The sequence below is a fragment of the Eutrigla gurnardus genome (assembly GCF_963514095.1).
Source record: "Eutrigla gurnardus genome assembly, chromosome: 21".
In the NCBI taxonomy this organism is placed as follows: Eukaryota; Metazoa; Chordata; class Actinopteri; order Perciformes; family Triglidae; genus Eutrigla; species Eutrigla gurnardus.
In genome coordinates this window covers 12,490,685-12,559,287 of record NC_139932.1, presented here as the reverse complement: position 1 = coordinate 12,559,287, position 68,603 = coordinate 12,490,685, and the positions used below count along the sequence as shown (strand labels likewise).

The 68,603-nt window shown below is 42.9% G+C and overlaps 8 protein-coding genes across 11 annotated transcripts; 4 read left to right on the top strand and 4 right to left on the bottom strand.

Annotated features, from left to right (window-relative positions):
• Positions 1–804: 804 nt before the first annotated feature.
• tmem229a (transmembrane protein 229A) lies at positions 805–4,111 on the top strand. The gene has a single exon (XM_084038582.1). The coding sequence runs from the start codon at positions 1,005–1,007 to the stop codon at positions 2,091–2,093; it is 1,089 nt and encodes a 362-aa protein (XP_083894708.1). The 5' UTR covers positions 805–1,004; the 3' UTR covers positions 2,094–4,111.
• A 1,518-nt stretch (positions 4,112–5,629) lies between these two features.
• On the bottom strand, positions 5,630–10,430 carry LOC311032311 (hyaluronidase-1-like). Its single transcript, XM_084038989.1, has 8 exons — positions 9,939–10,430; positions 8,853–9,569; positions 8,371–8,537; positions 8,111–8,279; positions 7,813–8,031; positions 7,700–7,735; positions 7,024–7,113; positions 5,630–6,376 (listed from the first exon to the last, which is right to left on the bottom strand). Exons 2-8 carry the CDS (start codon positions 9,555–9,557, stop codon positions 5,945–5,947), a joined length of 1,818 nt encoding a protein of 605 aa, XP_083895115.1. The 5' UTR covers positions 9,558–9,569; positions 9,939–10,430; the 3' UTR covers positions 5,630–5,944.
• A 3,852-nt stretch (positions 10,431–14,282) lies between these two features.
• On the top strand, positions 14,283–31,493 carry LOC311032341 (actin nucleation-promoting factor WASL-like). 3 transcript variants are annotated; one of them, XM_084039045.1, is made up of 11 exons: positions 14,286–14,703; positions 20,855–20,989; positions 21,179–21,265; positions 22,024–22,120; positions 23,658–23,681; positions 26,863–27,046; positions 27,629–27,671; positions 28,893–29,046; positions 29,713–30,254; positions 30,333–30,441; positions 30,734–31,493. In XM_084039045.1, the coding sequence occupies exons 1-11, from the start codon at positions 14,602–14,604 to the stop codon at positions 30,793–30,795; spliced, it is 1,539 nt and encodes a 512-aa protein (XP_083895171.1). In that variant the 5' UTR covers positions 14,286–14,601; the 3' UTR covers positions 30,796–31,493. The 3 variants fall into 3 exon arrangements, with proteins under 3 accessions (XP_083895172.1, XP_083895171.1, XP_083895173.1); XM_084039046.1 differs by lacking the exon at positions 23,658–23,681 and having other exon boundaries at positions 14,283–14,703; XM_084039047.1 differs by lacking the exons at positions 14,286–14,703; positions 20,855–20,989; positions 21,179–21,265; positions 22,024–22,120; positions 23,658–23,681 and adding an exon at positions 23,700–25,871.
• Positions 31,494–35,361: 3,868 nt separating this feature from the next.
• lmod2b (leiomodin 2 (cardiac) b) lies at positions 35,362–39,580 on the bottom strand. The gene is made up of 6 exons (XM_084038898.1): positions 39,002–39,580; positions 38,244–38,702; positions 37,679–37,939; positions 37,335–37,550; positions 36,792–37,241; positions 35,362–35,758 (listed from the first exon to the last, which is right to left on the bottom strand). Exons 1-6 carry the CDS (start codon positions 39,275–39,277, stop codon positions 35,732–35,734), a joined length of 1,689 nt encoding a protein of 562 aa, XP_083895024.1. The 5' UTR covers positions 39,278–39,580; the 3' UTR covers positions 35,362–35,731.
• A 614-nt stretch (positions 39,581–40,194) lies between these two features.
• Positions 40,195–44,877, bottom strand: asb15b (ankyrin repeat and SOCS box containing 15b). 2 transcript variants are annotated; one of them, XM_084038746.1, is made up of 14 exons: positions 44,817–44,877; positions 44,459–44,567; positions 44,248–44,300; positions 44,006–44,137; positions 43,737–43,901; positions 43,083–43,189; positions 42,832–43,012; positions 42,576–42,747; positions 42,021–42,181; positions 41,634–41,778; positions 41,386–41,541; positions 41,201–41,303; positions 40,945–41,098; positions 40,195–40,840 (listed from the first exon to the last, which is right to left on the bottom strand). In XM_084038746.1, exons 2-14 carry the CDS (start codon positions 44,563–44,565, stop codon positions 40,680–40,682), a joined length of 1,797 nt encoding a protein of 598 aa, XP_083894872.1. In that variant the 5' UTR covers positions 44,566–44,567; positions 44,817–44,877; the 3' UTR covers positions 40,195–40,679. The 2 variants fall into 2 exon arrangements, with proteins under 2 accessions (XP_083894872.1, XP_083894873.1); XM_084038747.1 differs by having other exon boundaries at positions 40,196–40,840; positions 42,832–42,970.
• Positions 44,878–45,449: 572 nt separating this feature from the next.
• LOC311032315 (uncharacterized protein) lies at positions 45,450–51,180 on the top strand. The gene is made up of 7 exons (XM_084038993.1): positions 45,450–45,835; positions 47,111–47,218; positions 47,318–47,374; positions 47,461–47,619; positions 47,717–47,876; positions 48,234–48,334; positions 49,075–51,180. The coding sequence occupies exons 1-7, from the start codon at positions 45,824–45,826 to the stop codon at positions 49,237–49,239; spliced, it is 762 nt and encodes a 253-aa protein (XP_083895119.1). The 5' UTR covers positions 45,450–45,823; the 3' UTR covers positions 49,240–51,180.
• A 280-nt stretch (positions 51,181–51,460) lies between these two features.
• Positions 51,461–56,851, top strand: LOC311031981 (uncharacterized protein). Its single transcript, XM_084038581.1, has 7 exons — positions 51,461–51,646; positions 52,636–52,844; positions 53,166–53,252; positions 53,378–53,470; positions 53,665–53,775; positions 53,997–54,120; positions 54,221–56,851. Exons 1-7 carry the CDS (start codon positions 51,622–51,624, stop codon positions 55,933–55,935), a joined length of 2,364 nt encoding a protein of 787 aa, XP_083894707.1. The 5' UTR covers positions 51,461–51,621; the 3' UTR covers positions 55,936–56,851.
• Positions 56,852–57,293: 442 nt separating this feature from the next.
• LOC311031899 (high affinity choline transporter 1-like) lies at positions 57,294–64,490 on the bottom strand. The gene is made up of 9 exons (XM_084038454.1): positions 64,438–64,490; positions 60,761–60,955; positions 60,415–60,528; positions 60,132–60,287; positions 59,906–60,054; positions 59,285–59,428; positions 59,024–59,177; positions 58,634–58,851; positions 57,294–58,550 (listed from the first exon to the last, which is right to left on the bottom strand). Exons 2-9 carry the CDS (start codon positions 60,942–60,944, stop codon positions 58,050–58,052), a joined length of 1,620 nt encoding a protein of 539 aa, XP_083894580.1. The 5' UTR covers positions 60,945–60,955; positions 64,438–64,490; the 3' UTR covers positions 57,294–58,049.
• Positions 64,491–68,603: the final 4,113 nt, after the last annotated feature.

Sequence of the window (68,603 nt, the reverse complement as noted above, 5' to 3'; positions counted from 1 at the left end):
TCATAATGACAATATAGCAGTGTATTACACAGAGACCAAAAATAATTGGCATCAACTGGTAGCCTACCCATCATTCCCCACGTTCAGCAGTTTATTCCACATCATGTTGTCAACTTGTGACAGTTCAAGGGACACAATGTGTTCATTATTGTTTGAAGCATATGTATTGTTGATAATGTTGTTACTGTAACCATAATTAATACAATATGCATGTTTCACTTTATTGCACCAGAGAATGTGTGTTTTTATGTTGTCACCATAAGAGGGCGCCCCCTGACATTCTGCACCCTAGCCGGCGGCCTAGATGCCTATGCCAATAACCATAACCGGTCCTGCATGTATGACTGTGATGGCTGCACCTTCTCAACTGATTTAAAAGTGTCAGACACTCCTGCGGGTGGTTACAGTCAGTACTTTATCTTCTCCTCATTGAGTTTGTTGACCTTTTGACCTCATTCACATTGCACCTCCATCAGCAAACATATAAATGATGACGTAGCTTTTGCTGTTCCGTCAATTTGAGTAAACCCTGTGGAGTCTTTGGCAATTAAAATGATATGGGGCTTTGTATCTATGAAGACACACTTACAGGTTATACAGCTTTCTGTAGATTGGCAGTTGCTAAAGGTCACATTCCAACAAGTATGGCAACATGCCCACAAAATAAAACAAAACACTTCCTCCTAGTAAAAGCATGGATCTAGACAATGCACATTATGTTCCATGGAGAAGGAAACGCACCAAACACAAGGATGCACACAACGCACGTTGGTGAATAATTAAATTGTATTTATATAGCCCAATATCCACACACAGCAGTAAAAGCATACTATAAACAACATATTTAATTGGGTTCACAAACTGCATTGACAAAAACCGGTATTTCCGGGGAGCACGTGAACGCAGCAGAGGAGATGGTTGCAGCCGCAGCTCGCTGCACTCTGCTGGAACAAACAATGTGTAGGAAGGGGGAAGCTGAACCTCTCCAGACGCAGTGACTGATCATGGCCAGTCGGTGTCGAGACGGTCCTCGCGGCCGTTCAGGAGACCCCACCGGCGGCTTGAAAACAGCGCGAATGCCCCGCCAACAAGACCCGTCCGGCGAGACGGAGGACGCGGCGCAGTCGCTACGGGAGCTGCCGCGATGGATGCGGCTTTACTTCTACGGGATGCACGGCGTGACGCTGGATGTCCTGCTCTCATCGGTGCAGGGGGTGTTCGCCCACCGAGACCCCAAACTGGTGGGCTTCTCCTCTCCGTATCTGTGCATCATGCATTCCCTGACCCACTTCGCGCTGGAGAAGGTCTACTCGCAGAAGAGGTGTTTCCGAGGTCGGCCTGTGGTCTTTCACCTGGTTTTCTACCCTTCTGTCTACATCGGGCTGCAGATCCTGATCGGGAACATCAGCACTTTGACCGAGCAGGTGAGGCTGGTGTCGGGCACGCAGCTGGTAGTGCACTACATCCTGGCTCTCTATTTCGCCCAGGTGTTTCACAGAGGGCTGTCGAGGCTGCAGTATCAGCCCTCCTGCCCCCCAGACCCCCCAAGCGAACCCGTCCCGGAGGACAGCGGTCATGATCGGGCGCCTCTTCACGGTCTCCCCGGATTTGTGCGTTTCTTATTCTTTGGGATGCAGGGCTTATTGGACGAGGTGATGTTCACCTCTGTTTTCAACCTCGTGGAGAAGACTGACCGCAGCCTCAGCGGCCACACGTCCCTGTGGTCCTTCCTCATGTACGGGAGCTGCAGCTTCGTGGTGGAGAAGCTCTACCTTCACCTGCACTTCAGGAGAGGCTGGGGGACGTGGCGGAGGCTCCCCCTCTACGTCTGCTTCATCTACACCTGGGAGTTCACCTGGGGTCTGGTCCTGAGGCAGTTTGGCGCCTGCTCCTGGGACTACTCCCATTACCCTCACAACTTCATGGGGCTCATCACCCTCCTCTACTTGCCGGGCTGGGTCTGCCTCAGTCTGTACCAGGACGTTCTGTCTAATGTCCTGCTGAGAATCAAGTGCACCAAAGATGTAAACGGTTTGGGTGGGGAGAGCGGGGAGGTCAATGGGCAGTTGGAGTCAAAGAAAAAAACACTTTAAACTTTCTGCTTTTTTAGTTTTTAACTTCCAGGGGAAGTCGGGCTCACAGTAGACTACTGAAGTAGTTTTCATAGATTAATCAAATGTATTTGATGGAAGAATACATAATGCTGATATTCATCAAGGGGTAAAATCGTATAGTGTGGGACCAATTTAGCCTTAATAGGTCTGCAGTTCTGCATTTGTCCACATCATAATATATATTGACTCTTTGGACTTTTGGTCTGAAATGTTGAGATGTTGAATATAGGATTCAACATTTTGGGCAGTTAATATTTATTTATTTATTTTTATCGAGACACCAGTATGCAGATGAGACATTTTCCAGATAACTCAGTTAACACCACATAACCTATACTGCCATTTTATCTCTGATGTACAACATAGTAGTCATATTTTTCAAGTCTACATGACTTCAGAAGTGTGAGCATTTTTAATGAGAGCAGTGGCAGACTTGCAACATTACATGCATTGTGAAAGATCTACTTTGAGTTGGATCGATTGTGTAATTTACATATGCATCAGCATGCTTTAACTGTAGCTCATATCTGCATGCTTAAGTCCAAATAAAATAGCGTATGCGAGGTTTATGGATAACATGCATTTTCAAGACAAGGAAGACATAAAAAAGAACTGGACATTTAACATAATGTTAATTAACATTTTTGAAACAAATTTCTAATCTTCCCTCATTTTGTAAATATGACCTACTATTGCATGGCACCTATTAGAGTAGAGATACACCCAGCAATATATGTAGCAAGACCTGTAGCTGAATGGATACGTGGAGCAGAGTGAGATTTTACTGTGAATCTTTTATGAACCAAGCGTTACTTTGCTGGAGTGCCTTCCTGTGCAAACTGAGTCGACCAGACTTTAAAAAAAAAAACAAGGGGCTCCTATTTTTATATTAGAAGCACAGCAGTGTTTTGAAAATTATTACTATAAACTTATTTTAACCTTAACCTTAATTTTAACCTTCACCTGATGATGGTCTCGGTCAGAGAAGTCACATTTATTCCATTATCAGAACTGTGGTTCCACCAAAATTTAACTGCAGCTCATCAAATTGACATATTTCTATATCCATCCAATTTAAATCCATCAGTTTTAGTTGACGTGAATATAGTAGATATAGTTTTTAGTTTAATATTCCCTTAGAGCATATGATGACGCCAAAATGTCTTTACAGTGGTCTTATGCCTTATTAATAAACTACTCTAAGTACCTTTGCACTGTGACTAAACACATGGTGGTAAATATTACTCAATACAAGTCACTTCATCAGTTAACCATCCTATGAAGTTTGCATTGCCAGCAAATGAAACGGTTTCTCTCCCACAGTAGCATTTTAACTTGGAACTGGAATCAATTGTTTCTTAGCACAACTCACAACTAAATGTATAAATTCATTTTATTCTGATTCTGTTGCAACACCATTGTTTGCACATCATTAACTAGGCTCAACCAGAATCATTCACTTTGGATTCTGAAAATAAAAAAGCAGATTTCCTTCTTGTCTGTTGGTGATTTATCAAGGAATCTAATTGCATTTTCTCCGCACAGATAATTGGCACAAACATTAGTATATCATTTATGTATCAGCAAAGAGAGGTGTCAGAAATGATTTGCAAACCATGTCGGCCAGATACGTCTAGCTGTTTACAGCACTAGTTAGCCCTACCTGTGGCTGGAGGGTATGTTTTTGGTTGTTTTGTTTTTTTGTCCAAATTGGCAGCTATAGAGGTTCTTTAAAGTTGAGCTGAAACGGCATTTCGATTCCATATTGTGACCTAATTTCTTATTGGTTGAAATCGGTTGGTTTTCATTTCAGCTCAACTTTAACATTTGCATTCACGTAACCACAGAGTGAATTACTTTGTACATCTTTAAGATTTTCCACTGTCAATCTCTTTTTTTAAAATCGCATTTTACTTTGTGCTGTTTTATTCATTTACTTTAACTTGACTATGTACTGTATGACTTTACAACTTAATTAAATCTGACATTTTCCTGTGGCATGGCTGGCAATCCTTAATTCCTTTACTTTAGTGTTGGCAAATACCATTCACATTATCCCAGCAGAGTTCTGAGCATTTATGTTCACATCGTCTCATAGAAGAGCAGGCAAGCAAGAGTGTTGGAGGAACAGTTATGTTTCTATTTCTTTTCATTTGATTCCCTGGTATTTTTTTTTTAGATCTGTTAAAAACATTCACTACCATAAGCTACCAACAAGACACTCTGCAACCTTTTTGTAGGCTGACTCAGAACTGTGAACATATTTTAGCTCAAGCATGAAAACAGTCTAACAAAAATAGTCCAAAGACACAAACTGAAATCGCACATAAAAAGCCATTTGTGTTATAGTTACTACTTCCTTGTTGAGATATTGTTGCGATAATTAAACATGAATGAAACAAGATAGTGATTGTTTTTGTGACACTCACTGTAGTCTAAGTGTTTATAGTTGAGCTACGCAACCAAGAATGTATGGACTCATGCTCTCTCTCTCATTAAATCACCTTGGAGATCATTAACAGAAGTAAACACATGAATCCAAACCTCACACCCAGAGGACACCATCAATACACCGGTGACCTGCAGTATCTGCTGCTGACAACACCCCAATGGGAATATAATAGCTAACTCCTCCATAAAGACTCATAAGCTCTCACAGTCAGAAGAATACAACTGCTGTGCACAAGCGTGAAACTGTGGGAAATGGTTTCATGCAGATGAAAACAGGAAGTGAGATGCAACAGCTTGATTAACATCACCATTAACTACCCCTTAATGGATAAAACACCTGAAAAAAAATGAATATTACTACTCACGCTCGCCTGTTGGCCAGAAACACGTCCCCGAATGAATGCTGTGTTGCTCCACGTCTGCTAGATGTGTAAGTAGGAAACCACACGCTAACAAGTTAGCTAATAGCCAGAACACTAAGAAGGAAACAGCATTCTAGCAAGTCAGCTAATAGCCAGAACACTAAGTAGGAAACCAAATGGCTAACAAGTTAGCTAATAGCCAGAACACTAAGTAGGAAACAGCATGCTAGCAAGTTAGCTAATAGCCAGAACATTAAGTAGGAAACAGCATGCTAACAAGTTAGCTAATAGCCAGTACAGCCTGACAAGGTGATAAATGTTTAGCTAGCTTCTTGTGGAGATCTTCTGCCCTCTAGTGACCCAAACAAACAAATGGCACAGGTTTTAAGGCCCTGTACTTCCACACAGGTTATCCCATCTGACCACTGCTCAGGTTGGAAGCTCTATTTCAGTATCTTAATTGGTAACACCTGTGCATTTCCTACCATGGCCCAAGCACTAATTAGGCAATTAGTGAAAACACCTGTGTGGGTGCAACTTTGTTACTGCGCTAAAAAAGGAAATACATTTTTCATTCACACATAAGCCATCCTGTGTTGCCTGTCTTGTGACAGGTAGTGTTCAGCACAGAACCAACATTACCCCAGCGCCACTGCCTCTCCTCATTTATTTACATATGTAGTCAAATCATATACAAATAGGCAGTGGGTATCATATTGTCACACAGCCAATTACCTGACGTAGCGCAGTATTTGTTTCTAAGTTAAGGTAAGCTAGGCAAACCATTGATCTTTGGCAAGACTATGGAACATGTTTCACAGGCACACATTATTTAGACGAGGTTACACTTCCTGAGTCCTTATTATATTATAATAAAACATTTAAAAATATAAAGTGTCCAGCTCCGGTTTGCCACTGGACTTGATAGTTCCCAAGTCTGAATGCACAGTATGTTTTTTTTTTTTTTTTGGTTAAAAAAAACAACAACAACTCATCAACATTTTGATTAGCCCACATCTAGACTTTTACATTATTTTTAACAGTGTCCTTTGTTATGGCTTTCTGCATATCATCCATGGCTTTATTCAGAGTGTGAAACCTTTGGTACAGCCCTTGCTTCGCCCTAAATATCAGGGTCTTGGCGAGCTCCCTGTATGTTCTGGGTGAGCATCTCAGTCCTCTGTAGCACTGACAGGTAAACCTCCTGCTCAACGCCTTCAAGTCCACGAGGCTAGGTCTCCCCAGGACAAGGTAGCGTTTCTGAACGTGAAGGATCCGGAAACTGTCCGGGTTTAGATGGAGGTAGTGATCGGAGTTGGAGATTTTGCGGACACAGCGGCCGTTCCCTCGACACAGGAAGTTGCTGCAGAGCTGGGCGGCTACGGTGACATTGGTGATGTAAGGGTTGAGGGTGGAAGAGAGGTAGGAGGAGAGGGCTGCACAGGTCGTCTGGGGAGCAAAGCAAAGAGAGTGGAAGAAGGACCGGATAGGTCAAGAATAGAACAGTATTCCAAAGGAAATATATACTTCATATTTAAAACAGACAAATAGACGTCTAATATACATCTATTAAACTTGTGTTGGATGTCAAATTGCTCAGTGGAAAGAGTTGGATGGGAAGATCAATACCACTCTCATATCTGTCCTTCCATTATGAAGCTATTTGTTAAGCTAAAACTGGAAACAACATCTTGCATCCGGTTACTTTATCCTGTGCAGAAACTGAAGTCTAAAAAAAAGACAAGTTTAGGAAAGATGGATGCTCCAAAAATTACATTATTGCATCGTAAAATAACGACTTCGTTTACTGTACTGAGTAATACACAATAAGACTATTAATTAACTTGAATGTACAGAGCTATCTTTAAGAAGACATCCAGTATACGTTCAGTGAATGTCACCATCATCAAGCTAATCCTGACTTTCCTGCCATGGTTTAACTAATACTGTTGCACTACCAACAGACACAATCCCATCAGTCAGTCAGAGAGGAGCACACTCCTATATCGCCTGATTGAAACACATTGTCTGGTCTGACTACCTGCCATCAGTATCCTGTCCTGTCTTTCAGCACTACCTGTGGAGGGTGATGTTACCTGGTCATCATAGTCAGCGCTGGCCCCCCACAGCACAACGCCAGACACTCCCACTGCTGCACTCTCCCCAATGGTGCTGACCAAGTCTCCCTGGACACAAATGGTGAAATATGTTCATTGTTGCCTTTGTTTAGATACACAGAAGCTGCTGAAGACGGTCACAAATGAGAGAATTGTGCATGGTTACCATCATTAATACACTCCTCACAGGAGGTCAGAAGAGAGGATAATGATTACGTGCTCGGGCGAGGGTTACAACCCGAGCAGGGTGCTGTTACACCAAGAAACCAAACCCCTGTTAAAACTGGACCTCGGGCTGGAAACACCTCACTGTGAAGCATGAAGAAGTAACCCAAGATGCATCTAATCTAGTCAAGTGTGTGGTGTTTGAAAAGCGGATTTAATTACTGATTTATTTTTAAGCGAGTGGACAAATGTCTCTCGAGAGGCCTCATACTTCACGGCATCGCGTGATACATCTGAGAGTGCGGATGAGCAAATCAGCACTTTAAATGACTCTCCTTGAAAGCTTTGTTAAATGATTCTCGTTCACCTGGCTGAGGAAGCGTCTGTTCTGATCAACAAAGACAGGTCGCATGTAAGCAAACACAGGTGCAGTGCTGCTCTGTCCGGGCAGGGCAGACACTCTCAAAGCTTCCCGGAGGCGGTTTCTCACCATCAGGGCAGCTCTCGGATTGTCCGCCAGGGAGGCCTGAAACAACATGTGTGCTTCCTGAAATTGGATGCATTTTTTGGGGGGGAAATAATATATAAAAGTGTCTGACCAACCTGCAGGTAGATGGAGGGATAGAGGGCAGTGCTGGACTCCCACAGCCAGAGCAGCTCATCATTCTGCCTCCTCACCTCCTGGGAGCAGCGGCCCGTGTAGTCTGGCCTCTCCCACCCATAATTGTAGCAGTTAGGAAACAGGTAAAAGCCCCACAGATAGTTGGGCCTCATCGCTCTCCCCATTGACAATATCCCAGACATGAAACTCTTAGCTGCCATCTAAAATGGAAGGAAAGAGTAGAAGAATAAATATTTAATAGCCATTCAGAGCTTTATAATGTGTTTTATCTTTTCCAACCTGGAACTGTAGTTTGGCTTCCTCCGTGGCCTGCTGCAGTGTGAGGGAGCGATTAGTCTGCATGAGGTGTGCCACGGATAAAGTCTGGTAGATTCTCTTAGTGCCCCAGTTTCGTTCCCATAGGGGGCGCCATTCCTCCCAGTCTATCACGGCCAAGCCTCGGCTTATCCTGCAGGGAAGACGGCAGGATGAAGAAGGAGAGTTAAAGATCCGCATTGGATGTGTCGAACAAGAAGGGGATGACTGTTAGCCGAGCTCACTTGGATGGGATGTAGTAGTTGATATCTCCTCTGGCCTTGTTCATACTGGCTTTCAGGTTACCTCGCTGAGGGATGCCACCATTGAGCTGTTTCCTACGAGCGAGATCTACGTGTGGATAAAGACCTAATCGGTCTGTGTAGAACAGAGAAATAAACTGGCCTGGGACCTGCAGCAGAAACATGAAAAAATGGACTTGAGTGGGAGTATGACATTTTCAAGGGAGGTATCTTCCCTGCATGGACTACAAACTGTATTATTTAACTATATTATCCATGCATTGTACTGTGTTGGTTTCATCCAGATACAAGACACAGAAGCAGTTTAGTTTGCAGAAATGTCAAAATTTGCTTCAGAAAACACATTATGAAATGTTCTTTCAAAAAAGCTTTATGTGAAGTAAACAAGTTTATCAACCATAGATTTAAATGTGAATAAAATAGAGCAAGAGAAAATACTAACAACTATAAATGTGTCTCCTTACCTTAGCAGGTGTGGCCACTCCTTTAAAGGGCGATGTGTCCAGCGAGATGTTGTGCCTGTTACACACCAGATCAGGGATGTTCCAGCTGACAATGAAAGGCTGATGCTCAAACAGCGGAGCTGTGGTGTTGGGGAGTGGCGGAGACGGCAAGGTTTTGGGGAGAGGGGCGTTTGAAGCTTCGGCGAGAGGAGGTGGTGTTGAATCAGGAGAGGGAAGTTTGGGTGAGGGGGTTTGAGGTAGAGGGGAAGAGGTCAAAGGTTTTGGAAGCCAAGTGGAGTTGGAGGGAGGAAATAGTTCATTAGTGTGGAGAGGATGTTTTTCAGGGGGCACAGAAGTCATTTTGGGCAAATGGTATATGGAATTATGTTTGCAGGGGTGAGGCGGCAGGCAAGCTGAGGGGGAGGATGTGAGGTCTCTGAGGGATGTTGTTGGAGCCGTGGTGAGGGCTAATGACGAGGACGTTGGGTCGATGGCGAAGGTGGACAGTTGGAGGTTCGCAGAAGTGGCAAAAGAAACGGCTGGCATGTTGGCGTTACCAGCAGGAGGGGCGGATGGTGTTGTCAGGACAGATAATGAAAGAACAGGCGAGACAGACACGAGGAGAGCGGGGAGGATAGAGATGGGAAGAGTGGGTAAGATTGATGTGCCGAGAGAGAGAAGCAGCAGCAGAACGCAGCTACTGCTCTTCTGTGTGACTGAAACCATCCTTTCCCCTGGCTGAAGAAACGCAGAATAAAAACTCAATCAGAGCCAATCTAATTAATAATGTCCAATATTGGCAGCCAACGTTGCTATGATGAAACTATTATATAAAAAAGGTAATCTGAGATATTCACAGCACATTGTTCGATATGTAGATTTTATGCAAAAAAGATCCAAAAGCTAATATCCCAAAATTAATCTGCTCATTCATATTGAAATATCAAACTAATAGCCAAAGCTTTTCTCTTCATTCTGCTTAGCTCTCATCTTGGACTTTTCTGGAATTTTATACCCACAACTCGAATTAAATCTGACTGTCAAACACCAAAACTTCAAACCTAGATTACAGACATTAAAAAACACAAAAAACAGAAGACACAATACCTGGACATGCCTTCAGCGTCTAAGCACAGATAGTGAGAGTGTCCTCACGAAAACAGCAGTCTCATATAAGCTGGGGAGGAGACGCACAGTGGGCCGAGGCGCGTACCAGGATGCTCTCCGCTCTCCCTTGTTTTGTCTCGTCCTGTTTTCATTCGCGCGGTGCCAAGTTTGACTTGGAGCCGAGGAAGAAGGCGCACCTGGGTGTGAGGTTATGAAGCGTGCACTGAGTGGGGGCATTAGTATGGAGCTCAGATTAACATGGCAGCGATGTTGATGCAACTGTGGCTCACCTGGGATGGGATAAATGAATTATTACAATAAGAGGCTGTGAAAGCCAATGGGATTATCTGATAGATTAACATTCATCCTTTAATATTCCAAAACCACATGCACAGTTGATTTCATCCTCTTTGGACACATTGGTTGTACAGTAATTACGGATGTCTGTTGCTTAACCTTACCACAAAACATGCTCAGATTGGGAAACACATATTCTACAGATGTAATGCATAGCCCACAACTCAGTTATACTGCTTCTTCTTTTTGTTTAAACGTTTTCACATATAGAATCTAACTTTTAAGAGCACTTTTGATGGACTCACATTCTAGCAACTGGTAACGTTCCATATGCACATTTTACACAATTAGGTTAATAGGTCGAATCGGATTTTCTCAACATCCGATGCAGTAATTTTGGCCAGCATCAGACCGATTCTGATGCCGAGTATCAGGGCATCCCTAACAGTTATGGATTTAAAGTGTTTTTGCAAGGGTTGTGGGTCCAACATTATAAAATAATTGTATAGCAAAATTTGAATCCATCAGTTTATTCACCAATCTCATCAGATGTAGGAGCACCTGTTTTGATGTAATATTTATGTACTCATCGCTGCCTTTTCTCATCTAAATTATATAGGATTCAAGCAAATGTAAATACAGTATCCTCATTGCAGTTAAATAGCTATACGGTTGGGTGGCAGGTTAGCCTGCTTGGAAAAGCAATTGCATAATAGGCTACATGCTATCAGCCAGCACATTCTCCACCCTAGGAGACAGGAAAGTTTGACACCTACGTGGCAAGAGAGGAGTTAGGCAATAATAACAGCACTTCTCTTCTTGGTGACAGTGTTGAAAAAACATAGCAAAACACTCATCGAAGTTTACAGACAAAAAAAGGTTTACTAAAGGCTTCGTTTCACCTCCATGTTACAAAAGTAAGGTACATGTTCATTGTGTGTTTATGTGTCTGGTCAGGGGGACACATAATACCAAATGGTGGTGGTTGTTTCACGAGTCAGTGGCAGAGTGTGAACAGTAGCTGTTTTTAGGAGCGTGAGCGTGTTTCTGTTCCGATGACATGACAAATCAACTTTGGTAAACAAGATTACGGATGTCTCAGTAATGAGTCATGACTACAGTATGACAAGATGAAATGTGTTCCCTGATGGTGATTTATGGTGCAGTTTCCCCTTGGAATGTATTTGCAGAGGAATGGGTTTATTTGTATTTCCTAATTCAAATAAATCAATTACTGTCTAGATAGAATCAATAGAGCTATATAATATGATAGCGCATGCATAACTGTAAAATTACTCCAAGGGACAGAAAGTACAACAGCAGTAAAGTAAAAGACCTGCGTGAGCTCCTCCACTAGATTAGATTAGATTATTTTAGATCAGATTAGATTAGATAAGATTACCACCAACTGTTACTGCCCACTTCGTCTAGAAGATTTTGATCCTAATCATGGATTAAACATGTTGGGACAACTCAAAAATGTTCACCGACCACAACAGAAAATAAGTATATACTTACCCCCCACTTATTTTTTTCTGTCATCCTTAATCGACAGGCACCCTGCAGAAAACACACTTAGATAATTGCTCCAACAGATTGGGCAGTATTTCCTCACCACATCTCTCATTATTCTAGTTGCATGACAATGTATGCAGGCAGCATTATGCACAATAGCACAATGTGAGTATTGTGTTTTGGCATACATGTTGAGCAAAGGTACAGTCACCAATGTGCAGAGTGAATCTTTGAGCAGCATCAGTGATATAATATAGCATAGTGCTGCCATCTTGTGGTTTGTATGTACAGATGACCATCATTCTCATACCTTTTATTCTGTAAATCAGTGTGTATGAATGTATGTGTGTATGTATATGCAAACCTTATGTTAAGGTGACCCAGTGGTGATATCCCCCCCACCCAAAAAGAAACACATTGTGGAACATGATGAGGGAATTTGAAAAGGCCAACGTTATTAAATATTCATACACAGGCCTGTAGGGGATGCCTTCCTACAGAATTCAAAATATAATATTCATGTTGTCCTCTTCTTTTCTTTTGTTGTGGAAAGTGGGTCAAATTAATGTTTTAACAAAGGAACCCCTAGAAGGTGTGTTGGCATAACCCCCCCACACCACATACAGCATAAACAGCATAGTATTCAACTGCTCAAATACCCTTTCACATGCATTACAAACACATACAGGCACACTTAAGCATGCTGACATGCATTGAATAGACTTGCTCGTGCTCACACCTCACGTATTGTTGTTGGCACGGCTCAGAAATGTCAGTTCGGTATCTTACACAAGCGACGGTATGTGCTCAGTTCAGTTCCCTTGCCATTGTGTGAGTAAGCGCATACCAAGCTGGCTGTCAGAATCATTTAATTTTCTGTGAATAGAGTATCTGTGTCCTTCTCAATACGTCACCGGATGAACTATTTACTTCTCTGCTTGTGTAATTACTTGATTGCCGGGATGGCGTTTAGGAAATGTAGGTTTAATGCAGTAGTCTGAAATTACACACTGCTGGATGTTGCTGCTTCTCGTTCTGCTTGCTCCCTATCCATGCTCTTTCTCCCAACATTCCTTTTCTCATTCTGTGTCCTAAAATGTCTTTTTTTGTGTGTGGTTCTGCACTAAGAGCATAAGTGTTCCTTTAGCTGCTCATTTCTAAAACGTATACACCGCGCAAAGCCAAGGTTAGGTGGAGCAGTAGGCCTACAGAGTTTCCCCAGGTGTTTTTCCGCCTGTCTGACAGGTTATTCAAGTCCAACAAGACCACTGTTGAAGAGCAGGAAATTAGGGTGAACCAGCTGGAAGTAAATGTAAAAGAGTATGAAAAAGGACAGGTTGAGTTTACGTTCATGTTTTCATCATGGAAAGCTGAGTTTGGTTCATGTGCAGTGTCATTTCAAACAGGTGGACATTTGAGGTTGAGCTCCACAGGAACTTCCTCAACCGCCATACTGATGGCAAGAGAAGGAGAAATGGCCTCAGTTTCAGATGCATGCATGCATGCATGATGCAAACACACACACTGCTAATAGCAAACTCAATTCTAGCCTGTATTTATCACAAGGGAAAGTATTTTCTTTGTATTTCCTCTCAGAGACAGCCATCCTCCAAACAACACCTGTTTATGTGCCTGACAGCATGTTGCATGAGTATTACAAACACCCTTCGGCACATGAGTAAAATATGCATATTCCATCATGTATGCTGCCCTCGTTTCAAGGCTACTCATAGTAGCCTATTTAATTGTTGATGGCTATTTATTGTGAAGATGTAAATGTCTGATGTGAAAAGGCTGTTTGTAATATTTTTACATTGTGCTATACACTTAGTCAAATGAAAGGGACTCGCTAAAATGTACACTTTGAAGCATTTGTCAGACTTATCAGACTTTCCCCCGAGGCTTTGTATGGTAACTGAAGCAGTCTTAATTGTACTTCACTTTACTTATACTATATATAGTGCCTTGCTATAAATAGACTATAAGTATACAAAGCTAGAGACCAATGTCCGGTCCAAGAAGCATTTCAGTTCAAGGAGGAAATCATTTCAAATTATAGGACCCAGATAACATATCTGTAGCTGAACCGTGACCTCTCTGATTTCAAGATTAAAATAGCACATTATTATCATTTATCATTTATTTCCACACTTAGTCAGGCTTAAAGTACGCTTAGGTTTGTGTTAATTAATTTACAGTTTAATAATTGCTCTCAGGCGGTGCATTGTAGGCCATAATCTCCACAATTTGCACCTTATTCCTTATCTCCTCCCATTCTGCGCTCTCACGCATTCCTGCCATAAAAGCCACGGGCGGACAGGACCGAACCATCTCCATGGGGAGTACGCTGGGAATGTTGATGTTCATTAAACATTCTCATCTAAATTGCTTTTTATATCAGAATATAGTTGCACATCGAAACCATTAAAGGAAATCGTCTCACCCTTTGCCGTACCAAATTGCCTCTTGGTAATTATGTGGGACACAGCTGGGAAAGGAGTGCACCCCGCTCCCGGATAGTGGACTCGTCCCAACACTGCCATGTTGGATGGAACTAGCTCTGGCTTCTCTGACGGCCGGACTTCACAGGAAACTTTTTTTGTCGTTTCCCGTCTTCGCTCTGTCGCTGCATTTGTGACCTTATTCTAAAGAGAAGCGGGACGTTGCCCCGCATCCCTAAACGGCGTACATTTCTCGGCACCCTAATCTCTCTGGACCTCCGGCACAAACCGAACCGGTGTGAGGGGGGTCGGAAGAAGGCCACGGATGACCGAGGGATTGTTTATGTATCTTTTTGGCTCTCGTATAACGAGTTACAGTCGGTGCATACTTTATAGATTGATCCCCGAGAATGAGTGGACATCCGCAACGGCGGCAAGCCAATGTCGGTTCCATCCTACTGACACCGCAGGAAAATGAGTGTCTTTTCAACCACCTTGGCAGGAAATGCATCGTAAGTTTCCCCCATCAAATTGTACCATAGCTGACTAAGAAGGGGGGGGAAAAAGCTAATAAAGCTAACTTGCTCCGTGTTTCCTGTCCCGAACCGGGGAACGGGGCTAGCTGCGAGGGGGTAAAGGTGTGCTTTTTGGCCTATGGTTTGATGTTGTGATTTCGCAGGTAAAGGCGTCTGTTTTCCCTGAGAAACTTCTAACTGAAGACGTCGGTTTTTTTATTGACTGTGTCCACAACGTCCAGTTTGAGACGGTGACATATGGGGGGCAACAGCAAGTTTAATCCCTGGCTCCGCTTCTACGCCCCTAACTTAAAAGCTCGACACACCTGAAATCACCCAGGAAATGCTGAAATTCCTGCTGTCACCTAGCCTGGCTGCGGTTAGCCTAGCATCGGGGGCAGAGGGGAGTGAGTCGGCGCGGTTCGGAGCTGCTAAATCCATCAGCGCGACGCAACCTTTTTTTTTTTTTTTTTTTTTTTTGCTCTGGCATTACATAACGTAGCTGAACCTTGGTTGTTTTTTTCGGGAAGTGTGTGCAGAGAGACTGCGGCGACCACACTTGGCCGAGGACAACTAGCTTAAAAAGTCCTCCTAATGCAAGGCTCCAAAATCCAGTCCCAGAGTCCGAGGGGGGGGAGCAGCGGGAAGTAGCCTGCTGCACCAGCGTGACTGCAGTCAACATCAATAGTGCACAGTCACGACTCACTATTAGATAGTCTGATAATATGCAAAAACGTTTGGCATCCAGCGCACTATTTTTATGTTCTTGTGCACACTGCATATAAGTAGCTAGCCCCTTACCCAGCAGGTCGTAGCCACGTTGTAAGTTAGACATTTTGCAGCTGCACCAACACCAGTGACACCAGCAGAGCTTAATCAGGTGTTTCTTTAATGGTGTTTGCTCTTTCATCTTCCTTCTTATCTTGCAGGACAGGTTTTACCCCCTTTTCTGATTAGTAAGCCATACCCACAGGTACATCTGAATGTTAATCAACTGCATACATAATTGGAGAAGGTAAAACTAATATTAACTGACTCGAGAGCATCGGAATAAAAGGCGTTTGCCTTCCAGAGTGGTTTTAATATGAGTTTCACGTCCTTAGGTTTTAAACCGGGTATTGGATGGAAAGGTAGACAGTATAACCTTAATGGTAAGGCACATTCAGATGCATACTGTGAGGGACACCACTGTGGCATTAGTGGTTACGTCTGCGTTGTTGTAAAGAGTATTTTGCAGGCAGTCACGTAGTTTGACCCTTTTGTCTCGCTTATTGATTGTTGCGTACATCGCCGCCACCTTTTGAGGAAGTTTTAAAACTTTATTTTGCTTTCCAGTAACACAGTTTTCCTGTCAGATTTTGAAAATGACTATTATTCACCTAATCATAGTTGCTTTGCAAATAAACATGATCACCCAGTGTTATCAGCTGGAAAGAATGTTGCACCTTTATCTGTTATTGATAGCCTTCATTGTCATATTCATAAATCAAAGTTCGACTGTGTTCTTGGCATAGCGGAATCTTGTTTGATCCATAGATAGGGGCCAGTCCAAATCTCCAAATCTGCATTCTTCTTGGATAGTGTTGACAACCTGCTCTCAGGTTCCTTCCCCATAGTGATCACACTTTCCTCTAAGTGTTGACAGTAAAAGGTGGTGTGCCTGAGTGACACGGAGAAATAGCACATCCTCATAGCAGTGAACCGGTCATGCTTTTTGCTGTGTGAGGTTTTCTGCATGTTTGCTTTGGAAAGGGCTGCGTTTCCTGTCCGATGGCACAGTGTCAGGCCTGTGCGCGGTCACATGGCGGGGGGACGTCCTGCCTCCTCCTTGACAGGTTCCCGAGGCGTGTCCCGCTACACCTAATGTAACCTGTTTAAAGATCCAATGACGACGTCGCTCTGGCATTCTGGCAATTGTGTCACGAAAAAAAAAACATGTGACAGAGACATGGAATCGGGAACATTCCTCACAGTCCTACGCTCCAGTGTGTCTGTACACGTCCTTGCATGCAGAGAGAGTTTGGGAGAGGCAGACTGTGTGCGTCTTTATGTGCGAGGGAGAGATTGGAAGAGACGGACATTGTCTGTCTCCCCAACCTCTCTAATTAGAATGCCCACCAGTGATTTAGTGGCTGACTGAGTGATCATGCCTCATGTATTTATTACGCTGAATATGTGAGAATCTCAGAGTCACCTTTACTACCTTACTCCCTGTCTCCATTCATTCTAGCTGCAAGAGCTTGTTTGCATGCTAGCTTATTCTTAAAGTAGCTTAGTTCTGCCTGCTCAAAATGTTGGCACTACACAATTTTTACGTCCAACTGTGCTGCAAAGGGCAACTCTATTTTGCACAGCATTGTTTATGGAGTTGCCTTTAGTCCACACGGCATGTTTTCCTTTCTTGCCTCACGTTTAGACAGTGGCTGCGTAATCCCGAAATAAGGTCAGATATAATTTTGAGATCAGATTTGGGAGATCAGTTATCATTTATCATCTTGGTGTGGCAGCCAGGTAGCATTATTTTGCAACAAATGATAATAGAAATACCAATACAAATACATATGACCCATTCTAGTAAATGTCTTAGTACTTGGATCATATTTTAGGAATTGCATGCAAGTATTTCAAGGTGCATTCGACTTGTCTGAGTAATGCAGCCAAACACATGAAGAGAGAGAGAGAGAGAGTCTCATACAGGTACACACACACAGTGGTCTTACTCATGGGTTTTCTTCATTGGTATTCCTTCTGCTGTTTTCACCATCAGCAACACTGTCTGACTGGGCAAAAGGTGGAAGGGGTCCAATTCACACTGAGTGTGTGTGTGTGTGTGTGTGTGTGTGGACTGCCTGATCAGCAGTCCTCTCCTACAGGAAGTCCCGTGGTCGGCCTCCTCTGGTGATTTGTGCTGTGGAAGTCGAACATGACTCCTCTTTTCCTTCATTTTACACCCTTTCTCTCCTTCCGTTCTCATGTTTAAGTCTCCCCTTACTCCTGTTATGTCATCACTCCGCTTCATTCATATTTCTGCTTCATATTCAAACCGGTTATTCTTCAGTTCTGTGTATCTTACTGTACATCACTTACCCTCCTTTATTACATCTTCGCTGTTCCTCTTCTTTCCAACTCTGCCTCTCTGCGTCTGACACTTATCATATCTTCTTCCCACTCCTTCCCATATTTTCATGCGCTTTCTCTCCGGGAGATTTTGTGAAGAGGTGTAATAGTGTCTAATTTTGCCAATATGGAACAACTTAAAAACAATGACTGATAACGAATGACGTAATGTCGGCTATATTTTGCTTCTGCAGAAAGCAAGAAGGACACAAGTGAGCAGTTTTTGCAAACAGAACCTCAATGTTCCGACTCCAATCAGAATAAAACTGCCTTCTTCAAGACAGTTTCTGACTCACTGCACGGAGACAGATATCGCATCCCTCCTCATTTAACAAATATTTAGTTCATCATACTTAGGCCTGATTACTACCAGCAGCAACAGTGTGAGTCTGGTTTTCACGACGTGGGTCTCTCTGTTTGGCATCATGGTAAAATGTTGTCCTGGAGGCACCTACTGTTGCAGGAGCTACTACAGAAGCAGTGTTTGTACTTGGCGTGTGGTGCCTTTTAATGTAATTTCTGTGTGTGTGTGACTGTGCAGTCTATGTGCTGTACAGATGATGAGCACAGATGATGAGCTTGATACAGAGAGAATTTTAATAATGTATTTATTCGTGACTGCATTTAAGAATGAGCAAGCAAGTGGGTTTTTTTTTTTTTTTTTGGACGGCTTTTGATGACGCCATAGACGGAGCTCCACTTCCTGCAGCCTTTGGCCCTGTCAGGAACAATCAGTGCTCCATGGGCAGATGAAACCCCAGGGCCTCAGAGCCTGGACACCATTACAGTCGCTGATACGATGAAATCCCATCATAAAGCTGAATTTGAACTTTCCTTTTTTCCTTTGAACTTTACGTATTCCTGATTTGAACCCACACAATCAAGAGCTGTGATGCTGCTGTGAGACTCAACGTTTTTATAAATAGGCGCACAAAGTGCTTTAAGACAGTTCTCTCTACATAGTTTTAAAGATGTTAATGCTGAGGACAGACAGAGATGGGAGGGAGAAGCTGCATGCTTGCCAATGTGCAACAATCAATTAAATCATCATTTATCAACAACTAGAGTATATGCCAGCTGATAATTAAAGTGAAGATGGTTAGCCCCGATGTTAGCAACGCCCCTGGCTGCTCCGGCTGCAGTGCACTTAAGGTGGACTGGCCTTTTAAGGTGGAGCAGTGCTATTCTTCTTTAAGTGACAAGCTGCTCCTCTTGAGTTTTGCTTAACTTTTTGAATTTTTTATATTTCTTTTAACTGTTTAACTAATAACACGGTTAAATGCTTTATTATTAACATCCCTACTGTAAACTCTGCTTTGTTTCTACCTGGAAAACAGATATGAACAAAATGTTTTCAAAGTTGGTGTTGGAACCACAATGGTTTTATTCAGCACTCTGTATCAGCATATAAGTACTTGCAACACAAGGGCTATGTATGTTTTCTTGAAGTATGCGGTAATTCCTGGAACTACTGTGTTGAAAAGGCCCCAAACATCAGCAGGCATTTCCCTCATTGACGCTGATGCTTTCATCTGTGTGGTAATGACGGCGACAGGGGATCCCTCGGTGTGAGAGAACCCCTGCAGCAACATGTAAAACCAGCGGGGGTCTGATGTGGTCTTGTGATCAAGGACGTGTCTGTGTGTGTGCTGCAGGTGTGCTGCTCCTCAGGGTGCATGTGCATGCAGTTTAGTCTCAGACTTTACATGGAGGATGCTGCATGAAAAAAGTGCTGAGATGCCTCTCATACTTAATTTCCCCATGTCATTAAGCCAAGCATTGGGTGTGTGTGTGTGTGGGCTCAGTCTTCATATAATGTGGATCCTTAAGGGATTTCAGGCTCTTTAGACTAGGCTTGCAATATTCTTAATACATGACAAGAGTAAAGCCAGCGTGCAACCAAAGTTGAGGGTGGCATCTGGGCCTTATTCATGTCCACACCTGCCGTCACCCGTGTCAAACAAGATAAACTGTCTCCTAAAACAGATTTTTATAATTCTGTGTTCTGTAATGGGGACTTAATTTTGATCGATCTCGTCCCTGAAGGCTCATTTCCTCCCACTGCTTGATTTCAGCTCTGTCTAGTGGATGAGTCACTTCTCACAGTCATATTTCTGTGCTGCTTGTCATTCATTTAGCATTGATGGACTCCTTTCTGACAACTACAGGGCAGAGCAACTTGACCCCCCACAGAGTCACTGTCACTCTGTCGATGGTTATATATTTTCATGCTGCCCATCACACACACACACACTCAAATTTCAGGCGTGGGTCGTAGCTTGTGTTTGCTTTTTGGCTTCAGTTCTGACTCAGGCTCGGGCAGTTTAGCTGACGGACCCGTGGCAACTCAAGGAAGTAACCATCCGTCTGTACGGATCAACATTACCACATCATTAATCTCCCTTCATTGTTGCATATCTTTACATATCTCTCTGAGACTGCAGCTGGGAAGCACACGGCATTTTGATACAGATTCATGCATCGTCATGGTAGTTCCTGCAGGACATTGGGTTTTGGGTTATGTCATTGCTGAACTGATTTTCTGCAGCTTTAATTTTGGATCCTCCAAGAGCCATTTTACCATTTGGAAACCCCTTAAAGATGGTCTGGCACTGAGGACCTGTACATAAGTCATGGTCACCTACTCTGTGACTCTGTATATACACAGTATCTGTGTATCTGATCCGTTCATCAGCTTGATAGGAATCAATCTCTACGATGTAAAATTATTTCTGCATGCCAAGCAGCTCTCGTTCTTCGGAGGCAATGAAATAATAATAAATGAGCAAATTAATTATAAAATGAAAAGCACCGTACAACATAACCAACAGATGTACTCATCCAATTGCGGATTTATTGATCCAATCACTCAACCATATAAAGTATACATTTAATTACATTACCAACTTGTGTGTGCTGGGTTAAACATCCTGTCAGATACACTTGCATTGCTCTGAAAATGCCTTATGCTTAAGTAGGATCCATTAAGACAGGATTAATTATACTTTCCCCTCCCTCTCTCTCCCTCCAGTCATTGTGTGCAGCGGTGGTCCAGGTGTTCACAGCAGATAGAAACTCCAGCTGGAACAAGAGATGCTGCGGGGTGGCCTGTCTGGTCAAAGACAACCCCCAGCGGTCCTACTTTATCAGGGTCTTGGAGATCAAGGTAAGTAAATGATTCTCATCATTGTGGTTCATGACTAGTAGATAGTGGCAGACGATGGTTCTGGTGGTGGACCGCCATTTGATATTCATGACGACCTTTTATTTTAATAGCCGCACAATGAAATCTGTTGGGCGTTATACTAACTGAGTGCTACGTATTCATTCAACTATGCCTTTGTGTTTTCTACAGGATGGTAGGATAATGTTTGAACAGGAGCTGTACAACAACTTCAGCATCTACCTTCCCAAGCCTTACTTCATCTCGTTTCCCGGAGATGTGAGTTTCCCTCTCTGCAGCTTTTTGTTTTGTTTGTGATCCTCTGTTCTCTACATCAGCACTCACATTTTCACAAGTCTTGTTTCTTGCCATGTAAACACTACATACCTGCAGCGACAAATTCCTAATGGGTCTCATAGGTCCGACTTGTGCTTTCAGGAATCGACAAAACAAATAGCATCTTCGTATATTTGATTTCAGCTTTGAATTCAGAACCAGTTTGCAACACCCACCACTAATTGAAACTCTTGTTGATTTATGGAGATGTTTTTGTTCAACAATATAGGTGTGCATAAGTCTGTTTGCTAAAGAGCTAAAGATTCTGTTTAAAAAAACAAGCCACAAGAAGAACAAAACGAACCGGTTTCATCTTGTAGCCTCAAACATCATTGGTTAAAGAAATCCTGACTTTATGTCACATATATAGCACTTCTTTATATGTGACATGAGATGCCTTTGCCTTTTGGAGCAAACATCTGAGCTGGTGTGTACAGTGGCTCAGACTCCAGCAGACCATGAGGTATGTGGGACAGCTGATTGTGATGATAAGGCTGGGACTGTGTGAGCATCACAGTTTGGATAATCAGTCATGGCATTTAGGGTGTTTAGGTGGGTAGTTGGTACTACTTTACAAGAAAAAAAAATTGACTTTCAAATGTAGATGAATGGGATTTTTACAAAGTTTTGTTCTGTGTGTGTGTGTGTGTGTGTGTGTGTGTGTGTGTGTGTGTGTGTGTGTGTGTGTGTGTGTGTTACAGACATGCCAAGTGGGTCTGAACTTTGCCAGTGAGGAGGAGACCAAGCGTTTCCGTAGCCAAATGACAGAGCTACTTGGGAGAAGACAGAGGAAAACTGGTACCAACTTACTGCTGCTGCCAACTTGCCTACAAACTTACCTACTGACCTAACCTCCCAGAAAAAAATGACATGATTAGCAAATTGATATCTTGTGTTGAAAATAATCCATTTTATTGCAAATCAACGCAGATATGCAGAAGGGTTTCAAAATAATGAATATAGTCTGCTTCTGTCTTTGCTTTAGTTTGTGTTGCTTTAAAAGGTGCAACATATCTGACTTTGTTTGACTAGTTTGAGCATAAAATCAAATTAGATTCTACTAAACATGTCATTTTTTTCATTTTACAAACCTTACAAACTGTGCAAAAATGCCTTAATATCAATACATGAGCAAAAGTCATGTATTGAATTGGGTTAAGGTCTTTTTGCCCGTGTCCACCTTCTTCTTCTGAACCTACTGCAATCTCTTCCCACTTCTTACAACATCTGATAACACATCTCAATGTTTTCAGAGTCATCAAGGTACTCAAATGGAAATGGAGAGATTAAACATCTGTTAACAACTGGTCCCATAATAATCCAATCTATTTGCTGACCGTTCAAAGATCTTTGTACAAAATATCTATGCTGCAAGAAAACATTTGTCTCTTTGTGCATTTGTCACTACTTACAGTTAGGGCAAGGACTATGGATCGGTTTTCTTTCAAATGTTTCCGATTACTCAAACGCCTTTTTATTACTCAAATTTTTTACCAAAACCTCAGGGCTGCTTCACAACAGTGCACTCGGGGATTTGAACAAATATGCTGACTGGCCCAAGGGGGGCACTACCGTTTCAGGTTGAAATGAGCAAAAGAACTGATCTGCTGAGAGAAGGACTTCATGCCTCATGGGTATAATATTTACTGTTAATAGCACTCAAGAAGTGTGTTGTTGAACAACGTGTGCTTAACACTATCTGTATAAGGAAATGATACATGAATGTTGAAACAGGCTCTCAGATTCCATTGAAAACACCATTGCAAAGCCACAACCTTAAACCTTAAACTCCCAGTCCTTAACTTTCATCCTCACTTGCTTGATTAAGACCGTCGGTTTTCCCGCTTCCTCTTCTTCGGGTTACTTCCTGACCCTTCATATGGATCATTCTTTCATCTTGTCCCGTTCAGCCCTCTGCATTGGGTGCCTTAGCTTTTCTACAAGGCTTTTCTCTTTGACCTTTTGATAAAACTATCCGTATTATGCAGTGTGTATGTGTGTGTTAGTGTTTATATTATTTATAGTTCTATAAAGAAAGGTGAGCATATTGAATGTATGTGTGGATATAATAATAGCAGTTGTGTGTGTTTTATATAAGAATGTCCGATTTACGTCTCCTGAACACGCTAACCGAACACTCTGCTTGGCAATCTTTCCCAAAGAACTTTCCATTGTGTGCGGCACATGCACAATCCTGCTGAGCACGCCCTTACAAACCAATACTCTCCTTTCTATGTACGCCTGCGCTCTGACACACGTTCGCCTCTCACTAACACAACCCACGCCTATCCACTACACGGGATTGTAATAATTGCATTTGTCTGTGTGTTCACAGAGAAGAGACGCGACCCTGCGAATGGTATGTTCCCCCACTGTTTCCTGTCGATCACTGCAGAAATGAACAGAGTAGCGTAAAACCAGTGTCAGACCTGCGTCTGACAGTATTGGCAATGTTTTCGTCAGCCCATTTGGTATATGAGATGTTTGTGTTACTCGCCTACTTGTGTATGTTCCTTTCCCTAACGTTGTACTGTAGCATTTCATATTTTACTACCTATTATTATTGTCAACAAACTACGTATTCACATTTTCTAGTAAGACATCGTGTGTGTGCAGCCTTGCAGAGGTCTTTGCTCCATAAATATGACACTTTTTGGTTTTGGGGCAGTTTAACGGCTTTGGGCCTGTGGATTCTTTTCCGGGCAATGTTTGGGCAGATGCCATATATGTTGCGTCATGCATGACGTACCTTGACAACCATGTAACCGAGCTTTACGATAAACCATTTGAGGATGGCAGTTGGGCCAATAATTCAGGTTTATTTTTGGCTCTATGTTGTTATTCTGTTAAGTAGAGAATATATAATTAAGATCTGCCACTAAAAGGTGAATTAAAAGGACAAGTTATCAAAAAAGGGTAGTGTTCCATTTACCAGCGCCCAATTATGCTGCCGTGCTCAAGTTTTTATCCCAGTTTCTATCCTGGATGTGTCTTGCATGGTTCATTCAGTTTCTGAATAAGTGCATCTTGTGTGTGTGAATTGGTTCCTTTCCAGAGGAAGTCATCCATGTTCTCCCACAGGAATATCTTCTCTCCATCTCCATCTGTTTTAGTCTCTCTTCCCATCACTGATTCATAGCTCTGTCTGTCATCTCCAGTCTGGTTATGCTTTTCCATCTGTTCTGCCCTTTTCTCCCGCTGCCCTTTCCAGCGCTCTTTGCCCCCATCTTGCTCCTCATAATCTGCCATTTTCTTCGTTTCTCCCTCCTTCTCTCGCTCTCTACTCCTCACCATGCAGATTCATCATGGTTTAGAAACCCCTGAGATTAACGTGGGATTATGCACGGATGGGTTTTAATGGTTACGTAAAATCAAGCACTAAGTCCAGAATGATTTGCTGGGATTAGATCCCTGTGTGTGTTTTGCAGTGAGGGGAAGGGGATGGTAGTGGAGGTGGGCGGAGAGATGTTTGCAGGGAGCCAATCCGAGCAAGATAATCTGACGGCGCTCCCCGCTGAGATGGAAAGTCAGGGGAATAGAAAATTATTGCAAAACAGATACGGAATATGCAGAGCTCAGACAGACGGCTAAAGCTCGGGTGCAGAAATTTTGTTGGATTTGCATAGAAGGAAACTGTTGCTGTGATGGAGGGAATGTTGCAGGAAGAGTAAACTTTGGCTGTTGGCTGGCTTTTCCTGCTTCTGATGGCATTGCTGGATCTCTGCCTTCACAGCTCAGACAGTATGCGTGGGAACGCCACCGGATGTCTGATGAGGATATTACATCAGTAAATGCAGACGGTTGCACCGAGTCCATCACAAGTTGGCTTATTTTCTGTGCTGGTGTTATGGTCGTGCGCTGGAAACCTTTGGGATCATCATGGCTTTTTAGCAATGAAACCTTTTTCCTGAGAAGACTGGAATCAAATTGGAAAGTGGATTTTGCTTTTTACCTGCTTACAAAGTCATACTTAAGAGTCTGCCCATGTTTGGGATGAGAACCTCCTGGATCTGATGCTCCCAACGGACAACATTTCTTTCTTAACTGAGGAAAAATACCTCGGATCTCTCTAGGCTGTTTCTGAACCACAAATCTGCATTCAAATCATTTGTTTCTACTAGAATCTCCCTTGGTGTGGCTTGTTCTCACCGTATTGCTCATGCCCAGTCAGCTGCAAGGATGATGTTCTGCACCACCTTCCTGTCTGCTCCCTCTGAGGAACTTAATTGTGAGGGCAATGGAGGAGGAGCAGCATCAGTAGGGGGTGGAGGTTTGAGCTCAGGGAGCTGCCTGACCTCTTTACACTGCCTGGTTCTCCCTCAGGACGAACTGTACCCATCCATCTCCGACCCGGCCGCCCGGCTCTCCATATCCCCCGAAGAGCAAGTGCACAACTTGGTCGGCAAAATGCTGCTCGGTGTCGGTATGAGCACGTGCAGATCAAGGGATAGTGGGTGTATTTGGGACCGGGTGAGGAGGCGACGCAGCCGTTCAGCCTCACCTTCGCCCAGCAAAACGGCCAAAAGTCCCTGTAGTGAGAGCGTTAAAGGTATCTGTGACTGCATGTTGGAGTTACTGTTTGCTCAGTGTGGTTGCTCGTCCACGTTACCGTGTACTTATGTACACAAACAAATCTATCTTCTTTACATGATATGTAAACGCACAAATTGTTCTTCATTATTGCAGATAAAATGGAATGTGATTGTTGCCCAAAGATATTTGTTTTATCCATTTAATGTTGTTAGTCTGGTAACTGTGTTCCAGTGCTGCCCAAAGCCAGGCCTTATTGAGATTAACATTTTAATAATGGCTTGGTTAAACTAAGGATTAGGTAAATAAAAGTATCTATTTACATAGCTGACAGTGTGGATGATGGGTTGACATGTAAATGTGAACTCGCTGCAGAATTAATGTAATTTGAAGAGGAGAGTTTTACAATAGATTCCAACCTTTTATGCAGCAAGGACATTGTAAGTTGTGGTAATAATCTTTTGTTTCGTGTTGGTCTTAAACTCTTAAGTAATGTCTTATGGTCTTAATGCATGTCATGTGTCTTTGGTAGGTCATTACACCTGCCCCGGGACTACAGTTGAAAATGAGCCAAAATGGCTAAACTGGCACATTAACAGAAACAACTGCAGAAATTGTGAAATATAATAACCACTTGTGTAATTTAGGTCAAATAACTATAATTAGATAATGCTATAATCCCACATTTTCCCTTTTCACACCCACAAACCCAAATCCAAGAGTCTGATTACTCCGTGCCAAACAAAGTCTGTAGCTATTAAATAATGGGTTACATAACCGCCGGCTCAGAAAAGATGTTTAGTTTTCAACCTGGACCCAAGGTCATTTTTTTTTGTCACAATTGCCAGACACCCCCTTTTCATTTAAATATTTATATGCTTTCAATATTTAAAAAGCTCTCATACTCCGTGGGATGTAATGAATCCACAAAACAAAAATGTTCTCTTCTATGCATTCTGCGTGCTGTATTTCTACGTTAACTGTAACTTTGTTGTCTCGTCATTTTCAAGGCCCGACGTTGCCCATGGCTACCGTCGACATCAAAAACCCAGAGATCAGCAATATTCAGCGTTACCATAACAACTCCCAGGTGAACAACATCGTGCACTCGTCCTTCCAAAAGAGGGAGAAGAAGGGCAAGGCGAAGAAGAAGAGACTGACCAAGGCGGACATCGGCACACCGAGCAACTTCCAGTGAGTCAGCAGAGGCGTTAGCGGGGCGGGGTTCGTTTCACGTGGCAAATAAACCGTCGTCGTCATCCACTTGGAACTGTAAAACACACGCACATGTCAATTTGAACCATCCTGCGAGCTCAAAGGCATTCAGACAGTATGATTGTCTCTTGCTCATGTGATTCCATACAGATTAAGATCCAGTTTAAACATATGTGGATATGACCTATAACGACTTCATGACTAAGGGGTCTTTGAGTTTATTGTAGACACGCTTCTCATGACATGCTGGCCCAGACTAATTTGTCCCACTCGTCCATATAAGTACTGGGGAATCCGGAGCTTTTAATCCGGGCTGTCTTTATTCAGAATCCTATCCTATACAGTGTGTAGTATGAAAATCTGTGCCGTGCTTTCAGGAATAGTCACTGGCAGCTTTCATAGTCTTTTATTAGATACTGCAGGTTAACGGTGGGCCAATGTGTTTTTTGCAGTTATCGAACCGTATCTTCTTTTTTTTTGTGGGAAATGTACTGTCCATATCTTTTCTTTTTTTTTACTTTTATGTGATCTCACATGCTCTCTCCTTTGCTTCTCTCACAGGCACATTGGGCATGTAGGATGGGATCCAAATACAGGTTTCGATGTGAGTCAATACACCAATGTCATGCTGATGTGTGCACTTGTTGGTGTGAATTTCTCTCCCCACGGCGGAGTGGGTGACCTCTAGATATTCTTAAAACTTGTCCCCGAGTTCATCTGTTTGTCAGTGACACATCCCTCCCTTCAGAGAGGTTTTTCAAAATTGAATATCGGCGCTATGATATTAAGCCGAGCTGCGTGGCCATGTTATCAGGAGTGTTACACAAGGAGATTTTGGAGGGAAGAGAATCAACCTGCATCTGCATAATCCGTGGACTCGTTCCCAAAAAGCATCATCAGTAATTATGCTGGATTCTGGATGATGAGTATGAGCTCATGCAGGTCAGAAGGATTTACCCTGTCGGTAAATGAAAGAGATGGAATTCAGATGATTTGGTTTCATAAGTTAATGCTTTCAAGGACTTATGACGTCGGTAGAATAAATCTTGCGCACCTCTCAAACTGTCAGGCTTAGAGCTGGAGCACAAATTAGTCTCATAAATGAGCAAGAAATGCTGAATTTGTTATCTTTTTACAACAGACATGAGCAGGGACCAGTTGTCGTGGCAGGAAATAAGTATTATAACAAAATCTGAAGATGAGGATCATTATCTGCCAAGAGCAGTAACTGCACCTGCATGTGACACAATTAAATAACCAGTTTTATAATTTCTCTTTATTATCTCACTTTTGTAATAAGTGATGGTTAGAGACCTGTTTCAACGTGTATTCAAATCTGGAACTATTTTCTTCCCGAGTGGCACTATGTCACTCCACACCACCAGGTGGCAGCACAACGGCTCATATCATGGTCTCAGATTTCTTCACATCTGATAGTTTTTCACAAATGTTTAAAATACTTATCACATTCTTCCCCGGTTAAACCAGTTGATTGGATGAATAGATTTCTAACCGCTAGTGTTAAACTGTGTAACATTCGTTCTTCAAAAATCAATGTTTCTTTTTAATCCTAACTGAACCACGTAATGTGTTACTGAGCTGCAAAGCTCTTAAATGCATTTTAAATCCAGTGAAATGGCATCACACATCTTAACATGTAGTGCGTGAGATTATGCATGTGCAGGAACGTAATACATGAGCACATGTAAGCCACACCAAGGAGAATTATCAGTTAGATCTCCCTCATTTTATGAAATCAAACACCTTTTTGTAATCGATCTGTACAAAAAACCCAAGATGTTGAAATCCTGTTTTCCTTCTTCAGTTGAACAACTTGGACCCAGAGCTGAAGAATCTCTTTGATATGTGTGGCATCTCTGAGGCTCAGCTGAAGGACAAGGAGACCTCCAAGGTCATCTACGACTTCATTGAGAAGAAAGGAGGCGTAGAAGCTGTCAAAAATGAGCTACGGAGACAAGGTGAGGCGGATGTGCTGTTGGGAAATGGTTTACTGCCATAGTAGTACATTTGTAGTACTTTTGCTTGACAACGGTCCACAGTAAACTTCACTATATTTGCTTTTGCAGGAATCTTAACCATGTTAAATACATTATAAAGGTGATTGTCAGTTTAAGACAATCTAACCAGTGTGGTTTAATCCCCAGGTCCGCCCAGGTGGAGTGGTAGGTATCTGTGCATGTCAATTTGGACTAAGATTTCAGTCCTAGCGTGTGTGGATTTTGCTCTTTTGCGCCGGTTTGTACTTGAGCTGGATGTTTTCATCATTAGCTGATTCATGAAAACAACTGGAGACACTAGAATGAGCATTACCACCGTTCTAAATAGCGAGATTAACACTTACATGGAGATGGCTGCCCCCAGTGGCTTGATTATATAACTGCATGATGCATTGACTGGCAAGAATTGGGAAGCTGATGAGTGTTTTCCACAGATGTGCTGTGAAACCATCCAGGTCTTCTGTCTCTCCTTTAATGAAAATATTTCATGGCTAAAATGTAAAAAAATAAAACATTAAATGAAATCTGGATGTTCGTTGAGGCTGCAGTGTGAACTCTTGAGTGATGTGTAATGATGATTTCAGAAGCTAAAACTTTTTAAACTTTTTTTTATTTCCTCCTCTCCAGCCCCTCCACCTCCTCCATCCAGAGGCGGCCCTCCTCCCCCACCCCCACACCACAGCTCAGCCCCTCCTCCCCCTCCTCCTGCCAGGGGGCGAGGTGCCCCGCCACCTCCTCCCCCCACCAGAGCTCCCATCTCTGCACCCCCTCCTCCCCCTCCATCCCGACCGGGCATGTCCGCTCCACCGCCTCCCCGGCCCAGCCGGGGCGCTCTCCCGCCTCCCCCTCCACCAGCCCATGCCTCAATTTCCGTGGCCCCTCCCCCGCCACCTCCTCCACCCTCATTCTCAACTCCCTCCAGTGCCGGAGCGCCACCTCCTCCCCCTCCACCACCCCCGCCCCCTGGCCCTCCACCCCCTGCTCCCATGCTGCCCACGGAGGCTAATGGAGGGGACAGTGTGTCCTCAAGTGGCACTACGGCGCTGCTGAGTCAGATCAGAGAAGGCCACCAGCTGAAGAAGGTGGAACAGAAAGAGAGGCCGGTGTCCACCAACACCGGCAGAGACGCACTTCTGGACCAAATCCGACAAGGGATCCAACTCAAACCAGTCAGTGCTCATTCAGTCAAATATGTATTCATCTTCATCCTGTGCTTCAACTCGTACTCATGCCCTCTCCTTTTACAGAGGGATGAAAATTCAGACTCGACCCCCTCCACCCCGACTCCCTCGGCGGGCATCGTCGGGGCCCTGATGGAGGTGATGCAGAAACGGAGCAAGGCTATTCACTCTTCAGGTACACATTCACCATCTACTCATATTATTTTATTTGATTAACATTGAAAACATGGAGCAGTTGCTTGACACCCAGAAATTGTTAGATGACACACTTTTGCCAGAATATAAATTAGACTTTCGACACTTTTTTTTTTTCATTTTAAGCCTCTGGAGGGAACATTTCTTCCCTTAAAATTGATTTAAAGAAACAATATCAGACATTTATACCTTGCTACCAAAGTGCTTCAAAAAATGCCATAATTTCAGCCGTTTTTTTAGTACACTCCACGTGAACTTCTTCTCTTCCACAGATGAGGACGATGACGACGAAGATGAGGAGGACTTTGAGGATGACGATGAATGGGAGGACTAGCGATATTTTGTTTCTCTTTTTTTCTTTTCTTTTTTTTTTTTCTCCTCTCTCCAACCCGTGGATGATTAGGACCTTATAGTTCTTGTCTTTTTTCAAAAATTCTAAATGTAAATGTTCTATCAATTTGCTGTATATTTTTGTTGCCTTTATGCTTTTTTTTTTTTTTTTTTTTTTTTCTTAATCTGTGCAATACCTCATTTAATCTGTAAATGTTTGTCATTCTCATATCTTAGGTTGTTGTTGCTTTATCTGCATCACGTCTGTCTCTCTTCTGTTGGCTTCATCTCGTTTCTTGATAGCAAAACGTTGCGTGTCTCATTTTAACTGCATTCTGCTTTTTCCGTGTCTCTGCATCTCTTTGTCCTCCTCCTGTCCCCAACTCACCTCCATCTGTCACTCAGCCATCCCTCATATCTGCTGCCTCCCTGTCACCCACCAGTCTCCAGAATAGCACATGCAATTTTACATCAAGTTGTCACTTGAACCTTAGATCTGAATGTTTTTTTCCTTTTTCTATTTTTTTTGGTCAGTGACTGAAGGGAGGGCTTAGTCGCCACGGATCCTTCATTGTGTCTTCATTGTTCGTCGGGAGGAGAAAAAAAAATTAACTATTTTCATACCCTATTGCTCTCTAGTTTATTTTTACTTATTCAAATGAACCTAGTTTAGCACTCATATTTTCTTAAAGAAGAAGAAGAAGAAGAGAAAAAAAAGGAAATGCTCTTTTTTGGAATATTTAGCTTCATTTGCGGTCGACTGTAAATTTGCTCCAGAGTTTGAGTCTTGTTATATTTTTGCACAGATTGAAAGAGGAGACTCGCTGCATGTATACAGGACAATTTCAGGTCTGTATCGTGGAAACATGCATATGCTTTAAGTAATGGGACACTTGGACATTAAGCATTTTTAACCGTTAACCCAGCACACTACATACAGTAAGCGCAAGGAGCTAGCCCACGGTTTTATGACTGGCTATCTGTTCTGAATTTTAGTTATTTTCTTGTCACTGTCACACTACAGATTCAGTTGAAATTCTACTTCTTTTCTTTTCTTTTTTCTTTTTTTAACGGTAGCAAGCAGAGTATTAATAAATGCCTGTTTGTTGGTAAAGCTTGAGGAATAAAGACATTTTAGTTTTACACAACTGATGCTTATACTGGGTCCATATGCTAAGTTACTTAAAGAAACAGTGGGGCTATCGTAGTATTTGTCCTGTTGTAGACACTAAGTGCTGACAGTTTAGGGAGAAACGCTAGATCCAAGGCATTATTCAAACAAGTATCCATACGTTCTTGACTAAATATTAAATCATGAGGTGTAATATAGGTGGTCAGTTATTCTCTACAACGACCAAATAGTGGGACGTCAACATGTGTTTCATGCAACTAAATACAATTCACAATTCACAACTGCAATGACATTACTCTTCCTGGTGTGGTAACGCCATCCAGTCAGGCTCAAAACTAAGTAAAAGTAACCAAGTAACCTATTTTTTGCTGTTATTTAGCGGTTATGTGGAGACGTTGTACTTATGCGCTGCTAGCTAACCAACCAGAGTACATGTCTCTCTTTAAAGACCTCGCTAAACAGCAGCTACTGCAGCCAAGTGACAATTATGGAATAACACTAAATGCTGAAACGACACTAACAGCAGCACAAATGGAGAAAAAAAACGTATCTATTTAAAGTTTGTAAGTTAATTAGCCTGCATATGCTAACTGGTCATACCAGACCCTGGACTTATTGAAGTGAGTGCATATTATTGCTAATTAATTCAACCTCAAATTCGTAAGGGGAAAATGTGTTACTTCCTCTTTCAAACAAAAAAAAAAAAGTTTTCGTCTCGCTTTAAATCTTTGTATTGAAGGGCACCATAGCCGCTTAACCGCTAACCCCTTTTTTTCCTCTACGGCTGCCATGTTAGCATTGTGTTAGCATGTCAAATGTGTTGGGTTTTCTTTGCCAGTTTGCAGAAGAGAACTGTTGGTGCCCTTTTATTACATCATGTCTTTGAGAGACAAATTGCCACTTGTTTGATGTAAAAACTGACCTCTGTTGTTGAATGTCGAGATACTTTTTTGGAGAAAACCTAGCCACGATTTGCGGATGTTAGCTTCTGTAGGCGACTCAGTTATTAAGATGTGATGGACGCCGAGCCTTCTCAATGAGGCTGGCAAATAATGAACTCTTACATTGTACACTCCAATAAAAGGTTGATATTTACATGTTTGGGTTTTTGGGCTTCCTTTACCTTCACACCCTGTTAATGGATGCTTATATCCCAAACTTTTGTTTTGTTTTTTAATACATAAATCTTTTTTAACAGGTTTTTTTAAGGTAAAGACACGGCGATCCCAATACTTAATGTGCACACTTTGTTGCACTTTTGTTAAGAGAGACCCAATCGTGTCCGTCACGTTTGTAATTTCAGTATGTGCATCTGCTTGTCCCTCCGTGTGTGTGTGCGTGTGTGAGGAGTGATTACTACAGGAATCATCACCTGCAATAGACAGTTGGACAGATCTGGGAACAGCTGAGCAGAGGATTATCACACCCTTTACTGCTACCATTTCACCCTCCTGAGCCAAGTAGAAATGAAAACTGGGTGAGTGAGGACAAAGCATAAGTACAGCTAGTAACTTTGTGTGAATGCCAGTCCCCGAAGGAGAGCGTTTGTGTTGTACCCTAGATGAGATGTGTGCAGAGGAGCTAAAAATTGCCCTTTTGAATAATATTTTTAGAAGTCAGTGTGGGAAGTGTACCTGTAATTAAGTGTGACCATGACAATGTGGACCACAACAATCCTACGCCCCTAGTATGTATTTTTAGCTGATGGTCCACATCAACTGACACCACCCCCTGTATCAGTTCCCTGCTGCAGAGTTTAGGAGAGGGATTAGAGCAGGTATGGCACTTTCCACTCGTGCGGCAGCACTGCTCGCTTCCATAGAGATCCCCACCAACACATGCAGCACATGTTGACACAAACAAAGGCATTAATAGCTGCAACGGAGCAATGTTCCTCCTCTGACTCTGTCAATCATTGCACTCACTGTTTACTTTTAGGCTGAACGTGTCAAAGGGTGTAATTATTACAACACGTGTGATGCCAAATTTCCTCTTTAGGGCTCTATTTTCTGACAGTTATTTGTGTCTGAAATGTTTCGCATATAGACAGCTTAAATAATTGGATACATGCTGTAACAATGCAGCCGAATGTCCAATAACATAATCTCATACTAAGTATAATATTCAGTCAATTTTCAGTGAAATTGTCCTTTTAATGCACTTGAAGCTAGATTTACAGTTTCGATTTTTGGCAGATTTATAATTAGCAAATGCATGCATGCATTGGGAGGGATTGCAAAGGTCAAAGTGCTGTGACTGAGACGCTCACTGTTATAAGTAAAATACATGTTAACTGGCATACATTTCCCCGTTCTTGAATTCTATGCGGCGATAATGTGGTGACCACCCTGAGTGCAGAGACCCCATTTGCAAGCAGGAAGTCCTCTCCACTTTATGATGGATCCGCCTATTGATGGTCGGACACACATGACAAAGTGCTGTGCTTGAGTAGAGGAAGTTTTATTTCTGCGGACACTTAGTCTAAGGAATGCTTTGTGCGTGCTGAGCTGCTGCACTTGGCTGTGAGGACGCTCCTTTTCAGCACGATAGCTTAATTTAATTCTTATAGAAAGTCTTGTTTGAGGTTGGATTTTCTTCCAAATGTAATTTTGTAATTTTATTTTGAGACAATATGACATTAATCTTGTACAACAAGAAAATATGCACTATGCCAGGTTTTAGCAAATTGCTAGTTTCTTTTACACTTAAACATGGAGCTCATATGAACAATAATTTAATTCCAGCTCCCTGTATTAAACATGTTTCAGTTCAGGTCTTGAACGTCAAAACTTCTCGAAAGGGCTTGAACAAATCACCATGCAAACCTGCAAAATAATCACTGCCATTTGCACTCCACCTACAATATAATTGAATTGTTGCAATTTGAAGCTTTCTACGAAAGATGGGGTTGTTTTTCAGGCGAAAGGATGAGATTAATGGAATGCCTTTAAAGTGGGTAATCACTTTAAAAGGGTCTGGAAATGGTTTGCAATAATTTAATTTGCAGTTTTCACACTGTTGCCACCCTTGAGCCTCGACTGTGTCGACTTTGAGCAGCTGCACTGAGGATTAAGGAGTCGGGGAACTCTTCCAAGACACATAAACAAATAAAGGACCAGGATTAGGATTCTCATTGCTCACATCTCTTTTCTTGTCTCCCCCCCAACTTACATGCTCTTGGTCTCTCCTTCCCACCCTGTCACCTCTCTTTCCCTCTCTTTGATTCGTCATCTCCCTCACCCGGTCTGAGTGCACCAAAGCCCTGCTCTAACTCTGACTGGAGTGGGCGTATTGCGAGTGGGGAATATGCATCAGTGGTACTTGACCAGTAAGGTGACACGCTGATGAAAACACTGCTGCATAACACCTCAAACCTTTTCTCTTACATGAAACTCATCCAGCATCCAAAGAATAAGAGCCCACATACACACAGACAAGTAGTAATGTAAACACCAAATGGCTATATTTAGAAAGGAACACATAATTCAACCAACAACGGGTCATATTTACAATTTTACAAGAAAACAGTGAAATAGAAAAAAAAGTCAGTAAACAGTTCAACTAATTTCAAAATAAAACACAAGTAGCATTTCCAGTTATGCTTTCATACTTAAAAAAAAAAAGCTTTGTAAATCACATAAAGCTATTATCGCAGTGCATATTCCTGTTTTTCATGAGTGAGAATTCAGTTTTTTTTTTCCTCAGCAATCCCAACACATTTCCATCTTGTGCTTTCATCACTCCATTGTCATGATTACACAGACTCTCTCCATGGCAACGGGTAGACCCCTTTTTACGTCTAGTTTTATTATCGTAGATGATGCGGGAGTTCCACCTGGAAAGTCACAATGTGATGTCAGTTTTAAATGCAGGCAGTGAATAAGGCATTAATGTATTTTTATATAAGTGTTGATATGATGACGGCAAAGAGGGGGAACAGACATGAGTGATCTCGCTGAGTAACATCAAAAAGTTAGGAATTATGACTTCTGAGACTGTCATCCTCAAACCACATTTCCCATGAAACGGCCTCTTTTTATTATGAGGGCTGAAGCTAACTGACAGTGAGTCATTCTTCTGGTTGTTGGCAGGGTTCACTAGCCGGAGAACAATGGTTGACAAATGTTCAAGCAACTTAAAGAAATTGTTATGAATGTTTATGCAATGCTAAGCTAAGCTAACCAGCTGCTTTTCCCCTTGGCTTTTCTGGTGATGATTTTTGACGACGATTGTTTTTGTTGGACGTGTGCTGTTCCGTGGTAGCGCCTTGTCGTATCTGTCGCTATCGAAAGCGCCGCCGAACAGCTTCTATAAATACCTTCGCTAAGTGGCAGGAATGTCACAGCTAGGGGACCCCACCGTCTGAGGGCAGTGCTGGTTTTTCCACTCTAACAAAGTAACGAGCTGTGCTCAAGCTTCAGCACAAAGATGATATTCGGATGATGATTTTAAGTAAAAGTAGCAATTATGGGATGAACCTGAATGCTCTCTTATTTGTCTCATTGTCCTTTTTCTTTTTTTTTAAGAATGACATTATAATGGGCTATATATTGGCTTTCCTGTCTCTCCCTCTGGCTGTCAAAGCACCGTGATCATACCACGGCTGGCTGGTGGTGAGCAGCCTTTTGCCTCCCTTAGTGCAGACTGGATGACTCAGACAGTGCTGACTCTGTGTCATCCTCGTCTAAATTAAACTTCCCACTTGTTCAGTTGCCCATAAGCACTCAATGCAGTTTTGCATTAAGCACATTGCTCCACTGCTTGTGGAGGAGGGATGTTGTTGGGGTTTTTTTTTTACCACTATAGCATATTTTGCTTAACAAACTTAATTTCAACATCCCTGTTGCTGCACAAACTCCACCACTCACCCGTCTCAGGCCGCCGGCGCTGCTGGTGCGAATCGACTCCATCAGCTGGTCGTGGGCTGACCTCACCGGCGTGGACGGCCTGCTGCCCTCCTCCCCTCTCCTCTCCAGCGACACGGGCCTCAGCGCGTTCTTGAGCTCCTTCAGGATGCTGGTCGTCTCCTCCTTCCCCTGCTCCTTCCCCTTCTTGCCCTTCTTACCTTTCGTCTTTCGCACCTTCTTGCCGCCCGCCTCGTGCGCCTTGATGACCTCCGCGATCATCCTGGTGGGCTTCTTTTTCTCCCGCTGCGGGGGAGGCGGTGGTGGAGGAGGTGGGGGAGGAGGCGGTGGAGGGGGAGGAGGAGGTGGAGCGGGTGGAGTCTGTTTCTTAGCTGGCTCGCTCCTGGGGAGTTTGGGGGAGGACCAAGGAGAGGCTCTGGGGGAGCTGTAAGGTGATGAGCGAGGAGTTCCTTTCTAGAGGCCGAGAGAGAAAAGTGGATCGTTACCGATCGGAAAAAATAATCATATAAGATGAGAAGCGTCTCATAACAAAGCAGAGTTACATACCAGTGCACTGGTTCTGGGGTTAACTGCTCCCTCCGGCGCCCCCTGTTGGTTCTGCTGCTGTTGTCTCTGCTCCTGCAGCCGTTTCTGTCTCTGGCGGTCCTGGTTCCGGGTGAGGATCCCCGTCATGCTCATCCTGGGACCAGGCAGGTTGAACTGGTAGCCCAGCTTGATCAGGGTGTGGTTTTCCCTCAGTATCTTCACCATCTCCATCTCTACCTGAGCGAGGGGGCGGGGTTGAGACATGGTTACCCCCGGTTACACCAAGCACAAGATAGACAAGAAGGTCTGCTGACCAGTGGATGATTGCTTGAGACAAAATGAGGAAGTGAGAGAGGAGAAGTCACCTGTCCCCCGCACATGTGTCTCTGATTGTGGAAGCGGAGCTCCGTCAGGGTGTTGTTTCCAGGAAGCGCTTGGACCATCGCCATCACGCCCTTTCCACTCACATAGTTGGACTCTATGTTCACACTGATGATGGACGAGTTGTCCCGCAGCATCTTAGCGACGGCCAGAGCCACGGGGTCGTCGGCTCGGGTGTTGGCGAGGCTGAACACCCTCACGTGCGTGTTGGACCTCAGTGCTTCAGCAAAGCGGATGAGGGTTTCCTAAAAAGCCAATTATAATCTCCTCAGCATGAAGGCATGTAGAAGATATGACAACAAACAAGCATATATAGTCATTCTCTTGCCACCCCATCTTTCACTAAAATTAGCAAATAACCTTCTTAGCTACTTACCGTTGAGGAAGCCATGTTTTTGTGCATTTTCAAGTTAAATGTGCCAAATTTAGAACTGTGCCCTCATTGCATAACCTTGGCATGATGCCCCGTTCCAAAAATAAACTGGCATCAAAAGTTACTCAACAGCAAAGAGCTGGAGGCCGGCAAGGAGGAAGTAAACACATTCGTACCTGTGAGACATCGTCAATGTTGTTGAGATTGACCTCGGTGAGCTCAGGGTCGTTGTCAAGAGCTCGTTGGAGCACTTCGTCGACAACGGTGGGGTTCCCGGTGGCGTTCGGGTCGACAGGTGGAGGGGGAGGAGTCAGTCTCATCGGCTCCACTCTCTGTGGCTTCAGGAGCATCGGGATGTTGACCCGCGACACCAGCGGCACGCAATTATTTGTGGGTTCAGATTTTAATTTATTGTCTTGTTCCTCTTCATCTTCCTCCTCCTCTGTTTCAGCTTCCTCTTCTTCCTCACTCTCTTCTTCTTCCTCACTCTCCTCTTCTTCTTCTTCCTCATCCTCTTCCTCTTCCTTCTCCTTTAGTTTATCGTTCTTTTTCTGTTCTTTTTCATTTTCAACATCTTTTTCATCTTCTGCTGCGCTGTTATCTTCCGTCACACACTCCTCCTCTTGGTCTTCATCCTGTTTTTTTATTATAAAATAATTCAGTGTTTGAAATCCAATGCTGTAATAATGAGTGCTTTGTTTTCTTAAAATCTTACAACATCTGTATTTTAACATTGAGGCGGATGGTTCTAAGGCAACTTCGGAAGAAAGCTTGATTTATTTTTTTTACTTTTAGCACTTCAAATGACTTCCTACCATTAACTTTTAAGTAACCTGTTTTGAGTTTGATCTGATCAAACTTCAAACAAGCCGGCGTTTGCCTCCAGCACATTGTACTAATGCCGAGCAAAATCTAATAAAATATAATTACTGACCGGTTTGGGGCTTCCTCCACCTATCTCGTCCTCCAGCAATCTACGCGTCTCATTTTCCCAATACTGCATGAGGGCCTCTCTGCTGAAGGTGCCCGTCGAGGTCTTGTCCGTCTGGTCCCTCTGTCTGAGTCCTATGGGCACGTTGGCGTCGGGATCGATGTCCGCCAGCTCCTTTTCCAACTCGGCCAGCTCCTCAGGGCTGAGGGAGGCCAAAAGCTCGTCCTCATCGACATCTTCGTACTTGCTCAACTCTCGGCGGTACCCGAAACAGCTCATGTCCCAAAGCGAGATCAGCACAGACGGGTCGGTATGACTTTAAACCGGTTCTCGAGTCGCACGCAGTCTGAACCCCAGTTAATTAGGTGTTTTGGGGATAGAGGTTCCAACAAAAGATGAGGTCCACGGCCGTAAGGAGTCCAGTTGAGGTGGACCCAAGACTCCAGTCTGAACTGGATCTGTGTTGCTGCGAGTGTATTGTGTTGTGTGAGTCGCTGTCCTCTGCTCTCTAATCTCGCCAGCTGCTGTATAGCCCTTAAGAGCGGGATCAGGGGGGAACGTACCAAAGCGTGGGCCCCATGATGCAGCGTCTTTTTTAGGAGGCACTGCTCTGAGAGGCAGCGCCACAAAAAGCATGTGAGCTCAGAGAGCCGGGCCCTCAACGTAGCCGTCTGTCACCACGTCATGAGCGGCTTTTGTTCATGGCCAAAAAAAGACCAACTGGACCCAACAGAACAACACGAGAAAGATGAACATAATGTATCAGCCAAAAGCCATAAAACGGTGTTAGGAATGTAGGGTTTTTCTGTTCGCTTTTTAATTTGCTCACCGATAAGTTCATCCATTTTGACAGGAGAGGCACAAACGGCACGAAAGAGTCGTCACCTCCACAAATTCACTCCACAACAAAACGAAAACTAACGGCCTTCCAGCAGGCTCAGCTTTACTCCGTTTGTCGCTAATTAGCAAATGTTAGCATGCTAACACAATAACCAATGTGGTGGAATGTGGTAAACATGTTAGCACCGTCGTAGTGAGAATGTTAGCATGCTGTCGCGCCTTTAGCATTTAGCTTACAGGCTCTCAGAATTGCTAGCATGGCTGTTGACTCGGTTTTATTACAGTTTTAACACAGAGAGAACAAAAACACTATTTGATGATTTCAACTGTAGTCTGTAAACTCCAGTATTGTTTATTACAAAATAATTTAATAAACCCAATTAGCTTTTATTTTCAAACCATGTATATAGAATATAAAATATGAAGACGTTAAGCCGGCACAAAGTAAGAATAATGTCCTCCCACACAGGTGTTTTCACTGAACCTGCCTGGTTAGACCTGATTAGACATTTTTTCACACTCACCTGGTGGGGCGGGACAACTCACATTTAAATCATTCTGATTGGCTCATGTAGTTTGGCGACCTCATAGAATTCCCTGCCTAACTTCTCCATGAGCAGAGGTCTAATTAGGGAGAAGTGAAAACGCCTGCGTGGTGTGCAGTGCATTTAAGATTCGCCAGACGTCTGATACACAAATAGATAGCAAGGCAACACGGGATCATGAGCTTTTGTTCTAAATATGATAAAAATAGTACTTTGAGATAAAATATATCCCTAAAAGAGTGACTCTGGCTTTTTCACTAGTGGTTCAATCACACTGGAATAAATACAAATGTGTTTCACGTAGAGGAGAGGTCACCGTACTCTGTGTGGGTCAAATAGTTCTTCAGTCTGGGAGGATATCTGACAGCAGCCAAGGATTTAGGGTCATTCAGCACCCTGAGGCTCATGTGACCTCTGATTACCAGTCGACACAAGTGCTGCAGAGACCGTGGCTTGCCTGGGGACACACAAAAAAACATATAGCCTCTAGTACAGTCTTAAAATCTACATGGATTAAGATCATACTTTAAAAAAAAAAAAAAAAGTAATAGATCTATTTACTCAGTATGTCAAAAATCTCCTCCCACTCAGGCGTCTTCTCCAGGACCCGTTTGAGGACGCGGCAGATGTTGACATGGCCGACGTAGTCCAGGAGCATCCTCACAACACTGCCGATCAGATGTGTGAGCCAAGACACCGATACAAACTCGCAGAACTGAAAAAATCAGGGATGTGATTTGTTGTATATGTCGGCTTATGGGCTCATTGATTGGCTACATGATGTACTGACAGTACATCCGCCTGATTTGGCTCTTACTGAGATGATGTCAGGTTGACTGTAAATCTGGTAGGCTTGGTTATGGAGCTCAGTCCAGGTACTGTCCAGTTCTTCGCCGTTACCATGGCAACAATGGAAGCACCTACCACAGACGGTGCTTTTAGTGAAATTCCTAATCAAGGAATATACAACTTTAAACTGACATCAATGGTCGAACCTCATACCTGTAAACTTGATACCCGTTGTTGAGGAGCAGCCGCAGCATGACGGGGTCCGACAGGCTGTAGTGCAGGGCAGTGGGGAACATCGTGTTGGTGATCACTCTGAAGTAGCAGTTCACCTCCGCTCCATAGGACAGCAACAGCTGCACTATCTCACTCCTGGCCAAACATCAGACCAGGTAACGGGGGTTACTGCCACCGCTATCTATAACTTATGACTGAGAAACACTACGAATGTGTGCAGCACACACCTCTTGGAGCGTATAGCAACCAGGATGCATTGTAACGGGTCGAGGTCGGTGCTCGCTCCTGCTGCCAGCAACATCTCGGTGCAGGTCACGTCGCCGTTGGATACGGCAAAGTACAGGGGAGTCTTCCTGAGGTCCCCGTAGTTCTCTGCAGCAGGGCCAGTTTAAAAGATTAAGTCTCGTTAATGGTGGTACACATTTCTCCAGCAGGTTGTTTGAATGTTGTCATCATAGTGAACAATTTTTATTTTTTGGTCAAAATTGGTGATGATGTCTCAAGCAGTTTCAAACGTGTCATTTGGGGTGCATGTAGGTGCATTGTGATATGATGAGACAGGCGTTTTTTTATCTAAAGTTTCATTTGTTTATGAGCGAGTTCATGTGCTCCACCAGAGATGTGTGTGCCTAGCAAAGCGTTGACATCATATCCTTTCTGGATGAGCAGCTCCAGACACTCGACCTGCCCCCCGTCAGCTGCTGAGTGGATGGGGTTCTGGCCAGAGAGACGGATGGCTCTCTTTGCAGTGATGGGGATGAGAGTCCTCAGGACCCTACAGAGAAGAGAGAGAGGGGGGAGGAGGGGGTGACAGAAAGCGTGAAAAACAAATGCTAAAAGAAGAAAACAGGACATCGAGAAAAATTAGATTGCGGTTGCAGTGTTGTTCGCGGAGGGAACTGCAAAACAGTGATAAACAGAAGGCTCTTTGTGGTAATGACTGCAGAGCTGTGAGATGCAGAGAGGGAGAGAGAGAGAGACATGCTGGTCTAGTTTGATTAGACTGCAAAGTGGGAAGAAAAGAATGTTAATTTGACTCCAGTAATTTCCTTCTCTGGAAGTAAATTATCTTTCATAATGGAGATATTCTCGAGCTCTTGGGAATATTGCCATATCAAGCGCGGCAGGGAATGGTTGGATGCCTCTTGTGCTTGTGGAGGTCAGCTCACAGTATGTGTCCCTCATATGCAGCTCTGTGGATGGGCAGCTGGCAGGCGTAACTGGCCACGTTAGGGTTGGCTCCATGCTCCAGGAGCAGCTCGACGCAGTCCAGGTTCCCAGATCCGGCTGCGTCGTACAGGACTGTGTCTCCGTTGCTGGCCTGGGCATTCACATCACCACCTAGTGGAGCATGGGGGCAAGTGCAAGGTGAGGGGAAGAAAATATCAACACGCAACCGTGACAGTTTGTCCTGCGTGTGTTCACCTTGCTGTATGAGTATCTCCATAGCTTCAGCTTGGCCGTATTCGGCTGCAATCCCCAGAGGAGTCACACCATGCCCGTCTTTGGCGGTTACTTTGGCTCCTTGTCGAAGCAACAGCGTCAAAATCACTGGACAGCCCACCTGGTGAGAGATGGGAAGGGAGGGAGGAAGGAAGGAGAGAATCTGAACGTTATTGTGGATGTTGGTTATGATTCTGTCATGTTGTGGGCGGTATCGATGCAGCGTTGTTCACCTTTGCAGCCTCGTGGGTGGCCGTCCACTTAGAGAGACACACCTGCTCCACAAAGGCCCCGCCCATGATGATGGCTACAACCATGTCATATGATCTCTGTCTCACCGCTACAACATGTAAGAAAATACAAGGGGACACAGTTAAACACCATACAAGTGAGCCTTCAGTAAGGTCAGTCACTTCAGCCATGCTCGCTGCGTTTAAGGAGCAGTGGCGATTTGAGCCAGATGCTAACAGTGCATGCTAACATTCTGATGCCTAGCAGGTAATAAGTTTACCATGTTAGCATGTACCATCTTAGTTTAGCATGTTAGCATGCTTTTTGATAATTAACACCATTTTATGAAAATAAGTTCCATGTTAATGTCACTACTGCAACCATGGTGTCTCATTTTGAATTGGAAACTCGCAATTTGATTTGCTGCCTGTGTTAGCAGAGGATGTACACCCATGGTAACCATGGTGATCTGCTAATTACCCTGTTTAGTAGCATGCTGATGAGAGATAAGTGAGTGATTATGTGAGTTATCATGTTGAGTGTGTGTGTGTGTGTGTGTGTGTGTGTGTGTGTGTGTGTGTGTGTGTGTGTGTGTGTGTGTGTGTGTGTGTGTGTGTGTGTGTGTGTGTGTGTGTGTGTGTGTGTGTGTGTGTTACCGATCAACAGAGGAGACTCATTCCTGCTGTTGGTGTTGTGTGGCGACGCTCCATGCCGTAGCAGCATCCTGGCGTTTTCCACCAGGCCGGCGTCCGCTGCCAGAGTCAGAGGCGTGTCCCCTTCCCCTGTGTGCTGCTCCAGGGTCAGGTCTGGGGACGTCAACCCTGCAACAAAACCAAATAACAGTAGTAGAAACACACACGCTCTGCCTGTGTAAATGGTTTTCCCATCAAATGGCAGATGCTAGAGGCTCGTTTCGACCTCTCACCCTGAAGCACCGCGTGCAGGATCTCTGGCTGCGGCTGCACAGCTGCGGCGTGCAGAGGCAGCCAACCCCTGCTGTCGCTCTCTCTGAAGGCAGACTCGCAACCTGATAGAGCCTGCAGCGTGTACACATCACCTGTGGAGACAACACCACGATCCGTGCAGGGGAAAGATTTGTAATCTTTTATGGAGCGAATGCAATCAGTGCACCTGCCAGCGACAGACGGATTTAAATGGGGAGCTTACCTTCGCGAACGGCTGCCATTATCTTCATAAAGCTGTCACTATTTGTTTCTTTCCTGATGAACATCATGACAACCACTTGTCAGACAAACTAGATATACTTTGCTAGAGCTTCAATGTAGGAGTTGATTACCCTGAAATTCAGGATTTGGAATCTTTTGAAAATGTGTTTATTACGGCATCAATGCATTAGTATTCGTAAGCCTTCTCATACCTGTTTGTTTGGATCAAACATGGCAGCGTGTGGGCATCCTGAATGCTCTCCCGAATGGCAAACTTGATAAGTTCCTCATTTATGCTTTCCTGCTCAAACTCATCCATTTCTATTTGAAAGGACAAAATAAGGATTCTTGTCACTTAAAAAGGAAAGAGTTTTGTGTGATATTGAGTGACGTTTTAACGTGTTCAAGTCACATCTGTCTGCTTGTGCTTTGAAAGCGGCTACGGGCATGCAACTTGTATCCCCCCCCCCCTGCTTGAAACGGCGTCACATGTGAGTACTTTAATACCCGTCACATCTGACATGGCACCGCAAACTTTAGTGGAATACGGTTAGGCGTTGTCTGTCTCACCTGTCGATCTGAATGCGCAACCCCCCCTGAGCACTTCAGCTTGCAGCCCTCGTGTTTTTGTTTTTCGGGGTCCTAAGCTATCTGGGTTATATTTAGATGCAAGCTGCACTACGTGACCTGACTCAGCTTAGTGCCTGCTGCGTTTTCCCCTTCCATTGCCTGTGTACAAAGTACTCTTTCCCCCTGATTGCTACACTTCATTCAAACTGGGTCATTAGGTCACATGTAAACGCAAGGCACCACCTATCTACACTTTACTTGCAGAACATTATATGTAAAAAAAAAAAAAAAAAATTGTGTTACGTCCCACAGTTATCTCAAAGTTTAATAATTAATTCTAACACATCTCACTTTTTTTCTATATCAGCTCCTTTGTGAGGACTATTGATCTGATAATGGAAATCAATATATATTGGCTTTTACTTCAGCACTGTGTCATATTACATATTACGCAACTCAGCTTTCTACATTTCCACTCACTCTCCCGAGCGAGCAATTCAATAACAGCAAAAGTGTATGAGTAAATCTTTGGACAAACTAATGAAAATAATTCAATATAAATCGATAACAATAAAGCATAGATGATGGCTGAACATCTGCCACCCTCAGTTTCGGGCCCCCAACGACTCATCAAACACTAACAAAAGCCTCTCATCGTCTCATTTACACAGCTGAGGGAATAACCTTGACATATTCTAAGGGAAATATTCCCTCGAGAGAACAAGCGCCCACTTTCTCCTGACGAACAAATTGATACGTGGGAGTTTATGGAAAAGTCTCAGACAGCGTCAGTGTGTGACACAGTGACTCAGCCTGTAGGCGGCCTCTCCACCACGTCAAAAAGACCTCACCAATCTGTCTGGAGTGAAAGCAGACCGCCGGCCCGTCCTCGAGTTTCACTCCATCGCTCGGACATCACACACATGCACACAATGAGCTCTGTCTTTGAACTGACGGCACTTAAGTCCATGCACCGGATTTGAAGCAACCGCGGATTCTTGCTCCATATGAGGAAGAAAGTAAGTAGTAACTATCTTCCTGTTTTTCTTCTTTTTTTTTTTTAAATAACAATAACTGCATGTTGTAAAAGTGTACAGATCAGTGTTGTATTTGTTATATAGCAGAGATTATTTGTATTTAGAGTATGATATCAGGACAAAATGCAAAGGATCTCACTGTTTTAAACATAAATTAAATGTAGCCTATTTGATTTCTGTCATTCACTTTTTAATCTTCAACTAAGTATAAACTACAATTAAGTAATATTCCTGAAGTATTTTAACATTATATTAAATATAAGAATAAAAGTGCTCATCATGCAGAATCCTTCCTTTAAGCGTTACATGAAGAGGCATGTTAAGAGCTCTACAGTGTTGCAGCCGTGTAAAAGGAGAAGTGAAGTGAAATGTTAAATATCAATATATTGAATAAGAGAGATTAGCACATCACCTCCCAGAAGTCCATCTGCACATTCCTGCATGGAGGGATGAGAATGCCTTTGAAGCAAAACCACATTCCTGCCCGGCAACTTTGAAGTTTCATCAGATTTGACCTCATTGCATGTTTTGCATTTGAAACGTTTAGTAGTAGCAAACATTCATTACGTTTGTCACATAAACGTACTCTCATGCATTTGGTCCGATACTGTAATTGTGCTGAAGTGGTTATTTAATTATGACGAGTCAAATTAATCCGCTGTCCCAATATTTTCATTCTCCATTCATTTGCTGATTGTTTTTTCTTGATTGATTGAGAATATTTGGCATTTTTGGTGACCAAAAACGGGGGAAAGATTGTCAAGGTAGTTGTAATTTTCTGTTGTTTGGATAACCAACTGATGGGAATTGGGTATAATATGAAGTATGAAGAAGTTATTGCACTTTTGAAAGAAAGCGTCCCTGGACACAAAGCAAATCCATTAAATTGGATCCTCTGTTTGAGAAAATGTGCAGTTTTTAATATATATACTGTTTGACGTTTCATTACTGCACAACGCATGTGTGTACTGTTGTGTGAAGGGACTAATTGTTTGACTCACACAGATGTGAACTGCTTCACAATAATAGGAACTAAAAAAAAAAAAACAACCTCCACCCCTGTCTGGAATCAGAAAAATGAGGTTGGAGAAAGTGATTGTATACGAATATGATCCACGTATTACTCAGCAAGACTCTGTGGGCGCAAAGTGTGGTTTCACTGTTAGGATAATGCTGAAATGCATTAAACTAATACTTTAACCTGCATGCTATATATAAACTATATTCTGTTATAATGTATGTGTTTCTGTCTTTTAGATCTTGAAAGCACCTTGTCTCCTCTTGAGTCTGTTCACAAGTTTGAATCTCTGCTCCGGAAAGTTTGGGACGCCGATAACTGACGATGTGAGGAAGCTGTCGTCGTTGGTGAGAATACAGAATTGCATACTCTTCACACAGAAAATGTCCCTATGAGACTGATATTATGTTGCTAAATATCTTTCCCCATCATTATCTCCTTTGCAGAAGCAGAACATCCCGTCCGATTATGAGATTCCTGTTAGTTACATCCCCAAAGAAGTGGTACGTGACAGCAGAAGTGATGTGGAAACGGATGATGCAATATTGCAGAAAGCATGCTAATTTCTTCTGTCACCTACATCCTCCAGGCCGGCAAGTGCTGGGTGGTGTTGAATATCTATCCTTTGGAGCAGAGTCTTCGGAAGCTTGCCAACATGTTCGGCACCTTTTCCTCCAACCGAGAAAACATCATCGTCCTCATTGCGATGCTGAAGAGTGTGCGCTTCACCTTTGACCACGAGGAACTGGTACGCGGTCATATTTTGTACATTCGGGGGGGTCTGTTCTGCACGTGTCATCGCACACCTGAGTTATTTCAGGGTTGCTTGTCGTCTGATCCCCTAGGAAACGGTGATGCAAGTCTTCCAGTGTCACTATCGAGAAGGGAGCTTAATATCTGGTCTCTACTTTGACTACATTAAAGACGTCTTGCACACCGCCTCCCAAGAAACATCCGGCTTCTCGTGTAAGCCGCCGCCGTGCCTTAATCCACAACAAACACCAGGTACAGTCATTAGTTTGCACTTAACACTTACAATTTGTAATGGATGCCTCAACAACTAAGGCAGCTTAGTGGCCTATTAGTGGGCAGATATTGATTTGGGGTCAAAGACAGAGAGGCCGGGGATAGGAACCAGATATGTAACCTTGAACACACCGTAATTAAAGGAATGATATCATCATTAAGAGTCATGCAGCTAGTACTTGTGAACGCCTGTTAAGTAATATCTCGCAGTTGACATCTCAAAGTTTAATAAAAGTGAGTGTCAGAACCACCTCTCCTCTCTGCTAGCTCAAAATATCAGATTTCTACGGCATAACTGTAGTCTGTAAAATGTCTAATAATATTTTATTCTTCCAGGGGGTCGGGAGGAGGGTCGGGAGAGCAGCTGGTTGAAGAGAACTCCCTTGCTTCTGGCTCTCATCCCCTTCACAGCTTGTGTTGTTATCATAGCGTGGCTGGTAAGTCAACCAACTCACTGCGGATTAACTACTTTAGATAGAGATAGAGACATAAGTGGAAAAAGAGTTATTAAACCGGCTGAATGGTCATCACTTAGATTTTTCCTTAAGTTGGCATTAGCATTTCACTTAAAAAGACACATTTCCTGCAATTGTAAAATTTTGTTGAGTCTATTGGAACACAGTTATCGCACTGTTGAGACTGATAGTTGCATAAAAAGTCAAATAAATGATGACTAACAACGATGAGCACTTATAACATCTAAGACCTCGCTTTTCAAGAATGAAACATTTAGCTGGGAGCCATTTCACAATTAGTTATTCAGAGAGGAGGATATGTTGAGCAAATATCATTAACTGCATGAACGTCACATTAAAGTGCTGTCTGTTAAGTAATATTGTGAGAAAGCTAAGAGCCCCGCTCTAAAAATTCCACCCTTATAAATTTTCCATCAGCTACACTCTCGTTGTGCCTGTGGGTTTCTGTGGGTCAACCCGATCAAGCAGACATGATAATGTGCCATCATGTTCATGACCACTTCCAGGAAGGCAATTCTTGTCAAATTAACAAGTGCTCATGAAATATTCAGCAGTACTTTGAGGCGCCATTATTACCTAAAGTAATGATTTCCGCTCTGGAGATTTATTATCCGTCACTTGTTCACATCACAGGAAACGGGAGAAGCTGTTCACTGTGTGATTTTTCTATCGTTCTTTTTGTTTGTTTTTTTCATGTTTAGGTCAAGTCTGGAAGGCTTTTACCAGCGTGCAACACTGAAAATAACCAAATGGCACCTTCTGACGTGATCTCAACTGTGTCTGTCTCCATCCCGCTTCAGACGCTCACCCACGCTGCTGACACTCAGCCAGCGGGGGAGGCGAGGCCTGAACATGAGAGCGGATGAAGTATGATTAACAGGGAAAAAGGGAAATTGGACCGTAATATCACAACTCACTCTCCAGGTGGTTCTGTTAGTGGATGAAGAGTGAGGTCTGAGACACTCCTTTGCTTTCACTCATCCGAGTGAATGGACCCGAGCTACGAGGGGAAAACGCACCTGCTGTGGAGGCACTTTCCCCCCAGGCACTCGGAGCACTTAACCATCCAAAGAGGTTGTTTTGGAACCAGAGGAAGTAACTCACCACACAATGGCTGGTTACGTGCCAAAATGACTGGTGAAGTACATTAAGGCCAAAGCGGTTAGCCAGCCAATTGAGCTTTTTTTCCCCTTTTCTTTTATTCCTGCCACTCTGAACCGTCGCCAATCAGGGTGTTTGAACTGCGATCAAACTGATATCACGCTGTTTGGAAGACGTCATTTCATTCCGAGATGGGACTCCTGTCATCAGTTTGTCGTCTGCGTCCCGGTGGTTACAGAGACCGTCAAGTCGACCCACTGACACCCAACCTGCTACTGTATACTGCTACTGAAATGCTTGAGTATATGCATAAGAAGTGCATTCCAATCAATATTGCTTTTTGTCAATGCACCCAGAAGTAAAAGTGTGATTAAAGAAGCCTCGTGCGAACTTCTGCAGCGTGCCTTGCACTTGTTGACAGCCGTCTGACCTGTCGCAATCAACGCACTGCAACAAGCGTCCCACTTTGTGTATCAAAGATCTGACCAGATGGCAGATAGCCACCGCCAGAGGCACTTTTGAATCCCCATCATTGTATTTCAAAGCTGTTGCCCAGTGATCTATAGCTGCTGCTCGGCCACAGTGAGTGTGTTTTTAATGCCTTATTCACTGAGTCAATCATGTTCAGTCATGAGAACATGACTCCCCGAGTGTGAGCGTTCTTGTACTGTATGCGTCAGAGAGAGGGAGCGAGTGACAGGACGACCGGGGCGAGGGAAAGTGAGGGAGATAGGGATTGATAGATGGATGGACGGATGAGCTCAGTGAGGAGCATAAGGAGGGTTTGTTCTTGCCACAAAAGAACTGGCCGTAGGCTGGAGGAAATGCCAGCTACAAACACGACTGAAGTCGGCAGATCCCTATGAATCAACAGGCTAAGAATCTTTCCAGACCGCAGGCCGTATAGCCAGATCTACAGAAGATGGTTCGTATTTCAATAACAGTTTAACATATTCGATTGATTTACTTCGTAAACACATCAATGAAATATGAGAAGATATTCCCTTTATTATTCTGTTTTATTCAATCTGGGCAGCAATTTGTATGATTTTTGTATTTTGTGGAAATGTGTATTTGTATAGTATGTGAGATATTTAAGTTATTTTGTTACGCGATAAACTACTTACAAAATGTAATGGATTTTTTTTTTTCTACAATTGTGATGTTGCAAATAAAATTCAAGTCGTGAATGTAAAGCGGGGTAGACAAAATATTGCCTGCATTCAGGGAAAACCCCATTTGAACCTTGAAGCAACAAAATTGTCACTGCAAAGCGTGCTGCAGTTGCAGTTGTAGATTATAATGGTGATTTGGTGTTTTTTCATGAAATGTCTACATTATTTTTGTCTACCTCCGTAAATGACCAATGACCAAAATCATGATGTCATTGTTAAATATTCTCTGACTGTTGTCAACAATATAAAAATATACTGTATATATCGGTACATCATATTATTGTTGTCAAAACCGTGAAATGTCAATCTGAATGTGTCCTTGATATCCTTTGAATTAAAAGAACAGCACATCTTATTACTTTAAAAAAAAACTTTAAGTTCACATAACACAGTCAACAAGGAGCTTCACAAAATGCCTCTTTTGTCAGATCATCTGCTCGGGTCTTCCTGACTTTTGATGTAATTTCTGTAATTTCAAAGATGATTTAAGATTATTTGATGCATTTTTTTATTACCATGCTTATTGATTGCATAAATAACAAAATCATCAATAAAATATTTTGGTGATATTAGCCTTCAGCAGTTGTTTCCTGTTACACTCTAACTCCTTTGTTTTCATCGGACATTTGACTAGTTTTACAGTCATATCTTAAATAAAACTATATGTAGCCCCACGAGTATTATAATGTATCAGAAACTAGGTCATATAGCCAATTTCTGTTTCTATTTGGCGCCGTGACAGCAAATTCAAGAGCTTTTACTTTATACAACAACATCCGCCGGAAACACTCGGACTTTTGTTTTGGAAAGCCGCTACCCAGCGGTCGCCATTATTCTTCCTGGCTTGACTGTCGGGAATAAGACGGTTTAATACTTTTAAACATTATATTGGCGGGTAAACTGCAACATCGTCAGCCTATCTGTGCGGTCGGTTGATAAACTTATGAATTAGCGACGCGCCTCGGGTACGGAATGGAGAAAAGGTCCGACACCACAGGTAGGTTGCTAAGCTAGCATCAGCGAGCTAACAGTAGCTGTCGCTGAGAACGGGGATCACAAAATGAGACTCGACGAAAGACCATCTGTTGCCGTAAACCGACTGTTTGCTTTTAACCGCTGGTCGACGTGCGTGTTAGGGAGTTTGGTGCGTTATTTTGGTGATGTTTGGTAGTTAGCTCGCCAAAGAGCTTTAGCAGGATGGGACCGGGCTTGCTCGACTTCAAATGAAACCATCCTCCCCTCCGGATGTCGCGGTCGACCGGTGCACCGCCTAATATGTCAACTCTGGTGACACCTAACAACATACAGCGTGCACCACCTGCTGAAAGTTTGATTCTAACTCGGCTAACGTTACAGTTTGGCGCTCATTCGCTTCACTACTGCACGTGCACACGCAAACGTGCACGCGTCCAACCCATCCGCAGTGATCAAAGCATGCCTTACTTTGCGCTGCAGCGCCCCCTACAGGATCTTCTGCCTCCACCCGTTCTGTTGTTGGGAGTAACGAACTCAACGGGGGGGAGATTTACATTACATTTAAGTTAGTTACACAGCAGTGAAATAGAAACGCTGTATTGTAACATAAACACCAAGTTCAAAATAGAAATTGGTAAAATAGAGTACACCTGAAAACGAATAAAAATGTGTCTATTGTATGCTGATGCAACCTTTTGCACATAGATTACAAAAGAAGTATTAATATCTGTACGTTTTGGTGAAAGGGGGCACAATAAAAGCAAGATCTGAGACACTGGATGCAGGAGATGGGAGCTCTCATGTTGAGTATCGGTGATTTTGCTGCAGGAATTCAACATCCTCTTTAGGATATCATTTAGTTTGCAGTGAGAAGACCAACAAATAAAATAAAACAATGTATGAAGAACTGGTTTAATAAAATATCTATACAAACTGACTCCCAAACTCACATCTGGCTGGGTTTTCGCGCATTCTCACACAAAACGTACTAACCTGTTTTGACCCACACAGGTGTCGGAGGGTCCCTTCCCCTGTCCTCCCTTCGCTTGATGGCTTCCCCTCTGCAGCTGACTTACTCGTACATATGGCAGGTCATACGGCAGAGGAACGTCAAGCAGTATGGGAAAGTGGAGGAGTTTGTCACCATGGTTACGCACACCGTTCCTGAGCTCATCAGCTTCAAGCAGACTGCCCAGCTCATCTTGGGGTTGAGAGCAAGGGTGAGAGTTTATCATCCATTGTCCGTGGATGTTCACACTGCACACTGTTGATGAACTCCATGTGTTTCCTATTACAAACCACACACATCAAGGCCAAAAAAGTGTTTGAAGTTATAGCTTCCTTCCCTGTATCTTCATACGCTTTACAGAATTTGTCAAAATTGTCATCTTTGATAGTGTTTTAGTAATAATTAACTATTATCTCCTCCTGAAATATTTTATCCTGATAGAAAATGACTTATGTTCATATGAAGTTTGCTTTGTTTGATATTTGTTATGGTTTTTTCTTATGACTATAACCTGTGTTTTGTTGTAATGTAGATCATATTGGATTTGCTGCATAAAGACGGACCACCAGATACCAAGGCTATTCAAATTCTCATTAATAAGTTGAAGGTCTCTTCAGTGGTAAGAACTGGAACACCTTTCCTGAGAAACAAAGTGTTGTACAGGTTTAAACATGGCTTGCATTTATTTTGATTCAGCACACTGAACTCTAGCATCCTAATATGTGAATTAAACCTGTGTTACAGAAGGACGCAGAAGTAGAGAAATCACAAACGAACTTCATGGTGCTGGTCCAGAATCTGCTTAAAAACCCTGCTGAGAGGAAGCGCTTCTTCCAGGTATCCACATCTGTCTTTTTTATTATGGCAAAACATTTATTTAAATGCTCCACGTCTGTCATTTAGATTTGGTAACATTACATTATTGGAGTTGTAGAACATTAGATTCAAATTGCTCACTCACTCAACAAAGTGTTTGTCCCCCACAATTTCAAACAATGACGTAAAACTCAAACACATTTCTTTCCCCATAGGAAGTGTTCCCTGTTCAGTACGGCACAAAGTTCGACACTGCCCTACAAGCTCTGACTGCAGGTCTGGTGTGTAAGCTAGAGCAAGTTCTTCCTGTTCCCAATCTTTCCCAGGTATGCACATTTAATTTTTATATTTACTCTGGTCACAGCAGGGCGGGTTTGATTAGATTACTTTAAAATATTACTTTTCTCCTCTTTTTTTTTTTTTAACAACAGCCAAGGGATGCTGTTCAAAGAAGCCTTTTAAAATAGCATGGGGCCCCTTCATGAGGTTATAATCTATATGTCAGTTTGCTCATTCCTTGTTTCCATTTCCTGCCTCTCTACATCAGCTTGGTGCCATGATCTCAGCGGACCCCTCTGTCCTGGAGGCGTGTGGAGGCTTTATCCCTGACACCGGAGACCTGAAAACTCTCCTCTTGCACCAGCAGGCCAAGGGAATCCTTACTGTTAAAGGTATATTGAAGAAAATGTGATAAAAACTTAGAAAGAGAAGAAAAATCATTGATAATAAGTACAGTGAAAATGAATTTGACAAAGCGTTCTCCCTGTGCAGCAACGATCTCGTCCTCGGTGGGCAACTGTGTGCTCTCTTCACTTGCCTTCCGTCCAAAACCGGTCGAACCACCTCCTCCACCACCACCACCGCCGCCGCCGCCACCCCCAGAATCACAGAAGCAATTAGAGGCCCCCCTCAAAGTAACAAGCCCGGCCCCCCTGAGTGACGCTGAAGACCTGGGAGGGATGTCAGATGAATCTGACAGCCCAACAGACCCTGCTACTGGACCACAGGGGGGCGAGCAATACAGTCAGAAAACAGCTGATGGCAGTGCTAAACAGAAAAAGAGTGTCACAACAAAAGCTCAGGGGGAGAATGTGGTGCAAGAGAAGAATATTACACAGGAACAGCCTGATTCAACTCCAGAAAGCAGAGAGGAAGGAGCAGCGGCCGAAGCGCCAGATAAACAAGAATCGCAGCAGCCTCCGTTGAAGTCGATCCCTTTCCGGGTCGTTCAGATGCCAATCAAACAATCTTCCACCGTACAGAACGCAGCCAACGCAGGAGCGAAAGAGGGCCAGAAGCCTCAGACGCAGCGAGTCACGTTGCACCAGTGGGTGTCACAGATTGCCTCGAATTCACTCTCACTCCCGGCGCTGCCACCACTTCCTCCAGCCAGGTACAGCTCAGGGGACGACATGAAGCCAAGCATAAGGAGGAAAAAGCAAATCAGGCCTCCGGCTGACCGGTTCACATGCAGCGTGTGCGACAAGAGCTTCCCGTATCAGTCCAAGCTGATGGACCACGAGCGCATCCACACAGGAGAGAAGCCGTTCGTGTGCCTGGTGTGCAACAAAAGCTTCAGGACGCAGGCGTTCCTCAACAACCACCTGAAGACGCACAGCACGGCGCGTCCTTACGCGTGCGGCCAGTGCGGGAAGTGTTTCAACAAACTGCAGAGCTTGACCAAGCACATGTTGGCCCACAGCGGCCAGAAGCCCTTTTACTGCAACATCTGCAACAAGGGCTTCACGCAGTCCACCTACTTCAAAAGACACATGGAGTGCCACACGAGCCAGATGACGTTCCCCTGCAAGCACTGCAGCAAGAGCTTCCCGACGGCGTTCAAGCTGTCGAACCACGAACGCTGGCACACCAGAGACCGCCCTCACATGTGCGAGCGCTGCGGGAAGAGGTTCCTCGTCCCCAGCTTGCTGAAGAGACACATGGGCTACCACATCGGCGACCGCCAGTATCTCTGCTCCCAGTGCGGGAAGACCTTCGTCTATTTGTCCGACCTGAAGAGGCATCAGCAGGACCACGTGCCCAAAGCGAAGATCCCGTGCCCGGTTTGCCAGAAGAAGTTCTCCAGCAAGTATTGCCTGAGGGTTCACTTGAGGATCCACACCAGAGAGAGGCCCTACCGGTGCTCCATCTGCGAAAAGACCTTCACCCAGGTGGGGAATCTGAAGGTCCACATCAGGCTGCACACCAACGAGCGTCCGTTCAGCTGCGACGTGTGCGGCAAGACCTACAAGCTGGCCTCCCATCTGAACGTCCACAAAAGGACGCACACGTGCAAGAAGCCCTGGACGTGCGACACCTGCGGGAAGGGGTTCTCCGTCCCCGGCCTTCTGAAGAAGCACGAGCAGCTGCACACGAGGGACGCCAACCCCGACTTCACCGTCAAACGGAGACACAGGGGGAAGCACAAGAAGCACTCGCTCAAGAGGAAGTACGATGAGGAAGAGGAGGGCAGCGATGATTATTAATCAAAGAAACATTGCTTGTAGTATATAAGGAAGCTCTGAAACAGGGGTTTCAGACCGGATGCTGATCACCGATATAAATATGCATTTAGTAATTATGATAGCTACTGCATAAATTACCCTTTGGACCACATCGTTTTCAACGTTTTCAAGGTGTGTTAGCTTGTGGTGGAGATCAGGACACCAGAGGGGTTTGGGTGCTGGAAACACAGTTAGAATGATAGTTAGGATCATTTGACTTCTGATCACTGGATTTAAAGACAAACAATTTGACCTGGAGAATCTCAACTACTATAAAACACCATTTTATTCATTTTCAGAGAAATGTCATTTTCTGATCAGTTTTGGAGCTCATTTTCATTACAAAAACCTACTATAGGTTAAAGGAAATGTTATTTTCCAAACATTGCGCTACCTGAATGTAGCCAAAAGCTTTTTTTTCTTTCTTCTTATTGACCATCATGTTAATACCATAACCGTATTTCATTCATATTTGTGATTGTAGATAATGTGTCTGCTACATCATAAAATGTTGTAGTGACTCTAGAGAACATTTTATCTGACCGTGTCCTCGTGGAAGCTGTAGAGTCAAAGCTACTTTTACCACTTGCCTTTTTATGTAACCCCCAACTGTAAACATGACAAGTACTCTGCTTTTGTTTTAGAGTTAATATAGACTTTATTAGAATTTCACTTTTTTCCCCCCGGCAGTGTTCTTCTAATAGTGTTGAACTAACGTTAATTAAAATTCAGTGTGCCATGGACACAATCAACATTATGGAAATGTGTGATGAGATTGTGTTGTGAATCTTCTCCAATACTTCTTCCAGTACTTCCTGTTGTTGCAGCCATGTGTACAAACTGTTAGGCAATATACCTGTTTTTGATGTTTTGCAGAAAAATAAACACACCTAACAAAGCGCTGTTGTCTCATTGGTTTGTTGTGAAAGTCGTTTTTCTAGAAATATCTTGCAAGCTGTATCCGAGTCATCTGATCCGATTGGCTGGAATAGCGTGATGTCATTCAAGCACAGGAAACGGGTAAGTCGTCTTTGTTGTTTTAATAGGAAAAAGTCATATTTAGCTTATTTTCATTGCATTTTATCAACCAAATCGTCACCTTATAATATTTCACTGTGGTGTTTACAGGAAACAATCATGTCAACAAACAGACAAACAGTAGCCTACGGTCAAAGAGTTGCTGTTTACATAAAAATGTACTTAAAATACAGTAAACACTTTACTAAAATGTGTCTTAAGGTAAATATCACAGACGGCATTAACTTGTTTTTTTTTTTTTATTTGACAAAGGTACACACATAATTATAATATATATATATATATATATATATATATCACATGTTGTCACAGAAGGCAAAGGTTGCTGAACTTTGCAAGGTCAAAGTTTGACTCTTCAAAGTCCGAATTAAGTGGCATTCCTCTTTGAACCCTTGTGGAGACTATCATCCATGGATCTCCACCTCACTTTCCCCCGAGGCAATGATCTTCTTCTAGGCTCAGCATGTTGTTTAGCCTGTGGACTTAATTATCCACAGTTCATAGCGTCGTAACCATTCAACATGGGGTTACAGGGTAAACAAAAAAGGTCAACAAGAGGACAGTTACACAGGAACCTTACACATTTAAACAGAATTAACACAGATATAATATGGAATATATAACAAGGCAATCCATTTTACACATGGTTTGTTTTACTTGAGAGGAAAATATAATTACTGCATAAAAATATAAAGACTCCATTAAGCATAAAGTACCAGCATAGTCATTTTCTAAAAACTATGCAAGGCTACCATCCCAAAAAATATGGCAATTTAGTGCACAGATATTTTACAGAAGTTCTTGCTTTCCAGTTGCATCATGGGAATCCAGTATTTTCAGACAGGTCTAGAAAAATAAATCTAGGAAATCCTAAACTTTGATGCACTTATACAGGAATAATAATAATAGATTGCTGAAAATATGTAAATATGTACAAACAATACACACAACAACAAAGAAGTTCTTTATTTATTCATGGTATATAATACAAGGTATTAAATATTTGTCAGTGAAGGAATGTTTTGGACACAACTCACTCAAGATGGAGCTGGAACGGTTCATGCTGAGGGGTTTGCGACCTCCTTTTCCTCCACATCTGTTTGGAGCGGTGCCATGTAATGAATGTCTGTTTCACCATCACTCGTTATTTTCAGGAGCCCCTTCTCCGACAGCCACGCAGCAAAGCGTGACGCCAGCAAAATTGTAGCGGTGGTGATGAGCATGATGGCGGTGCAATAAGGGAAAAAGCGGGTTCGGTGACCGTCCTCCATCTTGTCCCATGGCAGGGGCAGGATGTCGGGGAGGCCTATCAGGGGTTCTCCGATCAGACCTCGGAGCAGCAGGGCCAACACGAGGCCGGCGAGGGCCCCGTAGTGGTTCACCCACCGAGATAAGTAGAAGGTGCAGATCACCTGGGGGGTCATCATTGAGTACATGACGTCTGCACTGATGATCCAGAACAGATGGATGGAACTCGTTGTCATGGCCAGACTCGCTCCCAGGATTCCACTGACGAGGATCGACACTTTCACCACCACGAGGATCAGTTTTTCCGATGCCTGAAAGAGAGAATGCACACAGGGTAACCTCAACGGGTGCTTCAAATGTGAAGAAGATATCCAGTCCGTATGTCAGGTGTTACCTTCTTGTAGATGATGTTCTTGAAGATATTGCGACCCAGTAGGGAGGCGGCAGACAGGAGTGCAGAGTCAACTGATGACATCACGGAAGCGGCAAGCGCTCCCACGCCGATCAGTGAGACGTAGAAAGGGCAAAGATGCTGAAGGGCAATTGGCAAGATCACGCCAGCTTTGCCCCGTTCGTACGGGCTGGGAGATCCGTAGCTGGTCTGGTTCCAATCTGACAGACATTATTGATAGAATGGAATATATCATTTACACAGTGGCCACAGAGAACACGGTTTTAAAATAGACTCAGCCACTCCTGTTGGTCGTTCATTAAGCTGGGTTTCTCCTAAAATGAGTTATTCCAAGATTGACACAGAAGACAGTAAGAAGATGAAGCTTGGTACCGGTAGATGCAGCTGCTGCCCCGATGATGAGTGACGGGATGCCAAGGATTGGGCATAATATTGCTGCAGCATAGCAGGTGAGCTTGGCTTGGGCCTCCGTGGCTGTGGACAGGACTCGCTGGTAGAAGGCCTGGTAGCAGAGGCCTCCAATGGACTTGGAGAGGGATTACAAATTTAAAAAAAATTTTAAGTATAGAAAACTGTTGTAATGTGGTTTGTGTCATCACAGCGTCGTCTTTTCTAATATTTTACCCCCATTACCAAAAGCAATAAGTCATCCACCCAGCGACCTGCATCCTCCAGCTCCAGCGTGCCGATCCACGGCCCCTGCTGCAGTTTGGTCACTGCAGCAACAGTGAAGTTGGCAGAAGAGGGGCTTGTCAGTATAAAAGGCACACAAAGCCACTGAAACAAGGAGGGAAAACAGGAGAGCGAGTTACAAATACAGGACATCAGTCCTGCATAGTGATTACAAAAGAAAAGAAAAAAAAATGGATCACATACAAAACTGGATCACGGATGTCACTCACAGTGCGTCCGCCACCACGGAGCATTGGTGTGCTTGAAAGCAAAAATGTTTTAATTCAGAATCAATGCCTCATCAGATTGGCTCTTATAACTGACCTTCATAGAGATCACCAATCAAATTATTTAGAATTAATATCTGCTGATGACAATCGGTCAAAAGACACACCATAAAACATTTAAACTGATTCATTAATGGGGCTATTTAAAAGCTAAATTAAACTGACATCCATAGTCAAGATATATCAGTCTGGACTAAAATGACCAACTGACTAATACTGCCTTGCCTAGAGCCATGCTGCCAGGATAAAAATCATGTGTTAAAATGCATTGAATTTTCCTGAAAAATGTTCATACCAAGCCACCAAGCATGAAGCTAAGCTGGATGACATCGGTGTAAGCCACAGAGTACAGTCCTCCCATCAAGGTGTATATAACTGCCACAGCAGCAGAGATGCCCACGGACAGCGAGGAGGAGATATCCATGACGATGCTGATCGTTCCTCCTGGAACCACAAACATGCATTCAGAGTACATTAACTTGCTGATTTTGCAAGAATTTAATTTGTTGTTTTTGACTTACCCAATGCACCAAGAATACATGCTATCCACAAGATATCGCCCACGAGAGCGGGAATGAAAAGCACAGCAGCTATAGTGTTGCCGTATTTCTCCTGGAATGGGTCCATGAGGGTGACAAAGTTCTTCGACCGCATAGGTTTGACGAAGAAGAGTGCCCCTGAAATCACACAGAACGGAAAAATAATTCTATTTTTGTAAAATATTTTTTTTTAAAAAGGCAGCCGTCTACCAAAATATTTAATTCATTAAAAATGAATTCAGGAGTTGTATTTGACCTCACTCACCTAGGATCAGGTTTAAGGCGAAGGCGATGGGTCCAGTGGCCCACACCAACCCCCTTTTTGGATTGTAGACCACTTCAGCATTACCCAAAATATAGCCTCCTCCCACCCAGGTGGCTGAAAAACATCAGGACACGTACCGGCAACAGGAAAGAAAATGAATGAAGGTAGTACAACTAATTGTAATCTGACGTAATGATTGGATGTAATGCAAATTAATGAAAACATTTGCTTTGAATCCACTGATTTCAAAATAAATGTCCCAGAACAATTTGCTCTTACAAAACATATAAAACCCCACTTTGTGACTTTTATCATCTATGATGTCATTATCATCTCTTGTTTTTACCTGTCATAGTAAAGATGCTGACACAAATGTTTAGATTCCGCCCTCCGACCATTGCGACTTCACTGCGGTTTCCAGTGCACTTCTTCTCTTCCCGTTTGGACTTCCTGGATGCCCAGATCCCCGTGCCCAGTACCATCATGTAGAACGCGCCGATGGACGCCAATCCAGGCCAATTTACCGCCATCTTGTCTGTGTCTGTGGGGAAGCATGCTAGATAATCAGGGCGATGCAGTGTGAGCTTTGAACCGCTTAAATATGGAAAATATGATGATGATTATAGGTTTTGCCATCGTGGTCCAAAACAAGGCAGAAATTTGTTAACAAAAATAAAAAAAGACAGATTATTATTCCCCAAAGTTTTGTGTGACCAAGGTTTTCACAGCCAAACATATTCATACATTATGAAACTTTCAGTGTGCCGGCTCTAGAAATTACCTGGCCTTCCACGCCCACCACCTCACCTGCATCTCATTTTCTCATCAGTCACAACCTATATAGTCAACTTCCTTTTTTCATTTTGCAGCTCAATCATGATTGGAAATGCAGGGGAGGGGGGCGGCTAACAAAACAACCGCATGAAAATGATTATCTAACACAGGAAGTATGCTGATGACATGCAGGTGAGGAGGTGTGGAAGGCAAGCAGGTGATTGCAAAGAGTGGAAGCAGGTGTGGAGATGCATGTGGCCATCAGGTAAGAAAAGGGAAGGGAAATAGGGATGTGGCTGCAAATATTTCCATTGGAGTTGATGGCTTTATGCAACAATTTGAAGTGTGGTTTAATTTAATGTTTAATTGATGTATAATTTCCCACTGAATGTGTGAAAACCTTATCCAGCAATAACAATGATGATGTTTGTGACGCGTTTTCGGTTATTTTACAGTGATGTTTGACTTAAAGGTCATATTGATATAAAAAAAAATACATTCACAGAGCTTTTAGAAAGCTGCAGAATCAAAGTATCACTTCTTGTGAAAAACATGCTTTGATTGTGAATTATTAATTTTCAATTAATTTAGACGGCACCAAAATTGTTTTGTTCGCCTCTGTGTAGATATGTGGCTTCTAGCGAGGCTTGTGAGCCAATAGAATAACAATGTTGGTATCACGTGGTATCTCTGCGTTGTCAGGGGTGAAGAGTCATTGGGGTTGCCAGTGTGGAAAAAACGGTTGAGTTTGATGGTAAGCGGGCGGCATTTCGGTAGCAGTCCTAACTGCTAAGTACTGGCAACCCATTGAGGGCGCATGTGCTTCGAGCAACAGCTGTGTTGTGACGTGAATTCAATGGAAGGGGGGAGTGCTAGTGTGACATATTGTGGCTGGATGTTATCAATGTTGAAATGGCACCTTTAAGTTATTTTACACCCAACAATGACATTTGTCTAAGTGGTTTTGTTGCCCAAATGTAAATTTGTTTTTCCTAAACCCAACTAAATAGTTTTGTTGCATAAACCTCAACAAATGTTTTAGTTTGAATTCAGGTTGAGAGCATGTTGGCGTCCACCAACAAAGGATGGATTGAATTTCCCAGATGGATTGAATCCAGCTTGATGCAATTTCGCAAAAAGAAAAAAATCTGTATTTTTTTTCTTATATGGCAATCATGTAGAGCTCACTTATACACTCACATTTGTCACAGTAGACATGAGATTGAAAATCACCGGTAGTATATGTCTGACTGTGAGACAAATCTGTTGACGGAATGGAAATGGGCTTGGTCATTTTAACACACAATGGGGAAATTTGCTATGCAAATGTAGGAATTTTACAGGTTACACCTAGCGCTGCTGCTAATGATCTGAACAAACTTTGAGTTTGCCTTCACACGGTTTTAAAGTCTCCTGTTGACAAAGGTAAGTAAACAAATATTTGGGCTGTTAGCTGGTTTTTCTGGCATTCAGGAAACCTGCATTCGATTGCTCTGCCTCAAAAACCACATTTTTACCGTTATTGTTTAACTGCCGATAGATTTGCTGAACTCTAATTTGACGACTCATCAGTCATGTGATGCACTTGTACTGCAGTAACCTGAAAGGTGCTATATCAATTAAGTTGGGCCAAAGCGGCCTCACAACTGGAAACCAAAAAATAATCAAGATCAACAACCAACCAGATACTTAAAGTGACAGTGTGTAACATTTTATTCATGAATAAATTTAAATATTTACATTGGATGGGTAAGTCCTCAGGAGGCTTCCATGTCGTTCCGCTATTTTTGAGGACTATAACCACCGGAGAAGGACATGAACGCCTAAAGCGATTTTGTTCAGAGCCAGCATGAATTAAAGGAGATCTCATCAGCGAGAGGCGCTTCAAGGCACGTAGGGTGAGCGCAAGACCGGCTCTCCCCCGAGGCTGGCGGCCACTTTTATGGCCTTTCTCATCCCCCGTGGGGCACGGATACGGACGCGCCCATGTCCCGCTGTCCCCCCTGGAGCTCCCAGAGAGCGACTTTTATGGATGACGGGGATCCTGGATAGTCAGCAGCTAGTCACTTGTTCACGAATGGTATGATTTAGTAAAATTTATTTTGTATATATATATATATATATATATATATATATATCTCTAGCAGCTGGATTTAGTAACATTCACTTGTGTGTCTAGTTGTTAGCTGATGCTACTACAGTTAAGGAAGGCTACAAATAAAAACATGGCAACATAAATCACTATCTTGTTCGAGGAGTAAAGTTTCTTCTCATAACTTCTTGGTACATAACAGCTACCACAGTTTCAACAAAGCAATGCGCCCGAGGCCACTACTGGTTTTAACAATAGTGATTTCCTACACACTTAAGACAAGTGAATAAAAACCAAAATAATCAAATAAAAGCAAACCAAAATAGTAAAAAAAGAGGTGACACGGGTTTAAAACCAGTAAAGTAAAACATTTAAAATTAATAATGATACCATCAACCAGACTACTGAATAGTGCAGCTAAACATATTTTATTTGAAAGAACTTCGGTGCACATAAGTAGGAAGGGGGCTCCAGCGGATAGCCTACTATTGCATAACTCCCTGGACAGGAATGTAAAAAAAATACGTTTGAGCAGAAAATTTTAATAATATAATATAATAAATATTAATAAATAATTTTAAAGCAACCCAAGCAGTTAAATGTCCCTGGGATGTGAGCTGGGTCGGTTCTGGGCTAAAAATGATTTTTTTTTTTTATTGAAGGAATTGCAGTCTAAATTTGAATACTTTTTTTTTTTTTTTTTTTATATTCAAAATATCACTTGTTTATATTTACATTTACATTTAGGGTCATTTAGCAGACGCTTTTGTCCAAAGCGACTTACAATAAGTACATTTGTCAAAAGAAGGAAACAAAAAAACCACAACGTATCATTGCCGATAAAGTAAGCGCTAAAAATAGAAAATAGAATATTTCTTTGAGAAAAAGAGAACTTTTATGAAATGTGGACTTCAGTGACTCAGTGACTTCACAGTTGGTCTTATTCAATGAGGCAAATTCTTTTGTCTCGTTTTTGTCAGCTTTGTTCTTTTGTAACAATGTTAGTAACATAAACCAAACTGTCCAAAACACCCTGGGGTCCCATCAGTCAACCGTCCCAGGGAGAGCAGACCAATAAATTAAGACATTCTTACCTTTTCTTTCAAGAAAAAAAAATACAATTCTTTCCTCATAATTTTCAGATAAATTTTCATTACCTGAACTGCCTTCAGAAACGGTTGAGACGGGTAGAAGGTTGATACCTTCAGATCCAGATGTCCCAACAGAGTGAGGGAGGAGCAGTTACTTTTCTGTTAAAGGTAGTGGGTGTAGTTTTTCTACAGGTAATGGAAAGCCCCCCCAGGGAATAGGAGGGTGAAAGTATGCAAACAATGTTTCTTGATCATTTAGCACACTTTTTTCTTTTTTTTTTTAATGCAAGAAATGTTGGTATGTGAGAGTGTAAGGCAAGACTTGTTTCAAGTGATGCGTTAAAGGTCCCATATTATGAAAAACATGTTTTCTCTGATCTCTACACCTATAAACCGGTCCTCCCTGAGCCTGTCAACTCCCAGAATGAGGAAAACAAGTGACTCCTGCATGGTCTCTGCAGCCCCCCCCCCCCCCCCCCCCCACAGGCTGTTCAGATTCAGCTCCTGTTATGTTTCGAAGGAGTCATTTGCATAGGCCGAACTTCTCTGCACAATGATGGGAGAAGAACAGAAGAGACAGTGGTTGTGTTTCATTTTTAATGACAATGTGCCGGCTACGATCCGTGTTAGCTTGTATGTTTGTGCTAACCACTTCACATCGGACTGCTTCAGTAAAGAGGGTTGGTACAAAGCTGGCTTTGCCTCAACACTGACCCTCGTAAAAGGATCTGTCCCAACTATACGGGACCCAGCAACTTCACCTGAGCCACATAGGCGAGCCGTAGCGATACATCCACCGTAAACATTGGCGCATGCTGCCGCTAACGTAAACGGCATCCTCTCCGTGGTGCAGGCACAGAAACGGCCTGTTCTCAGTAGAGCTCATTTGACCAACTTTTAGGCAGCTGAAATTCAGGACCACGGATGGGTTTGGGGCAATGCATGTCGAAAACAATGTTGTTGGACCTCTGACAGCTGTGTGGAATAGAGGAAAAACAGTATAATATGTCACCTTTAATGATGACCACTGAAGCACTGGCATAAATATATTTTAATAAAATATCTATCTATCTATCTATCTATCTATCTATCTATCTATCTATCTATCTATCTATCTATCTATCTATCTATCTATCTATCTATCTATCTATCTATCTATCTATCTATCTATCTCTATCTAATCACTGATTCTTGAGATAAGGGACAAAACATGTCCCACATCAAAATGTTGCAATTTGTCTTAAAAAACAAATTATTTATTTTAAAAAGGCTTTAAAAGTTGGATATGAAATATTTTTGGATGTGTACACCCTTAGTTTTGTATATATTTATATTATTTCATAGTAATTTGATAAAATACCGGCACTGTACTATGAAAGCCCATGCAAATGAACTCGTCCTCCGTAGAGGTCACAGTATCAAACTGCCGAAAATAAGTGCTTTAAAAAGCCCAAAATGTCCAAATATTAATGAGGTTAATTGCATGGCTTAATAAAATACCACAAAACATTTAAAGTGGACATTCCCTTATGTTATACATTTACAACAGCCTCTCAAAGTTTGTCCTTAATTAATGTCAACTCCATAAGATATTTTTCAAATTCTAAATAAATATTTTGGTCAGCCTTAACCCTGAGGACCCCCTTTGACTCCTTCCTGCTGATGGATGCAGCAGTCCAACACATGGTCTCTTAAGTTTTACATTTTTAAAAATATTCAGCAAACAAGTTGAAATCTCTGGTCACAGCTAGTGTGTGTCAACACTGTCTTCAAATTAGGGGTGATTTCAATCAATTATTTTTGAAATAAAAGTTGTTATTTATGTTTAGTTTAGTGGCAGCTGACAACTGAGCAAAACCTGATAAAACCTACCGTTTTGTCAGAAACAGCCCAAATGTGAGACCAGCGCAGAAGCAGAAAATGGCTCTCTTTCTCCACGTTTCTGTCTCCCTCAGCCTGGTGGGGACTTCAAGTTGCCACGGTAACCCTTTAACTGAGCCTCAGGCCACAGCTACAGTTAAAGAGATAGTTCACCGCCACGCAGGTGGTCTAGTGGTTAGAGCACATGCCATGTACACATGTATGCAGCCTACCCTGGTTTGAATCCAGACCGGAGGTCCTTTGCTGCATGTCACATCCCCCTCTCTCTCCCATGTTTCCTCTCTGACCACTGCTAAATAAAAGGCGTCTATGCCAGAAGAAAAATCTTAACAAAACAAAAACAAAGGGACAGTTCATTTTGGCAAATTGGCCCATTGCCATAATCCCTATATTCACAGCAGTAGGTTCATTACCTTTATTTGTCGGTGTAAACTATTTTTAGCTGCTCAGAGCTTTGCTACAGAGGCTAATGGGATTTCCTAGTTTCCCTCATCAAACTCATCAAATACACAATCCAACAACTCCAAAATGCTTTCGTGGACAAGTTGTGACCTGCACATTCACCACGCTATGTGATGAAAATGTAACGTTACGAGACGGAGCCGTTTTAGAGGTAAATTCATGTTTTTCAGCAAGCAGTCTCTGTATTTGCCTCTAAAACAACTCTGTCTCGTTTGAAATCTCTGAAGAATGTCATCATAATGTACACACTCCGGCAGTAGCCCCTGTGGTCCATTCAAAATTTCCCCAGGAACATTTTGACATTTCATGTGTGCCTTAAAGATCCTGTGACCAGGTACTCCTTGTTTGAAGTTTGATACCCTTTCCCTTGATAGTCTCTCCCTTTGCCATGTTCAGAACATGGTACATATCCTTAATCAGTTTGATTCTCCATTAATTTGTCAACACCGTCAAATGTGTGTCAACACTGTAAGATGGAGGTTTTTCATGTTTATACAAAAATGCATATTTCTGTTGTGCAATTGACTGGGTTCATATATTAAAACACCAACTTATCTACATGCATCAGTGTCTTTTTGTGCACAAAACCACTGATTGTATATATAAAAATGAAAAAAATACTCAACGAAATGAAGGTAATTTAAATTGGCTCATTTCAAAACAATGGAAAATAATATTAAAAGTGTATATAATGCAATTTATCACTTAAGCTTGTTAAGGCACACCATTTCTACACACTTAAAGATTTCACAGTGTTGGTGAATTGATCAAACACACAAAAAACCTATTTTCATGTGTTTTATAAAAATTGGTTAAATAAATTGCCTGTTCCTTTACATGGTAGATAGATGAGACCTGTGTTTATGAAGATATCCAATTCAAATTAATGTGGCATTGATTTTTTGTTTGTCACTTTTCAAAAGTACTTTTGTCCCTAATCTCAAGAATCAGTGATCTGTCTGTCTGTCTGTCTGTCTCTGATCATCCACCTGCTAGTCAAAGTCTCCTAACTGGCATCACCTGGTCTTCCCTTATTTCTGCACATATTCCTTCCTCTTCCGTCTTCCGTTTGTATTTGCGTGGCATCTTGGATTTTGGTCTAAAATTAAGACTGTTGCATAGTTTCAGTGATCAAATGTAAGAATACAATGTACAATAAAATACAATAAAGTAATATATAGTAAAAAATCATTAATTGCGAGTGGCACAACTTACCCCAGGCCCTTTTGCACAAATCACCCCACTCTACCCTATTTGTCGTCATTTGTATGTTTTGTCATCTTTTGTAAGCATAGTGCCATATTGTTGGGAGGCGAGGCACTCTGGTGACACTGGTGAGGTCCCGTCACTTTGTCTGCAAATAAACACACGGATACACCATTGACTGCACAATTTGCTGTGCTATACTGAAGGTGAGTAGTGGTAGCACCCCTGGACACTTCCTGTGTAGCCTGTCGCTCCACATATGGACTCTGCTTAGTTTTCCTTTTCGTTGTGGTTGGGTTGAAGTTTATTAGCAATTCCTGGATCTTAACATTTTATATTGAGGCCATTTCGAACATTGAATTGATTTTAGGAGTTTTTATAATATCTCATTAACTCTTAATTTATCTCAACGGTTCCAACCCTGTTTGCTTTGATTATTGTTTAAAATAAAATCTTTAATTTAACTTAATTATCACGTCTCTGCCTGTCAGTAACGAAACTTGTCCTGTTACTTCTCACACGATCTGTGCGTTGTCAAAGATTTATTGGGATTGAAAGTCCCCAGGTGGCGTTGTCTGGCCCCTGAGTTTTCCCGCTTTAGTGCCGCCCCGCCCTTGCCACACCAGTCACCAGTGGTGTTCCCCAGGGCTCAGTCCTGGGGCCCCTCCTCTTTACAATTTAAT

Excerpts from the sequence above, each read along its gene's own strand:
- tmem229a (XM_084038582.1), top strand. The coding sequence starts at position 1,005 with ATGGCCAGTCGGTGTCGAGACGGTCCTCGCGGCCGTTCAGGAGACCCC.
- LOC311032311 (XM_084038989.1), bottom strand. The coding sequence starts at position 9,557 with ATGGTTTCAGTCACACAGAAGAGCAGTAGCTGCGTTCTGCTGCTGCTT. Across the intron at positions 8,032-8,110 it reads AAGCCAAACTACAGTTCCAG|ATGGCAGCTAAGAGTTTCAT; the intron begins GTTGGAAAAGAT and ends CTTCCATTTTAG. Across the intron at positions 7,114-7,699 it reads ATCCGAGAGCTGCCCTGATG|GGAGACTTGGTCAGCACCAT; the intron begins GTGAGAAACCGC and ends ATTTGTGTCCAG.
- LOC311032341 (XM_084039045.1), top strand. The coding sequence starts at position 14,602 with ATGAGTGGACATCCGCAACGGCGGCAAGCCAATGTCGGTTCCATCCTA. Across the intron at positions 21,266-22,023 it reads TCATCTCGTTTCCCGGAGAT|ACATGCCAAGTGGGTCTGAA; the intron begins GTGAGTTTCCCT and ends TGTGTGTTACAG. Across the intron at positions 30,442-30,733 it reads CAAGGCTATTCACTCTTCAG|ATGAGGACGATGACGACGAA; the intron begins GTACACATTCAC and ends TCTCTTCCACAG.
- lmod2b (XM_084038898.1), bottom strand. The coding sequence starts at position 39,277 with ATGAGCTGTTTCGGGTACCGCCGAGAGTTGAGCAAGTACGAAGATGTC. Across the intron at positions 37,940-38,243 it reads ACATTGACGATGTCTCACAG|GAAACCCTCATCCGCTTTGC; the intron begins GTACGAATGTGT and ends TTGGCTTTTTAG. Across the intron at positions 35,759-36,791 it reads GCGCCGGCGGCCTGAGACGG|GTGGAACTCCCGCATCATCT; the intron begins GTGAGTGGTGGA and ends GTGACTTTCCAG.
- asb15b (XM_084038746.1), bottom strand. The coding sequence starts at position 44,565 with ATGGATGAGTTTGAGCAGGAAAGCATAAATGAGGAACTTATCAAGTTT. Across the intron at positions 41,304-41,385 it reads AACGGGTATCAAGTTTACAG|GTGCTTCCATTGTTGCCATG; the intron begins GTATGAGGTTCG and ends CGTCTGTGGTAG. Across the intron at positions 40,841-40,944 it reads GGAGATTTTTGACATACTGA|GCAAGCCACGGTCTCTGCAG; the intron begins GTAAATAGATCT and ends GTGTGTCCCCAG.
- LOC311032315 (XM_084038993.1), top strand. Across the intron at positions 47,620-47,716 it reads CCTTTGACCACGAGGAACTG|GAAACGGTGATGCAAGTCTT; the intron begins GTACGCGGTCAT and ends CTGATCCCCTAG. Across the intron at positions 47,877-48,233 it reads TAATCCACAACAAACACCAG|GGGGTCGGGAGGAGGGTCGG; the intron begins GTACAGTCATTA and ends TTATTCTTCCAG.
- LOC311031981 (XM_084038581.1), top strand. The coding sequence starts at position 51,622 with ATGGAGAAAAGGTCCGACACCACAG. Across the intron at positions 52,845-53,165 it reads TCTTGGGGTTGAGAGCAAGG|ATCATATTGGATTTGCTGCA; the intron begins GTGAGAGTTTAT and ends GTTGTAATGTAG. Across the intron at positions 53,471-53,664 it reads AGAGGAAGCGCTTCTTCCAG|GAAGTGTTCCCTGTTCAGTA; the intron begins GTATCCACATCT and ends CTTTCCCCATAG.
- LOC311031899 (XM_084038454.1), bottom strand. The coding sequence starts at position 60,944 with ATGGCGGTAAATTGGCCTGGATTGGCGTCCATCGGCGCGTTCTACATG. Across the intron at positions 60,055-60,131 it reads ATGTATTCTTGGTGCATTGG|GAGGAACGATCAGCATCGTC; the intron begins GTAAGTCAAAAA and ends TTGTGGTTCCAG. Across the intron at positions 59,178-59,284 it reads TGGATGACTTATTGCTTTTG|TCCATTGGAGGCCTCTGCTA; the intron begins GTAATGGGGGTA and ends TCCCTCTCCAAG.